The sequence below is a fragment of the Sciurus carolinensis genome, chromosome 16, assembly GCF_902686445.1.
Source record: "Sciurus carolinensis chromosome 16, mSciCar1.2, whole genome shotgun sequence".
In the NCBI taxonomy this organism is placed as follows: Eukaryota; Metazoa; Chordata; class Mammalia; order Rodentia; family Sciuridae; genus Sciurus; species Sciurus carolinensis.
Genome location: NC_062228.1, coordinates 66,053,582 through 66,123,597, shown reverse-complemented (window position 1 = coordinate 66,123,597; position 70,016 = coordinate 66,053,582). Strand labels below are relative to the sequence as shown.

Here is a 70,016-nt window from a genome sequence, read left to right as displayed (position 1 = left end):
CCGCCCGCAGTTCCCCCCACCACGCTCTCAGCACATCAGGGTCTGCCCGCCCAGCACATCAGGGTCTGCCCGCCCAACACCCACTCCTCTGCACTCCATTTCACCCGGGAGCCAGGCTGCCCCACTGCGCCTTCAGATGGAGGTGACGCCACTGCCCGATCCAGGCATGGACAGTGTCCCAGGTCCGCCCCATCTGCATCTCAGGAGTGGACTCAGGGACGGTTCTGGAACTTTGGTGGGAACTACTGGGACAGAGACGCTTTTCTGCTGGGGTGGTCAAGTTAGTAGTGCCTGTGCCTGCAGACCCTGGTGGCCATCTCTGCCCCTTGAGGAGGGACCCTGGGGCAAGGTGGAGCCCGATCAGAGAGAGACCTCTCCACGCAGTCACTTGCTCTACGGTGTCTGCGGTGCCCGAAGCTCCCTGAACTCTACAGATATTAAACCAATACTCCCTACTTACTTTCTTTAAGCCATTTTGGTTTTACTTTTCTGCTGTTTACAGCTGAAATGGACATTACAAATAAAGCCCCTCTTAGGCCCTTGCTCCAGGCAGCCTTGGAACTGGTCAGCTCAGGCCCCTCCCTCTCCTCCGCTCCCTGGAGTCGCCGGGCCTCTTGCACATGAATGTCTACCCCCACCCGTGCGTCTTGGACCTCGGTGTTTTCCAGTGCCTGCACGGTTTCCTGCCCGGGGCTCCCAGGTGTGGGGCGGGCCTCCAGGGGCTGACTCGGCCCCCGCCCCGTCTTGCTCTCTCCCTCCCACCCCTCGTCCCCAGAGGACACCGTCCACAGCACACACCTCACTGTTGCCCTCTGTTTAGAAACATTTCTCCAGTGACGAGAGACAGACACTCTGATCGCTAAAGTAAAAACAAACACATACACACACAATTAAAATTGATTACTGAATCATATAATTGAAAATCCCAGAGGCAGCTGGCTTCAGACACCCCTGGAGGGGGCAGCTGTCCACCCGCAGGCTCCGAGTCCCCACCACCCAGCACAGCTCCTGAGGTCCAGACTGGATACCTGAGCCCCTCAGGGTGACCTCTATTGACCGGGCAGAGGTCACGGGCTCTGGGGAGAGTCCACACCACCCCCATAGACCAAAAGGTGGGAGGGGGCTTCTCCAAAAGGACAGGGGTTTTCTTGGCAAAGGAGTGAGCGCTGGGTAAGGAGAGAGCGTGTCCCTCGTGCCGGGGACCCTGCACCTCCAGCATGGAGCTGGGGCGCCAAGCTCTCGGCAGGCCCCTGAAGCCCGCTGGCCCTGGCCCACCGTGAGCAGGGCAGGGCATGGGGCAGGGCTTCCGCTCATCACCTCCTGCTCTTTTCCTCAAGCTTTTGCCGAGTCTCCAGGCGCAGCCACCAAGGACACCTCCTCCAAGAGGTCCCCAGACCCGCGAGCCAGGCTGGGGCCACGGCAGCCTCACTGTCTGGCCGGGTGGCTCGCCAGGTTGCCCCTGGTTTGGGGACCACCTCTCTGCCCCACACTCCCAGCACAGGCTGTGGTCCTGGAGTTGTGCGCCTGGCCAGGGGGTGAGCAGCGGCCACACCCTGCAGCCAGGCGCGCTCCTCGGGGCCAGGGCTGGCAAGCCTCCTGGGGTGGACAGCCAGTGGGGCCGTGGGGCCGACCTGGGCAAACCTCGCGTGACAGCAGCCGGCCACAGGCACACTCGAGTGGCGAGCAGCCACTGCTGGTGGCCTTCCCTCGCCCCAGGGCAGCCACCCCTCTCCCCGGATCCGGATCCGCCACGGGAGCCAAGAAATCCCACTCTTTGCCTGAACTCGTCTGAGTGCTGTGTCATCCCGCCCGGGACCAGCGGCCGCCCTTCCACAGAGCACTGTGCACACCACTCAGACCGGGTGGGGAGGCTCAGGGCCAGTCAGCTGGGGTTGTCTTCTGCACACGGGAGGCCCTCCAGGACCTCCCGGCAGAACCATCACCACAGTGACACGCTTCGCACACACTGACACACGCATTTCCACGCCTGGTCGCTGCCTCAGGAGGGACCGCTCACAGAGGGCCACCTCCACGGGCGATGGCCTGCTGCCGAGATCTCCACGTGAGACACAGCACGGCCGGTAGCCCAGGGGCAGGCCCAGACCCGCACTGCCTCGATCCTGCTCTGCCTGAAGCAAGTGACCTGATGTCCCTGTCCTTCAGTGTCCTCACCTGTGAAATGGTGGTCAAGCTTGGCCTTGCAGGATTGAGGTGAGGATCCAGTAAGGCGTCCAGGCAGCAGACACAGACCCGCCCCAGAGAAGAGCAGGCTGAGCACCTGTGGACAGAAGCAGGCCAGCCCCAGCGGGGGCACAGGGAGCCACGGAGAGCACACGCACCTCACAGCACGTGTGCCCCCCTCACTGTCCCTGGAATAGCTGCTCTGGACCCGACCCCAGTGCCACCATGCCACCCTGGGCTCTTCTGAGACAGCTCCTTCCTGGCTCACTTCAGACGGCTCAGGAAGGCTGAGCCCCCGTCATCCGGGTGGATGGGCACACGATCCAACCCGTCAGGAAAGGGGCTTCTCCTACTTGGGCTGGGATGCTGGGAGGAAGGGCACCTGGGAGTGCCCCGGTCACCCTGCTGCAGCCAGGGGGACCCGTCTGGGAACACGGCCACCAGAGAATGAAATAAACCGCCAGCAAGTGCAGAGGCAGTTCAGGATGAGCTGTGGACCCTGCGCCCCGCGGTGCCTGCAGTCAAAATCGCTCTCCACCATTTCTCGGGGCCATCTTCTCTGTCCCCTCACTAAGGGTCAAGTGCAGCCTTCACTTCTGCGGGGAGAGGTCCTCTCCATGGCCCCAGTTCTCCTGTGGGCTCTGACTGGATCGAGGAGCTCAGTGGACACTATAGAGTCCTACTAGCCCTTCATGTGCAGGGGTCTTCCCAGGAGAGCAGGCCAGAGCAGGCCGGTGTCCACCTAGACGAGGGCAGAGGTCTGAGGGGCCAAGGCAGGGCTCTCTGGCTGCCAGCCCAGGGCCCAGCCTGGGGAGGGACCAGCAGGAGCTGGGGAGGGTCAGGTTGCTCCAAGGTTGGGCGTTCAGGCCCAGCGATGGAGCACTGACCACTGGCCTCTGGTGGTCCAGGCCTTTTTCCAGCCTAGCCTTGGAGGACCAGCCTCCCCAGGGAAGCTGCACAGCGAGGGCCACGAGGGCCTGGGCCTCGGCCCCTCCACTGCGCTGACCGGGGGCCTCGGCCCCTCCGCTGCGCTGGCCCGCACCCGCCCAGCACACCGCGGATGGCCCTTTGCCCCTCCCTGCATCCTTAGGTGCCCTCTCCTGGACACCCTCGCATGCAGTGTCCTCACAGGCATTTCCAATTCCCCAGCTCCCTGTCCGCCTACAGCAAAACTAACGTGAATCAACAACAAGGCAAGTGCACCCAAAACTGCAAGCCAGCCATGACGCAACGTTTTCAAGAGAAGGTGCTCTTCAAGGAGAACGCCGCTCCTGGAGGTCTTAAAGGAAGACCTGCTGCTCCTGTTCAAGAGGACAAAGCCATTTGCCGCTACCGAAGACACCCCATGCCTGCCCCGCCCCCGCCCCGGGCTAGTGCGGGTGCCACGTGGGTTGTGCGGGTGCCACATGGGTTGTGCGCGGGTCTGGCTTCATGGGAAAGCTGTCTGGTTTGAAGCATCAGGGTGAATTTTGTGGGAAGGAAAACGCCGAGACAAAGGAAGAAAACACAAAGATCCCACTCCTGCTAGAAGGAGGTGCAGAGCCAACTCTCCGTCGTGCCGGCCTAGCTACCGAATTCCTCCACAAGGCTCCTGAAGTGCAAGAAGTAAAACCAAGAACCGACAGACGGGATGGTATCAAGCCAAAAAGCTTTTTCACAGCAAAGTAAACAATCAAGAATAGGAAAGGTCTACAGAATGGGAGGAAATCTACCACACACACCTCAGATAGGGCACTAAGCTCCAGGATATATAAGGAACTCAAAAAACCCAACACCAAACAGATAACCCAACCAATAAGTGGGCTCAGGAACTTAACAGGCACTTCACAGAAGAAGATACACAGTCATCAACAAATATATGAAAAAATGTGCTTCTCTAGCAGTTAGAGAAATGTAAATCAAAACTACAATGAAATTTCATCTCACTCCTGTCAGAATGGCAATTATCAAGAATACAAGTCACAATAAATGTTGGTGAGAATGTGGGGAAAGGGTACACTCATATATGGCTGGTGGGAATGCAAATTGGTGCAACCACTCTGGAATCAGTATGGAGATTTCTCAGAAAACCTCGAATGGAACCACCATTTGACCCAGTTATACCGCTCTTCAGCATATACCAAAAGGACTTAAAATCAGCATACAATAGTGAAGCAACCTCATTAATGTTTACAGCAGTTCAACTCACAATAGCTAAGCTATGGAACCAAACTAGGTGCCCTTCAACAGAAGAAAGGATAAAGAAAATGTGGTACACATACACAATGGAATATTACTCAGCCACAAAAAAGAATGAAATTATGGCATTTGCCAGTAAATGGATGGATCTGGAGGATGGATCTGGAGATTATCATGCTAAGTGAAAAAAGCCAATCCCCAATCCCAAAAAAACAAAGGCTGAATGTTCTCTCTGATATGTGGGTGCTAACACAATGAGGTGGGGGGTGGAGGGTGATAATAAAGTTCATTGGACTAGACAAAAGAAAATGAAGGGATGGAAATGGGAAGGACAGTAGAATGGATCGGACATCACTTCCTATGTTCATATGTGAATACATGGCCAGGGAAACTCCACATGACCACAAGAGTGGGAAGTTATGTTCCATGTGTGTAGGACATGTCAAAATACACTCCACTGTCATGGATATCTAAAAAGAGAAAATAACAAATAAAATGAAATCCAGAAGGAAATGGTTCTTCCTACGTTAGTGTCACCCCGCAAATGATGCCCGCAACGGGGAATCACCTCCCGTCTGCTCTGCCCAGGGCGGCTGTAACCAGGACTTGAAAGGTGGTGAGTGGCTCGGTGGACTTCAGAGTCTAATTCCAATTGTATTTAAACAGCCACGTGTAGCTGGTGGCTGTCACACCACACTCGCAGGCTGAGAGGAAAGAGAACTTTCGACAACGGGGAAGGAGGGCCGCACTGACCAGGGTCCAGCTCTCAGGAGCCCAGAGCCCCCTTCTTGGTTCCCTGACAGAAAGGTCTGAGTTCGGGAAAGTGAGCAGGGGAGAAGAGCAGAGAGGCCAGGTTGCCGGCGGGGCGAGGCGGTGGTCAGCGAAACCCAAGCGGAAGAGCGTCGGGCCAGTGAGGGCTTACCAGAGGGGCGAGTTACTAGCATGGGGTCCAGCAAGCTTGCGTGTGTCCCGGTGACCACATACACAACACACTACCTACAGTCACAAGACTCTCATGACAGTAAGTGAAGGTAAGATAGATAACCGTCCCCTGGAGGGTCGCCGACCCTGTGGGAGGCTCCCAACGCCATCCAACTCAGTTTACCCAGTGCAGTCCAGTGGAGGCGTGAGCGGCGGGGAACGGAGCGCTCCCGGACGAGGCTGGCCTCACAGTGCACCCCGTTCAGCCCGGCCAGCGGGAGCCCTGCCCCCACCTGGACAGACTGCGGGGAATCGGAAGACACCGTGCCATTTCCAACATTTTCCTGCTATCGACTCACTCGTCCTGGGCCCCGTGGACTCTCCCCACTCCTCCTCGTGTCCGCCCTGCAGAGCGAGCCGCCTGGAGGACCCGCGCCCTCCAGCACACACTTCCTCTCTCTCCACTTCTCTCCCCAGAGCCCAGTGCTGTGGACGTGCTGTGCGTCCTCGGGGGAGTGGGCTCTGCTCAGCAACCCATCCCCACCGCTTGGAGGGTGCATGCCTCCAGGGTTACAAGGATCCGGACTCGAAGGTCACGGCTCAGTGACCTACAGACCTCTGATTGATTTGGGAGCCTCCGGCCCTCTGGCCCCTCTGCTCCCCTGGGACATCCCAGGCAGCCACTCCAGACTCAGGGACGCCAGGAGCCTCTTGGCCTTGATCCAGCTGCCGGCTGGAGGCCCTTGTGGGGGCAGGAGGCAGGCTGTTACCCTGACCCTCATCTCCCAGCCCGCAAAGGGGGCTGCCGAGCACTGCGCCTGACGCAGAGACCAGCATTTCCTCCCCAGGAGGTCTGGGCAGGGCAGCCAGGCCAGGAAGGGGAAGAAAGTGTCATTGTTTCCACATTGTCGAAGTCAAAAAATCATTCATTTTTGCTAAGAATCCAGGAAGGAGGACTTGGGTGGGGACCCTCAGGACAGCCGTGAGGAGCACAGCGATGGATATGGCAGAGTGAGCAGGAGCCGGGACTTAGCTACCAAGGCGGCCCCCGCACATGGACACTGACCGCACACGGACACTGACCACGCGCAGGGTGTGGGTCTGGGCTGGGAACCCCAGAGCGTGCTCGGGAGGCACTCCGAGATGGACCTAGCAGGACTCTGGCTGCAGATGCAGCAGGGGTCAGACACCACCTGGAGCTGGAGGGTCCAGAACCTGCCTGGATATGCAAGATGGCGTCCTGCTGGAACAGAAGGCCACACAGAGGTGCACAGGGGCCTGAGAGAGGGTCCAGCGCCTGCCCAGAGTTTGGCCACGCAGAGTCCTGGTTGCATCCAGCAGTGGGAGGTGTGGACCCTGGTGCTGCTTCCATGTTGAGGAAGGGGTCAGCGAATGCCCGGGCAGCCTCTGCTCCCAGGCCCTTCCCAGCCAAGCAACCCCACAAGCTAGTCTCCAACTGCTGTGGAAAGCGGGAAGTGGGGCCTGAGTGTCTGAGTGCCCCGCCTGGCTCAGCCTCGGCCCTACCCGAGCCCCAGCGCCCTTGCTCCCTGAAGAGCTCAGAGCTCCAGCTTCCTGCTGAGCCGGGCCCAGGCACCAAGAGCTCCGGCCTCGGGTGCCATCTTACAGGCCAGTGGCTGCTCCCTGGAACCCTGTGCCTCCCTTCAAACCACCACCAGAGCCCAGAGCCCCTGCCAGCTGCAGTTCTACGTCACGTTGTTGGACACCAGCAGCAACGCTCTGCGCGCCTGGCAGCCCTGCCTCAGGTCCTGGGGGCCAGGGACCCATCCACATGCCCACCTCTCCTGCAGGGATAGTGGGGAGCAGGGATGCCCATGAGCAAAGACAGCTCCACAAATGGGCTTAGCCGATGACCTGGCTGGGAGGGATGCTGCGAGGAGCGGCAGGGCAGCCCCAGGGTGTGCTGGAGGGCGGGCCAGGGAAGGAGGAGGCGGTTGGCACCATTAATCGCCTGTGTCGGCAGGAGTGTCCTTGGAAGGAGGGCGGCTGGGGACCGGGGAGAGACAGGAGGACCCAGGCGACCCGCCCAGACTCGTCTCCCGGGTGCTCTGGCTTTGAGAGACAGTCCTCCAGGGGCTCTGTCCCTAGGTCCCTTTCAAGTAAGAGCGCTTTCTTCTTCTCACCATAAAAGAGATACACTGTGGCTGCTTTAGAAATAACAGAAGAACATCAAAGGGAAAGAAAAAGCAAACGCGTCTCCAGGCAGACTATCCCCAGACCAGGGGAAGCGCTCAGTCTTTTCGCCCACGTTCCCCAAAGCAAGTCCGTTCACAAAGACGAGCGTGAGGAAATGGCGAGCAGCCACTCAGTCCCTCTCACCCATGTGCACTGAGTGCCTCCACGGGCACTGCAGGGCTCCTGGTGCCAGGGGCAAGCGTGGAGAGCAGGAGGAAGGGGACCAAGGGCACAGGAGCGGCAAGTGCAGGGCTCGGAGGAAGGGAGGAACGAGCTCTGTGTGTTAGAGGGAAAGCGGGGCACTAGAGGCGGGGAGGCTGGGTGGTCCCGGCCTCCGGGGAGTCTGGGGAACATGGCATCCTCAGGCACAGGCAGTTAAGGAGGAGGGGCTGCAGCATGAATCCCACCAGTACAGAGAGGGGTTGGCATTTCATGCCCCAAAACCTGAGGCCCACTGCAGGATGGTCAGCTGTGGGCTTGTGTGACACCACATACCCTAGAGGAGTTTCCACCAGAGAATGGACGCAGAGGAGGAGCTGGGGACCAGCAGCCGTGAGCCCCCTCGCAGGACGTGGGACGTGGGCGGACTGCGGTTCCCCTGGAGGCTGGGCCGACCTGCCCTGCCGAGGGATTGGGTTGGGGCAGGGGAGAGACGAGAAGAAGCCTGGCCTGCTGATTCTTTGTCTGGTCAATTCTACAGGCCCTGGAGCTTCAACCACCGCTGGGTGAACAGCAGCTGGGCGCCGTGGGCGCTCAACGCGGCAGCTCCCCAGGGCCGTCGTGAGAACGCCGGACCTCACACACCACCATGAAGGACGCCGGTCACCCTGCCTCCCACGGAAGCCTTGGCAGTGCCTGGAGAGTGGCAGAAGCAGAAGCAAGGCCCTCCACCCGACTGGACTCTGGATCACCTGGCACGACCGCTCCCCGGGACCACGTGGAGCAGTGGTGGGCGGGGGGCGGGGCGCCACCCCACCTCCAACCAACACGCTCCATTTGCTGGGCTCATCTCTATGCCAGTTAGCCCCCCAAAGGCCAGTGCGAGGGCAATGGTCGTTCTGTTAGGAAATGGGTGCGCGACTCATGCCCTGCTTCTCACTTCAGTGTAGGAGACGGGTTAAAGCCACACCATGAAAGAGAAGTCGGCCTTGGAGACCACCTTGCAAAGCCCTGGCCAGAAAGATATTTGAAGCCAAAGGGCAGCTGAGCTCGCCAAGGGTGGGAAGGTGGACAGAAGGTGCCCAGGACCCATCCTGGGTGAATCCTGAAATTCAGACCCAGCATGGGAGGGCCAGTCCTGGAGGCCAAGAAGGAGAAGTCGGTGACGGGGAGGGTGTCGGGGTGCCCCTTGACATCTAAAAGATCTTTGAGGAGAAAGAATGTCTCACGGTGGTCATGGTCCCTGAGAGGCGGGGAGCAGGACAGGAAGCACCCGGGATAGCTCACATCTGAACTGGAAGCACAATGCTGAACTTGTTTCTTCCCAGGGTGAGGGAGAGCCATGCTGATCAGGCGTCTCTCTCTGCAGACCCTCCCTTTAGAGAGGGCCTGGGGGCATGTGGAGTGCAGGGTCCTCTGGCTGACGTCACCACAGTCCCTCAGGGAGGCCCTTGTTGGTAGGCTGCACCGAGAGGCGTGCTCATCAGAGTGCGTCCATCCTCACAGCTCCCTCCGCGAACCAAGGGCTGTCTGGCCTCCCCAAGAGCGTTCCTTGAGGCAAGCTGCCATTGCTCAGCCAGACGGCTCTGAAGCCGGTGCCGACGGCTACTTGTGTTCCTGGCCACAAACCAGCTCATCTTTTTCTGCGCTCACGAGGACTTTCCTATTCCCAACTCTGATGGTTGTGACCCCGTGAGACGGTCAGCCCTGTGAAACACGATGCGTTCTCCCAGTGGGCACGGGCTGGGAAGACCCCTGGGTGGTCAGCGCATCCTTGGGGGTCAGCATCTGGGTGCCTCTCCTGGGAACGCCACCCAAGGCTGTGCACACTTCCAGGTTCTGTTCTTAAGGGACTTGGCCTTCCGCAGTTGTTCACCCAAGCCCTGGCTCCTGGGACCGGTGCAGGCCCATGGCCGAGAAGGCACTGATGGAGATCAGGGCCACACAGACCCGTGAGGCTCGGCTGGAGCCCACAAGGCTGGACCCACGAGGATTTCACAGCTCGCCATGAGGGCACCTTGGAGCCCGTGAACTAGGAGCCCCCTCCTCACCAACCCCCGACCCATGTAGCATCTTATGCATCTTTTAATCTTCTGCCAACTCCCCTGATTCTTGCAACTCTAACGACTCGCCTGGGCCTGAGGCCCACAGGTAGGATTTCTGGGTGTGGTATGGGGGATACTTCACTGTGATGTCAACACCAGAACAGAGGAGTAGGAACCAGCAAAGGAGGTTCACAAGGAGCGGCCCATGGGACAGGAAGACAGGAGGGAAGGCGAGTCTGAGAGGCAGGGGCAGGCCCCGGGCTGCCGGTGGGGAGCAGGGGAGGGACCACTGGGTTCATCAACCTGGAGGTCGCTGTCGACCTTGAAGAGAAGGGTCAGCAGAGTGGCAGGCAGTAAGCTCAGCTACGATGAAGGAGAGATGGGAGACGCAGGAGTCTGTGGAGACCATGAATATGGCCCACTCTCCAAAGGGCATGCAGTCCCCACCTGGAGCTGGAGGGCCATTATTGCTGCAGCGTGGAGCTCCAGGAGGTGGGCAGGAGGAATGAGGCTGGACCTGCGAGCTGGGGGGAAGGGCCATGCCGAACGCCTGGACTTTATTCTGACGGGGGTGGGCGGTCACACAGGGTTTGAGCAAGGACTAGAGATCCGTCAGATTTCTTTTTGGCCTGTGTGTGTGTGTGTGCGTGGCGGGGGGGTGGAAGGCCACCAGATGGAAAAGGGAGGACACGAAGGAGGCAGTAGCAGACGCCCAGGGAGTCCTGGTGGCAACGTGTGCCGTCACCGGGACAGACACAGGTGAACCCAGGGGAGAGTTTGGGAAGTCAAGACGGTCAGGTTTCTTTGGAAAGTATAGAAATGTGGAGAGAGGCAGCAGAGGCTTTCTGGCTGAAGACCGCTCCCTGAGGACAGGAAGCCTGGACATCCTTGTGGGGCCAAGTGTCCATGGGGGACTACAGCCAGCACCCGACCTTGAGCTGTCCCCTTGATTCTGTGTTCCCTGCCCAGTGAGGGCCACCGCAGCCCGTGCCGTGTGGGGTGCGGAAGCTTTCCTCTGGAAGGGCACAGCGTGTATGCACTCCAGAAATGCACATTTCACACCAGAAAACCAGGTCCCCGGGAGAAGCACCCTCACAGACCAATCCTGGATCCCGGTTTTCACCAGTGTTTCTCCCAGAGTGGGAGGCTGACAATCCTGTCCCCCAGGTATGGTAGACTCATCTGTCCTGTGTCCTTGATCCTTTAATGGGGAACACCTCAGGGAAAGGGCCGGACTCCTGCTTCTTGAACTAGATCCAGGATGCACCCGGCCTACCTCTCGAGCGTGGAAAGGATCCTGCTGTTGTTACTTGTGGTGTCAGGGCACACCCTCACACACCCCATAACCGAGGACACAGTGACGGGCAGTCTGCTTCTCGAATGCTCACAGCTGTAGTGGCTCAGGTGGTGACACCCAGGTGGCCTCCAGACATTCAGCCAGCCCGGTGCTTCCTAGCCGATGGCCACCCTGTGCCTCGCAACAGACCCCGCTCAGTGTGAGCTTTTGTGAGGAGCTGGCTGGCCAGCAGAACCCGAGGTCAGCCGGAGGGCCTGGCAGGTTTTCATTTCACAAAAGACGTGGGAATGGGTTGAAGGATCAACTGCACGGGGGCAGGAAGCAGCAACCGGGACCAAGCTGAGGGCCTGGTGGCTGTCACCATGCTGGAGGTAAGGTCTGCCGAAGCAGCTATTTTAGGAGGCAGAGTCAGCCGGCTGGCGACGGATGGGATGCGCCAGGTGTGGAGAGGACACTGATGGGACGGCGTGTGCTTCTGCCTTGGGCCCCGTGAGGACGCACAGTCCAGGATCTGTGGCTGATGACTCACCCGCAAGACCAGGATCGCAAGGGATGTACGTCCCTGGGCAGAGGAGTTCCAGACTAGGTAGAGCCAGGTGTGCCCCAATCTGGGAGGAAAGAAGCCGGCTCCTGAAAACAGCCCGATTACCTGGTTTGCAGGACGTGGTGCAATACAAAATGTTCAAACGGCAGAAATGTGAACGGAAGCTGCAGAAACACACACTTCCTTTTCCTTCATGGCATCCCTGGGACTGTGCTGACGTTTTCTCTCTGTGAGTGAATTGCTGAGCTCCCCGGGGCTGCAGGCGATCACGCCCCCTCTGTGACTCAGCTGCACAGAGCCACTGCCTCTGGATTCCTCCTGCCACAGCCAGAGCTAAGCCTCGCACCCTGGGAACAGGCCTGCCCCATGCCACAGGCCCCCACACTGGCAGACAGCGATTCCCAGGGATCCTGCGAGCTCCGGCAGGGTCTGAGCACTGCCCTGTGGAGTGATGAGCTCCCCTGGACCCAGAAAGATGCCCGTCGAAGCATCCCGTCTCCACTCCACAGTGCCTCCTCTTCCGCCTGGCTCACATCACTCCACCTCACTCTTTTTCCTTCTACTTATAAAAGCAAGACTTTTCACACAATTCTGTAAAACCAAAAGCAATGAAAAATGATTACACTGCTATGTGAAATTGTTGTTGGAACAGTTGAGAACCTAACATCCCAGGTCTTTCCCACAATTATACTTTTTCAGCTTTATTTATGATTGACAAATAAAATTTTTTAAGTATTTTGAGCATACAAGATGCTTTGATATACACACACGTTGAAACAATTACCACAATCAAGCTAATTAGCACGTGCACCACCTAATTTGAGAATGTGGGTGATGAGAACATGTGGGATGTTCTCCTCAGCAAATTTTGAGTATATATTATCATCACCTCATTCTTATAAGGACACTTACCACTGGAATTGGGGCCCACCAAGGTAATCCACAGTGACCTCAGTCGAGATCCATGACTACATGGGTAAAGACCCTTTTTCTAAGTAAAATTACATCTATGGGTTCCAGAGACTTGAACGAGACCATAGCTGTCTATCCAGCCATCCCTCCACCTAGGAAAGAACACGTAGTGCTTTATGGAGTGGTGAACCAACAGGGGCAGGAGCAACTTCCAGCCATGTGGGTACCTGATTGCTTATCTGACTGTGGTTTCCAGGAGGCCTCCAACTGGAAAACCGTGGCTGTGGTCAAATCTGGGAGCCTGGTCTTGTGTGGCCCATGAGCTAAGAGTGGTTTTAATATTTTTAAATGGTTGGAAGAAAATCAAAAGAGAAGAATGTTTTGTGACAGGTGAAAATAATATAAAATTTATTTCAGGGTCCCTAGTAAAGGGGAAAACAGCCACATTCACTGGCGTACATATTGTCTATGGCAGATTTTGCAAAGTGGCAGAGTTGCACAGGGACAATAGAAACAGGAGGGTCTCTAAAGCCTAAAGCACAGGCTATTTTGTGTTTTCCTGAATGTCTACTGGCCACAGCACTTACAAGTTCCACTCACAAGTCCAGTACATTCTTTCACACTGAGCACACGCCTGGCATTTTATGTATGTTCAAACAAATCTCTCATGTAAGCGAACATGCCAAGGAGACTCACCCCTTCTTGTGACTCACAAGTGCAGAAGTCACAGAATTTCAGAGAACCTGTGCTGTTCCCGGCTCTTGGCTTCTCTGCTAGCCCTCGAGTGTGAGGTCTTTGATCACTGTGATCACCCACCACACACCTTCTCCTCTGCAGAATCCTACTTGGGGAAAGTGTTGGTGGGTTTGGATGGGCTGGTCTGAGCACTTGCCTCCAGAGAAGCATGTCTGGCTCTTAAGCCACATCTCTGCCAGGAAGAGGCACTTCTCCACTCCACACACCCCACCTGTTCTCATCTGTGAGGGGGGTCTCCCAGAAACCTGGCCACCTCTGTCCTGAAGTGGCCAACAAACACACAGCCTCACTGTCCCCACAGAGTTCCTCCTTACTTACCCCTTTGTAAGCCAGGAACAACGCTGGCTGACCTTTACTGAGAACTGTCTATGCACTAAGAACATTACATGCAGTATCTGATCTAAGCACCGAAGAGTCAGTTGGGGGTGGGGGCTGTAATTGCTTTGCTTACTCCCGAGTGGGCAGAAAAGATGAGCATCAGCCAGGCACGCTTTGGACCAGCGTACACCCCCACAAAGAGAGCATCATTATGCACAGCTCCCGAGGAGAAGTCTCAGGTCTGTTTCTGACTGGCCCATCAGGAGTCACAAACCCATGCCTGCACCAGTCACCACCGCAGGGCAACAGGACGGAGTGCCAGGCCTGGGTCAGGTGTTAACCAGTCCCCCACAAGAATGGTTTCTTGGTAAAAGCATGGGGAAGGAGTGTTGGGCAGAGAAATGACAGAGGTCTGCAGTTATACAAATCAGGCTCATGAATATTAAAGCAGCCAAGTCAACCTCCAGCGTTTTCATTCACTTGGCCAATAAATTATTTTTATTTAAGTCAACTTGAGTTTAATGTCTTAATATTCAAATTCACTCATACATGTTCCCTCTCTCTCCTCCAAGATGTTAAGTTCCACAACAACAGATGCCACATCTGTTTTGTCACTGCTATAGTCTCCTTGCCAAAAACAAGGTCTGGAGCTACAGTAGTTGCTCAGCAAACGTTTGTTTTGTGACTATTTAATGCCTGACACCAGTCCCACCAGGCTCATCTCCATGTGGCATAGGGTTTTACTGTTTTGATTCACCTCTGTGTCCCCCAGACCCTTAGGTATATATCGGGTATAGTGGCTCCTCAGAGCACACTGAAAAACAAATAAAAAAATAAATGTTTCTCCCGCTATGCTCCACGGCATGGCGGGACAGGGGCCATGTCTGTTTGAATGGCAGTGATATACTTCCTCGAGATCCAGCACCAGCTGACACACTCCCACCCTTGTTCTTGGTGGGATGATAGAATAATGAACGATAAGGAAGCACACGGTTAACGTCTCTGCGCGGTCCACATACCCAACCTTTCTGATTTTGCAGAGAAGCTATCCAGAGTCCAATACAGATTCCTGCGGAGGAGCAGCAGACCTCAGGCCTCAGGCAGTGCCCCGCCCCCAGTCGAACCCGGTCGAGCTGGATGCTCTGGCTTAATCCAGGCGGGAGCTCTGGCGGCTCTGCAGCATCAGGTTCCCGTTACCATGGAAACTGCAGCTGGAGTGGGGGAGGGGCAGGCAGAGGGAAACCCTCCGGCTCTGGAGGCAGAGCTGGCCATCGCGTGCCGACCCACACGCGGTTCCCAAGGAGCACTTGGGGATGACTTCGTGAAAATCAAGGGAAGACAGTCACCGACAGCGCGGGCGGATTCGGTCAGAATGATGCAAACACGACCATCAGTGAACTGTGTAAATCTCAGCTCCTCAAGCACCGTCTTGGGTCTGCCTCCTAACTGCGAGGCTCCCACTGCGCGTTCCAGGTGCCACTTCCCTTCCTCCTGGTGTCGGACGAAGCACGGGCCGTCCCCGTCACTGAGCGGGCCATGCGCCTGCTAAAAGCAAAGCGAAAGCCCGGCTGGCACCTGACGTTGGCAGCACGCTGGCCAACCCGCATTCTCCCTGTTAAATCCGGCAGCACCCCTTCTCACGCCGGGTACTCGGGGAGGAACAAAGGCTGCTCCGTGGGCTGACCACGGGCTGAGCCGGCCAACACCCGCGCCTTCCCGGCCTGGGTCCGCAGGCCGTCCCGCGCCTCGCGGGCAGCGACGCCTCGGCCTGCCGCAGAATCTCGGCGGGGCCTGCTCAAAACGCGGTCAGCACCATTCCAGCTCAGGCACTCCCTCGGAAAGGCACCCGCGCTGCCAGCTCGCACGCCAGGGCCCCGAGGCGACGGCGGCCAGCGTGGCCGCCACGTGCTTCCACGCCCTGCGCCCTGCAGCCGTCGTTTCCCAGGCGCCCGTGCGCGGCCCTGCGCATGCGCGTGCGCACCCACTGCCCGGAAGCGCTGCGGGTTCCCCGCCCGACACGAGGTGCGCCCGCCTTAAGGCGCGGGGCGGGCCTGAGCACCGGTGGACAAGGCCTAGCCCGGGCGCAGGGTCCCTCGAGTCCGCGAGGGAGGTGGCGGCGGCAGGCGGCCCTCTCCGGCCCAGGCCCGCCCCACCGCCGACCCCGCTGCCGCAGGCCGCGCACGCGCCCCAGCCCTGCCCAGGCCCTGCCGCTACGCTGGGGCCGGGGCCGCGGAGAGAGCCTGGGTCGCGCCTTGCCAGGCCGGCCCCGCAGCACGCGGTCAGAGTCGGCGCACTCAGCAGGGAGGAGGGTGGCACGGGCGCCGCCGTCTTCCTGGACGGAGCTCGTGTGACCAGCGGCGTTCGGCCTCACCTGCGGAGTCGTCGGGACGCCCACCTAGCAGAGTGCCAGGCTTGGCTTCGGACCGCCGCCCTCGTCCGACAGCTGTGTGGCTTGGCACGGGCGCTCGGCCTCTCTGGTGCCCAGTGCGCTGGGAGCACCTGCTTCTTAGTTAAAGAAGCTGCTGCGTGCAAAGTGTTCCCAGGAGGGTCTGACGCTAGTCCAGCTCAGAATGATGGCTGTCTCTCGCACTAGGTTCTTTTTTGTTGAGAAGGGTGATGGGTTAGAATAGATGAGAGGGATTCCAGCCCACTGGGCTACAGCATTATAATTTGTGAGAAGCCCATTTTTTATGTTCTGGGTCAATCAGTGGAATTCGGTGGAAAATATATATTCCCCATCAATATTATTTTGATAGTTTTGATACTTCCTTTTTCAAGAAAGTATGCATTTTCTTAATATTTGTGGATTTGTTAGATATTAAGTGATGTGGTGGTAAGGGTATAGTCTCTGGAGGCAGAAACTAGGTTAGAGTCTTACAGGCTGTAGGTCTTTGAGCAATTTGCTTAAGTCCTGAGGTCCCAGCTCCACAGCAGAGTTGGATCACAGTGGCACTCTACCTTCCTGGTTGTCAGGAGGATTAACTAGAAATCTGTTACTCAGCACAGCACCTGGCAGCAGGGGAAGGCCCATAACTGTCAGCTGTTGTTTCCATTGTGCAGAGCTCTTTCCAATTAAAACAGGGCCAGTACTGTAAACCTCTGTGAACCAGTTAATTAAAACGAACTGGGAAGCCCTCACTGTTTTCTAGGCCTTGGCATACTTGATGGAACAGAGAAAGTATTTGTTCCTTGAAAGTTGGAAGGAAGTTTCCATTCCTTCTCTAGTCACTCTTAAGCCAAGCTTTTTTTTTTCCATCCTTTGGGGGTACTTTTGTGCGCACACCCCATTTCATCTGGTACCAAAGAATGGAGGTTAGCAAGCCTTTCTGTAAAATGCCAAAGAACAGGTATTTCTGACCTGTGGGAGGTGTGGTGTCTAGAAATCATTCAGGCTGTCCTTGTACGAAACCCATGGAGAATGTCAACAAACGAGTGTGGTCCTGTCCCACAAAGATTTATGAACACTGAATTTGGATTTGATTTTCTTGTGTCGTGAGGTTAAAAATTTTCCCCAATCATTTGATCATTCTTTAGTCAATCATTTTGTATGTGAACTGTGTAAAAATGGACAGTGGACTGGATGTGACCTGCAAGCCATAGTTTGCTGACCCTTACCATAAAACCTCGTGACCTCATGACTGGTATTTCAATCTGGAATCAGGCACATTTTAAATCTTGGTTTTGATATGTATTCATTAGGTGACCTTGGGCAAGTTCTGCGTTACTGGCCCCATGTTCTTTATTTTGTGAACAGAAGGTCGGTGTATCTACCTCTGTGAAGGGTCTTGCACAATGCAAGGAGGCCAGAGAATGATGTCTCAGCTGTGTCGCGTTATTTTCAAGAGGCAGTTGATAGGAGCAAGTGCAGGAGGGTGGAGCTGGATGACTGGGTTTTAACCCTGCCACTTAACAGCCTTGTGACTGGACCGGTCACCCAGCTTCTCTGTCCCTCTCCTCATCTATAAAATGGGAATTATGCATTGTACCTACCTTAATCACAAAGCTTACTAAGCCAACACTTAGAAAGTGGTTGGAAGCATTCCCGACACATACAAGTTCTCAATATTAGCTGCTATTTCAAAATAAGGTATATTTGGGGTTGAAAATCCCTATGCTCTGCTGTTGAAACGTCTTTTCCCCTAAGTGTACAGTTTTGTTCCTTGAACTTGTAAGGGACTGTCCATGAACGTCAAGAACTTAGCACTCTTTTTTGAGAAATACACTCCCTTGATGTTTGCCAAGTTTTTATTATCTGCCTTCCTATCAAGAATGATCCATTCCATTACAGCTTTCAAGTTTAATAGCCTAGGATTGTACTTTGTGGTAGTGAAGAGCTCAGGCATCTAGCAGATTTGAACTCGATCCCTGAACCTGCCACCAACCTAGCTTGAAACCTGGGCAGAGGCTAGCCTCTGGAGGCTCACCTGGGTAGTGAGAGCATCTGCCTCACCTCACAGTGATAACTAAACACAGCTCACGGGAGCTCCTGGAGCCAGACCCAGCACACTGTAAAAGTTTAATAAGTGATAGCTATTATTTTATTACCCTCTGGGGCACTTTCCAAGTAAGAAAGAGATGTTCAGGACTGAAAGCCATTTGCCTCGCTCCTCAGTGCACACTATGCCCCTCTTACTCTAGGTTCCTATGCACGACAGAATGAGAATTATTTGTTCTTAGGACGCTGCCATCTTGAACCTGTTAGTCATTTGTTTTATTTTCTCAGAGAGAGAGAGAAAAAAAGGAAGGTAGGAAGGGAAGAAGAGAGGGAGGGAAGGAAGGAGGGGAGGAGGGGTGCAGGGGCGCATTTCCTGAAGGTGGGCAGGGTATTTGCATGGGGTTGTGCTGGGAACTGGTAGGCGCCGGGCAGACCAGGGTTTTGCATCTGGGCTCAGCTGATTGATGATGACAGGAGTCTGGAGCTGGAGGCTTTTCATCTGTGTAGCGAGTGTGCTAATTTCGGTGTCATAAGGTCAGGTACCAGTGCCCAGGTGCACACGGTAAGGGCAGTGCTCTCAGGTGTGGTTGGCAGGCCTCGCGACTCCACGCTGGACGGGCTCGGGCAGCGGGGGCATGCTTGCAGCTCCGCCTCACTGCAGTCCATTCTGGAGTCTTGCTGCCCAGCGGGAAGCGCTCTCACCTGCCCCCCTACTGACCCTGGGCGGCCTGGGGCCTGCTTTTGGAGATCTGTGAGACTGTCTTCCTGGTGGCACCCAGATCTTCTTTAGGGGTCTCAGCCCAGTGCCTGACGCAGAGCAAGTACCCCATACAAGGTATGTATGCTGGTAGCATCCTTCCGTTGTAGGAGATATGTTCTTGAAAGCCACACTTCTAATTTAGTTCAATGAACTAGCAAGCCTTCATCTTGTAATGCACAGAAAAATCTGTGTGGACTAAGAATTTGTTTCTTGGGCATGTGGAGTATCCTTCTGATCCAAAGTAATTCCGATTTTAAATAATTTCTGCTTCCCTGGAAAACAATGCATTTCTTTAAGGTTTTCCACTTTATTAGCACAGAATCATACATCCTAGTGACTGAAAGTCTGACCTCTGGAGTGCTTACTAGGTATGCAGCGTCGCGCTTCACTTTCCTATGTTTACACAGAAGCTGTGGGACACCTCTGTCAGGGGCATGCAAGGATGAGCTGCAGGTGCCTGCAATGCTTGGTACAGTATCTAGCACCCAAGAAGTGCTCAAAAAATGTCAGCTTTTAGCTCTTGGATTCCGTGGAGTGCTAGGTTACTGAAATATAAGGGATGGTTTTAACACATATTCTTTGTAAGAAAACTTTTCCTATTTTTTTTTCAGGTAATTTTTTTCCTTGAAAATTCTCCTTTTCATTAAAGTTTTCATATTAGTCAAAAATCACGTTGATTATTAACACGATTGCTTTGATCCTTAGTAGATCATATAGTCGTACAGTTCAACATTCACAGAAGAAAAGGGTATGTAAAGAAAATCTCCCCCCTGCATCCTGGCGGCCGGCCAGTTTCTGTCCATGGACAAACAGTGACTCTACCTTTGTGGATATTTTTCCAAAGTTATTTTGTGCATATAGAAGCATGCACGAAATGCTTGTATGTATGTATATATGTGTCCATGTATATTCTTTTTATTTAATACATAAAGTTTACTGCTGAAAACCCTGGTCTTTCATCTAACAATGTATCCTAGAGATCACTCCCTGGAGCTTTTGCATTTTTTATGGCTGTATAACTTTCTATGACAAAGGTGCCATGATTTATTTAACAACCCTGTTAATGAATATTTGGTCATCATTAGAATTTCTTAGGCCTTGTGTCTTCATCTGTCTTTCTGCTTTTGGATGGTGTCTTACTCTGGTCTCTGGTTGTCTTCCTCTTGGCCCTTAGGTTTATCCTGTAGTGCAGCCACATGGAAATGCACTCTTTTCTAGCCTGAGAATCTACATGTGGAACCAGAGTTCCCTCCTTACTCTGGTCGTGTTCTGAGGCACTGACAGGTAAGTGTGTGGAAATCTCGTCATTTCTCAGGGACCCTGGGCAACCCCGCGTGTGGACATCCTAGTGTGTGAGAACGGGGGCTCACCTGGCTCTCCAGTCTACGAAGGCCTGCCTGCTTTCTCCTTCTCAAGCCATCTTCTTAGGCTGCTCCTTGATTCAGCCGCTCAGGTCTCCAGAGTCCTCTGTCTTAGGACCCTGTGTGTGTCGGGCCTGGGGGTCTCTCCCTTGCCACCTGGATGTGTCTGTTGGGCTTCTGATCTCTGCCTACAGCACAGTCTCTTCCATTTCATTGACTGCTGGTACTGTGTGCTGCTCTTGGTGGTCTGATTGGCTCCATTAGTGGAGTGTGGACTCAGTGCAGGCTGATGCCCTTGCCGTCTCCCTTATCGCTGAGTCCCTAGCCTGTGGATGGAATTGGCACTTAATACCAGTTTATCAAAGGTTGAATAGACGAGCATCTGCCCTTGTGCCAGCTCAGGGTGAGAACTTTCTGGCTGGTAAATTAACTTGTGAAAAAGTGGATGAATAACCCAGCATTTTCTACATAAGCAAAGTACTTTAGTTAGCCTGTTATAACTTGACTTCTGAACATTTTAGCTTCTTATAAGGACAAGTTCCTGTTGCCCTCGTGGGTGGAGGGCATGTGAGCTGAGCTCTAGGGAGCGAGCCTTCCTGCCAGGCCACAGGCACTCTCATGCTTCTGAACCTTAACACTGTCTACCAGATTGACATGTTTTCCCTTCATAACATCCACTTTGTGACAGGGTGGTCATTTGTCTGTCTGTGTTTACTCTTGCGTGTAATCAATTGCTGTCAGGAACTGTTCTTTTAATATTTGTATTTAGGAGCAGCTTTTGTGAAATTGTTGGTTGCCTTTAATATGAACTTTATGCTTTATATTACCTGAAACTCTTGGAGAGGGATGAAAAATAAAAGTAAGTTTTCCGTTAAGTAAAATTGGTTAAACTTGCATTACTAAGGAACTACATGCAAATTTTATATGGCTCTATCTATCAATCCAGCACTGACTGTATATCCAAGAGTCCTAAGTGCTAAAGATGTAGCTTATTTACTTTGTAAATCAGTGTTTATTTCAATCTGACTTTTCATGCAGCAAGCCAGCTATGTGCAGAGAGCTTCCAGAGCTCGAGCCAGCTGAACCTCTCCATTTTGGTACGCGCCTCTCAAACATTACCTGTGACATAGGGCTGCTGGTGGTGTGCTCACTGACCACGTTTGACACCTCTTTCTTGGCCCTGCATACGGAGCTCACTAGAGTTCGTCCTGTTTTCACCTCCCCCACACCAGTGCTCCCAGGCTATGCAGAGCCCTGCCGTCCTCGCCTGGGCAGCTGCTTCCTGACTGGCCTCCCGCACCTGTCTTGGTCTTGCTGACGCCGGGCCCCAGCTCTCCAGGGTGGCCGACCTGACTGCAGAGTCTGGTGTGTCTTCATGCTGTGTTTTCTGTTGCTCTTTGGTTTCCTCTACGCTCAGGATTGGCTCCTCAGCAGCTGCTCTTGCATGGTTATGAAGCTCATCTCTGCTTCTGCTACTCTCTGCCATTCTGGTGTCTCTTCTGCTTTTCCCCTACAGCCTTTGCACATTGCTGTTTTGTTTATCTGGAGTGTTCTTTTTGCTATTCCTAGGGCTGGCACTTCTCAAAAATTTCGTCTCAGCTTCTCTTCCTCAGAGAAGCTTTCCTTGACTGCTGTACAAACACTCCTTCTCGTTTCAGCACCCTGTGTTTCTTCATTAAAGCTTTGTCTGTCAACTTACTGTTGAATGTCTCTCCCCTGCTAGACCGAAACTGTGGAGACACAGGTATTCAAGAAATAAATCAGGGCAGCAACCACTCCTTTTCATTTGAAACAAGCTAATTAATGTGGCCTAGTATCTAGCCTCAGGTAGCAGGCTCCCAAATAGAGATTGAAGAATGGTCAAATAAGCATTTAATGAAAGTCTTCTATGTATCAAGCTTTGTGCTCAGCTTTGCGATCATAATAGTAAAAAAGAGACTTCCATCCATACCAGATCAGTGGTTCTTAAACTTTTTGGTCTCAAGACCTATTATACTCTTGGAAGTGATTAAGGGCCCCAGAGAACTTTTGCTTATGTGGCTTGTACCTTTTCCCAGCCTAGCAATATGTAGTATGATACTCCTGCGATTCTGGGCAGTAAGCCTTAGGTCCCAGTCAGCCACACAATCACAAGGGCAAACAACTGAAACTCTACAGTTTATGTAGTACTAAGCTATAATCTTTGGTAGGTTAGGTGTATAAATGCATTTGGAACAGAACCATAGAACAAATGGACCAAATACACATAACTAGAACAGCCAGTCCAAGAGCAGCAGAAAACACGTGCTTCTTAGGCACATATGGAACATCTTCCAGCATAGATCATGTTAGGCCTCAGTAGAAATCTTAACCGATCTAAGACTGAAGTCATATCAGGTATTTGTTCTAACCACAGTGAAACTAGAAATCGAAAGGATGACAATTGAAAAATTCACAAATATGTTGAAATCAAATAACTACTCATGTATAACCAATGGATCAAAGAAAAATTCAAAGAGAAGTTAAAAAAAAAATTTCTTGAGACAGACTTGGGGATATAGTTCAGTGGTACAGTGCTTGCCTGGCATACACAAGGCCCTGGACTCAATCCCTAGTACCACATGTACACACCCACAAATCTTAAGACAAATGGAAAATGGGATACAGTTCTAAAAGGGAAATTTATAGTGATAAATGCCTACATTATGGAAAAATGTCTTAAATAACCTAATAATACACCTCAGGAAATCAGAAAAAAAAATGAACAATCTAAGCCCACAGTCATTGGAAGGAAGGAAATAATAAAGATCAGAGAAGAAATAAATGAAATAGAGACTATAAAAATAATAGAAAGGACCAGTGAAGCTAAGAGTTGATTTTTTAAAAGATAAAATCACTAATAAAAAATGAGAACACTCAATCAGAAATGAAAGATGAGATACCACAGAAATACAAAGGCTTGTGAGAGACTACTGTGAACAGAAAATTGAACAATCTAGAAAAGATGGATGAATTCCTTGGAACATGCACCCTACCAAGCCTGTCTCCTAGAGAAATAGGAAATCCAACTAGATCTGTGATGCATAAGGAGACTGAATCTGCAATTTAAACCCTCCCAACAGATAAAAGCAGGGATCTGATGGCTTCATTGATGAATTCTACCAATATTTAAGGAAGAATTAATGCCAACCTATCTCAGACCCCTAAGAAAAGCTGAAGAGGGGAGACCCCTTCTAGAAGCACTTTATAAGACCAGTGTGATGCCAACACCAAAGCCAGACAACACTACAAGGAAACAACAGGTAAGTGTGCCTGACAAACAAATGCAGAGATCCTCAACAAGATACCGGAACTCCAAATTCAGCAACATATTAAAGCATCATACACCATGTTCAAGAGGGATTTGTTACTGGGATGCAAGGATGGTTTGATGTACACAAATCAATAAATGTGATATGCTGCATTGACAGAATGAAGGATGAGGATCACCTCATCTCAGTAGATGGAGAAAAGGCATTTGATCAAATTCAACATCCCATCATGATAAAAACTCAAAGATGAGGCATGGAAGGAATATTCCTTGACATAATAAAGGCCACCTGTGACAAGCTAATGTGTTACAGCTAATGTAATACTCAAAGGTAGAATGTGGAAAGCTCTTCCTTTAAGATGAGAAAAAAGGTAAGGCGGCCCACCCTCACCACTGCTGAGTGTGGCACTGGAACTCCTAGCCAGAACAACTAGGCAAGGGGGAAGAGGCATACACAGAGGAGAGGAGGAAGTGAAATGGTCTGCTTGCATGTGACATGATCCTGTCTATAGAAAACCCTAAAGACACCATTAAAAACTGTTGGGACTAATAAAATGACTCAGTGAAGCTGCAGGTCACAAAACCAACATATAGCTCTCTCTCCCATGTTGCAAGATGGCAGGCGAAAAGGCTGAGAAGCTGGACACTGAGGAGAAGAAACCTGGAGCCAAGAAAGCTAATGCTGTTGGCAAGGTTAAAAAGAGAGACTCTAAGGATAAGAAACCCACTGCAGCCGAAACCTGTCCTGGTCAGAGGAGTCGGCAGATACTCCCGCTTTACCACATATTCCCGAAAGGCCACGTACAAGAGGAAGTGCTAGACTGCTAAATCCAAGGTTGAAAAGAAGAAGAAGGTGAACGCTCTTGCTACTGTCACCAAACCAGTCGGTGGTGACGAGATCTGTGGTACTAGAGTGGTGAGCAGAATGCCTAGATGCTATCTAGCTGGAGATGTGCACCAGCATGTCCGAAGGCTGCAGCGAGCCAGCATCGCTCCTAGGGCCATCTTGACCTTCCTCACCCGGCGCCACACAGGCAAGAGCGTGATCTTCCTAAAGTAGCTGAGCAGGGGCTTGCTACTTGTGATGGGACCTCTTTCCCTGAATTGAGTTCCTCTGTGTAGAACACACCAGAAATTTGCTATTGCCACGTCCACAAGGATTGATGTCAGCAACATGAAAATCCCGAAACACCTCACTGATTCTTACTTCAAGAAGAAGTTGCAGAAGCCCAGACACCAGGAAGGTGAAATCTTCAACACAGAGAAAGAAAAAAATACGAGATTAGTGAGCAGCACAACGTTGATCAAAATTTGTGGACTCACAAATTTTACCCGAAATCAAAGCTATTCCTCAGCTCCAGGGCTACATGCAATCTGTTTTTGATCTAACAAATGGAATTTATACTCACTAATCGATGTTCTTAATTTCAAACCAAGAACCTAATTAAATAACTGATACATTTTAAAAAACCAATGTACAAAACCCAGTAGTATTTCTATATAAACCAATGAATTATCTGAAAAAGAAATCCAGGAAACAAGCCCATTTACAATATATCTTAAGAATATACCAAACAGTAATTTAACTAAGGAGGTGAAAGATATGCATACTGAAAACTATAAAACATCAATGAAAGGAATTGAAGAATACACAAGTAAAGAAACATTTCTTATGTTCATAGATTGGAAAAATTTAATGTTGTTTAAGTTTTTGTCTGTTGCACAAAATGATCTACAGATCCAATGCAATTCCTCTTCAAATCTCAGTAATATGTGTTTACAGAAATCACATAAAAATGAATTCAAAATGGATGAAAAACTTCAGACCTCAAACTATAAAATTACTAGAAGAAAACATGATGAAAGAACTTCTTGACTTTGGTCTGGGCAATAATTTTTTAGATATGACCCTCCCCAACAACAGATAAATGTGATTTCAGTAAACTAAAAAGCTTATGCTGAACTGAGGAACAACACAGTGAGGGAGCTATGAGATGAGAGAAATATTCACAAACTGCACATGTGACAAGGAGTCAATGTCCAAAATACCCAAGGAACTGAGCTCAGTAGCAAGAAAACAAACTCGTGTTAAAATGGCAAAGGATCTGAACAGACATTTCTCAAAAGACTTAAAAATGGCCAGCAAACATATCAAAAGAAGTTCAGCATCAATAATTATCAGGGAAATGCAGATTAAAACCACAGTGAACCATCACCTCATACCTCTTAGAATGGCTGTTATCAAAAAGAACAAAAGATGGCGAGCGTGGCGAGTGAGGCTGTGTGCACTGCGGTGGGATGTCCTCCACCCCCAGGACAGCCCGGGTCGCACAGTGTCTGCACAAGCCAGAGGCCGCGTTGGGCACCCTGAAGATGACAGTCCCTGCTTGTCCATCTTGCCGTAGTAAAGGAAAGGTCAGTCAGAATCGTAAATATAGTCACTCATTTTAAACAGCAGTTGTGAACTCATTACAAGTTAAGCAAGAATTTTAAGAGAAAAATAACTGTTCAAAACAAAAGATAACTTAGAGGAGTAGCATGGTTTTGTATCCCTACAAATCTCTTTAGCATCTGACTGATATAAAACAGCTATATTCTCATCGGTTTCAGCATTTAATCTGTCATGATAGTACAGGTCACATAGCTTTGAGAAAACTGCTCATACACTGAGAACTGCTGTAGACCTTTCAGAAAATAATACTTTCATTGATGTGGTGCTAGGGGTTTGTGAGTTCACACTCCAACTAACCTTTTAATGCGAACTTTCAATGGTATGGACATTTAAGACATCTGTGGATCAGCACGGAGGAGGAACATGCACGGACTGTGAGCTGAAGATGCACACCTGCAGGACTTCCGATCTTGAAATGCAGGGTGTCGTTAAGGATCTGACCTCCGTGGGGACATGAGGTCTAGAAGCCCCTCGTCCTCATGGTGGTCCCAGGCCCACAGGCCTAACGGGGACCTGGGCCACACTCTCCTGAGGTGAAAACTGTGGAGAGCACCTCGGGCGGACACGTCAGGGCCATGCAGGAGGACCCAGCATAAGCTCTCGTCTCTTCAGTGGCTGGTACACATTCATCAGTTGTCACGGAACCTTTAGCTGACAACACGAGACACGCCTCTAGACTACATTTCTCGGCAGTGCGGTGGAGATCATTAAAAATGGCTAGAGGCAGAGGGAAGAGAAGTTCAGCGGAGAAGGAGAAACCCCTTAGGAAAACGTAGAAGCCACTTGCACGGGCTGGTTATGTGACTCACGTGGTACAACGCTTGCCTCGCATGAGGCACTGGGCTCGACCCTCAGCACCACATGAAAATACAGTCCTGTGTCCATATACAACAACTAAAAAATACTTAAAAACACTACTTACACAGCGCTGTTTTAAACTTAGGAAAAGTTTTATTAAACATGACAACAAAATCAATGATCTGGACATGAAGTTACTTCTCACAAAATGTGATTCAAAGTCTTATTGTGACCTCTAAGATTCAAGAATAATATCTATAAAATACTCATCCTTTTAGAAAGATGGACATAAAAAAAGCACCAGTTAGAAACCTTAGATCTGAAAAAGTATGGCCATTGTAATTAAAACTTCTTTTACTAGGTACAGTTAATAAGAGAAATTATTTAGAAAACAGTACAGGAAAAAAAATGAAAAATAGAAAAGAAATTAAGAAAAATGGAGGATGGAATCAAGGACTATTATACTTTAGTAGGTTGTGAAGAATAGAAGTAGAGTAGCAGAAAAAGTATATTTAAAGACATACTGACCAAGACTTCTCCAAAATAGAAGAACTGCCCCCACTGGCCACGGAAGTCCTGAGCAAAATGAACAGGCATGCATAACCTCTTCTCAGAGCTACTGAGGGAAGTCTGTGTTGTTAGGAAGCAACACCACCCGGCAGCAGCCTCATCAGCAACTTGGAAGACAGTGAAATACCATCTTCAGAATAAGGTAAGGGTTATCCTTGAATTGCACATCTGGTTCAACCCTCATTCAAAAATGTCTTACCAAGGCATCTCAATACAAAGAGACCACCTTCTACCCTTACTGAAAGCCCTACTTAAGAGTCTACTGCAATGAGGAGAGAAAAATGAACCTGGAAAAAAGGAGTAGGATTTAAGAAACAAGAATGAAGAAAAAGATTCTCAAAGTATCAGTAAATATGATTAATTGGTTGTATAAACGAACCATTTGGCTTGTCTTTAAGAGGTGAAACTAAAATTCTAGACGTGATTAAGGAAGGTGGGAATGGGAAATTCAGTTCATTTCTAAGGTGTTCCAGTATCTTTGCTTTAGTACTTCATTCTCTTTTAAAAAGATGCATGTGTGTAAATTAAGAATTTAAAGGTAGGTAACTGAAATATGACCTAGAGCTTGTGAAGGAGCAGAAGACAGAGGTGGAGGACTTAATCCACGCAGTAGTGAGTGGGGAGAGAAGGAGGAATGGTAGAGAAGTGCATGACTCACTCAGTGTACACAGATCAGCTCCCTAATGGCATGCAACACAGGAAGTCTGAATCTGTGTGCACCTAAAAGCATGGCTTTGAAATATGTAAGGTAAAAACCAAAAGAATTACAAGGAGCAATGGGTAAAACCACAGGCATACTGAGATTTTACAGCGACTCCTTAGAACAGATGAATCAAGCAGACAAAAAATAGAATACTAAAAATATAAATACAATCAACAAGCTTGATCCTCCAAACATAAATGTAAATCGGTGCCTAACAAAGAATAACTCATTTTTAACACATTAAACAATTAAAATCAATCATGTCCTAAGATAAAGGATGTTTTAACAATGTTATTTGGCTATATATGATTAATACAGAAATCTGTATTCAAAAGATAGTTTTTAAAAAGAACTCGGAGTCCTAAACAAATTTCTTAATGTCACTAATGGGAAAAGAAGGAACAGAACTGAACCACCGTGAAGCATGTGGAATGTTGCTCCGAGTGGCACCTGGAGGAAAAAGCTCAGCCTTAAATGCATATGTTAGAAATTAAGAAAGAATAAATAAATGTGAAACTCAAGACACTCGGAAAAGAAGCCCTAAGTATGAAGGAAATAAATGGAGAATAAAAAAGAATATGACCAGCAAAATCAGAAGTCACTGTAAAGGGACAGAGTTGTCAGATCTTTAGCAAAGCTCATGAAGAAACCAGGAATAGATTAATAATACCAATAAAAGGCAGCATAATTCCCACTGTGAAAAAATTACTGTTTTAGAAAATATAAACAATGAGATTTTATAAGGATAGTTTAACCTTGACACCAAATCCAGACAAGGATAATATGATCTAAAAAAATAAAAAATATGAACTCAGAAGCAAAATCAAAAGTAAACAGAAGTGATGCTCTGCAGCTGCACGGGTATCTAGATCAGACCTTCCCAGTCACGACCACATGGGCAGAGGAATCCAGAGGTGTGTCCGCGTCAGGGATCCTGCCTTGATCACCGCTTTATCAGGTTATATAAAGTGTAACTTCAGGTACATGAAACTCATGAAATTAAGCATTAACAATAAAAGCTTTTAAAACTAAAACTAAAGGGAATTTTCTTAACCCCATTAAAGAGGCTTTTACAAAAAGGCCTGCGATGGACATTTGTACTTGATGGTGAAGGCAAGAGTTTTCCCCTTCCAGGCCCAAGACAAGACTTGTTCCTCATCACCCAGAGGTCCCAACCAACACACATGGTAGTGAATTAAGGTATGATTGCAGATGAAAGTTTTTAAAAGTCTTTAATGAAGATGTTACTATTTTGTAAATCCAGGAAAATCTACAGACAGAACTAAGGAGAGATGAGCAAGTCTGCTGAATCACAGATCAGCATAAAACAACAGCAGATACTTTTCTCAAAAACTCATAATCCAGATCAGGTCTAAGAAAATACCAGACAAACTCAAACTGAGGGGTGTTCTACAAAATACCTACCGTGCACACCTCAACACTGTCAGCATCGCGGGAAACAGGAGTGCTGAGAAGCTGCCAGAGCCTGGGGGCCGGCGGAGGGAGAGAGGCACCACCATGAACTGTGGGGTCCTGGGTGGGTCCCAGGCAAAAGAAGGGGTCCCTGGAGACCAGGGCAAGTCCACATGGAGCCCAGAGTTCCTTAGCTTTGTGGGAATACTAATGTTGTGACAATGTCCTGTACCAGGGTTATGTAGGATATTATCAAGGGAAACCGGGTGAAGAACCTTTGTGTCGCTTTGTAACTTCTGTGCAGGTCTGAAATTATTTTTAAAATAATAAATTAGAAATTACCAGCAGCATAATTAATAGGGAAAAAATGCCCTGAAGTCGAATAAGGAGCTTCATAGAAAAAACAGTACATTATATTGTTGATGTCTGTGGAATACACATGTATACTGACAGAGCATGGTCAGAGATGAAAGGCCTTCAGAGCATAACATGCACAGTTTTTCTCTGAATTACTCTGGATTTAATAAAATACTAGTCAACATCTCAGGATATTTTATCAAACTTTACAAGCTGATTCTGAACATCAGGGCTAGGAACAGTCAGACATTTTGGAGAAACCAAGGGAGGTTGCGCTGAAGATGTCACAGCATTATGAAGCTCTAGTAATTAACATGGGGGTCAGTGCACAGACGGACCAATGGGACAGAGTTCAGGAATAGGCTAACTTGTACATGAAAACGCGATATAATGTCAGGGGAGATTATATCCCTGCCACAGAGTGCCTGCAAAAATAAACTAGAAACCCTGCAACTTACAGTTATTAGACTCTCTGCATGAACTCAGTGTGGGGAAGATTTTCCTAAATAAGACATAAAACTAGGAACCTAAAAGATTTTTTTATGTTTATACTCTCTTCTGAGACACAAGATGACCATGACCCTCCTAACGTGAGTGGTGATAGGGGAGGGGGACGGGAAGTAATTCAAGCTGGAACACAAGACATCTTATTTGCCTTTAAAGATCACCTAGATGCTGTATGGAGACTAGCAGAGACAGGAGTTTAGAGTAGAAGGTTATCTAAGGAAGACAGTGGCGGTTGGGATTACCGTGGAAAGGGAAAGTGGGACGAATTCAGGATGTGTCCTGGATGTAGAGTCAGGAGGATTTGCTGACAAATTGGATGTTGGCGGTGGTAAGGAATAAAGGGAAAAAGTCCGAATGAGATTTCTTGGCTACAGCAGCTGGTGCTGTTGGTACAAATGGGGAAAGGGAAAATTAATTCTTGTTTCCAGTGCTTTTGGTTGAAAGTTAGACACCCAAGTTAGACATTCCAGTGGATAGCTGGTTGTATGAGACTGTGCTTCTGTGGAGAATTCTGTGCAGAGAATTGAAATTTGGGAACCCCTGGCATGAAGGTAGCATTTAAACCTGTCTAGTTGAGAATGGAAGGCTGCTTCCTGGGGAGAAGCTGATAATGGAGTAACAGGGATTCAGTTCAGGGCAAGACCGGTTAGCATTTAGAGGTTGAGCAAAGAAGCCAGCCACAATGGAGAAGAGGTTGTTGGTATAGAAGAAAATCCAGGACTATGTAGTGTCACCAAAAACAAGAGAAAACAGTGTGGAGTTTTTGTTTGCTATTGTTTGTTTGTTTGCTGCTGTGAGATTACGTTTCCTAGCTGCTGAAGGAATAGGTCAAATTGTCAGGCTTCAGGCATGTGGAAGGAATGGGTGCCTGTATAGCATACATGTTGGCCAGAGAGAATATGCAGTAAGGTCCTTTAGTCTGTGACAATAGACTACTGTGTGGGTGGGGGGCTGGGTGCAGGAATGGGGTGGTAGCTGCAGGATCTCTTGAGAGCATATGGTATCTTATGGAAACACATGACCCAGAATCCAGAAAAACTGGATTGTGGAGACAGAGGATGAGTTCCTTAGACTACGTTAAAATTGACTCTGAAACCTCCCCAGGTATTAGGATTCTGCTGGGAGCTCCAAAGCAGTTTTCTCAGTGGGATCCTGGGCATCTGCATTGTCCAGCAACTTGCCCAGTGAGCCTAAGGTGTGGCCCGATGGGACAGTATTCGAACTCAGAGTAGGAGGTATTCACCTTTAGTCCTGCTGCAGGGAGCTTGTTCTGAAGGCGGGTCTGCACAGTGAGCACAGTGTTTTCATCCACATTTTGTTTATGTTGCGCTGCTGGCACAGAAGAGCGTGCTGAAGGTCTGGGGAGTCTAAGAATGCATGCCCCTCCAAGACCACAGCCTCTCGGCACAGCAGGCAGCCTCGTAACTCCTCCTCGTGTACAAAAACACGTCTCAGCTGGGTGTATTCTCTGTGCTCTAGGCAAACTGCTTTTTAGTAATTAACTGGGTCTTAATGGTTTTTTCCCCTTTAAAATTAAAATCGCACCACATTTTTATTGGCCACGAAAAATTGCAGTATGGAAGTGTGGACTTACCAGAATACAGTTCAGTTCTCTGCAGTGTACATTTTTGGTGATTAAACAACAGTCCGAATATCCCTGTATGAAACCTTTTGCACACACATCTCTGTGCTTCCTTTGCCTTAGTGCCTTGAGTGGAGTCGTTGGATCAAAGGGTGTGTTAATGGGCTTTCGGCAACTCCCGGCTGTCCGTGTTCTGCGGAGGACGCGCGAGCGCTTCCCGCTCGCCCGCTGGTGCCTCGGTGGCGGGCCGAGCCTGGCCCGCTGTGCGCGTTCTCCGCGCTCCAGGGCACACTCACCGGTCCACGCGGGCTCTGGCCACGGCCACGTCCGCGCGCTGGTCCTCGGGCAGCCCACGCGTGCTTCCCCGAGCGGCCGGCCGCATCCCACTTGCGGGTATTCTGCCTGGCTTGGTCCTCGCTGGTTTGCAGGAGTTCTTCGCGAATTAGCGGGATTGGCCGCGGGTTTCGTGCAGCCCGGGCAGAGAGCCTCGTGGTCTAGCTGTGCTCGGCTCGGACCGCCACGCATGTTTTTGCGGACTTCACTTTCATTGTGGTTCAGACAGATGCGTGAGTTTGTCTTTTACTCCCCCAGAGGCTTTGCTTCGGGGCGTCGTTGTTGGGCATTTCTCTGGCTCACCCCATCCCTTTGGGGGTGTACCTCCCCCAGCCCCCCATCTCCAGACCCTGCCACGGCCCCAGCTCCCGCGCCCGCTCCGTTGACGTCAACCCCAGCCTTCGCGCCAAGCTGTTGCCATGGCAACCGCTGCCTGGGCGGCGCGGCGCGGAGGCGTGGCGAGGGCGGCATTGCCGCGGATTGGCTGGCGGAAGCCCCGCCTCTGCAGAGAAGCCTGACAAGGAGGCATCGGGCAGCGCTGGCTGCAGACGCGGGGCAGCTGCTGGAGGACAAGGGTCAGAGGAGCCAGAGATGTCCACCCTGGGCTGGTGGCGCCGACGGGCGCCAGGAGCTGTGTGGACGTGCTAGACGGGCTGAGCTGGGCGAGCGGTGCGTCGCGCTACGCCGCGCTGTGGGCAGGTGAGTCGCTACCTGCCTGCAGGAGCGCGCCCTGCCGGACATTGTCCGCGCAGTACGGACGGTGTCCAGGTGGCGCCCTGCGGGCTGGTCGCAGCTGTCCTGTGGACCCTCGGCAGGGACGGCCAGAGGACTGCTGGCGCGGTCATGCTGCGGGCTACACAGGGCTGGCAGCAAGACTGTGCTCCGCACCTGTGGGGGTCACGAGCGGGGGTGGCCGAGTTGCCGCGGGGCTGCCGTCCTGCGTGGTTGGGGTCTCGGGGCTCCGGGGGGTCTCCAGGCTCTGCCACACAAAGCGTAGAAGCTACTCATCGCACCAGTCGGGCAGTGTATGGGGGGCGCTGGAGAGCCTAACACCCTGTTGAGCCGAGTTCGAGCAGGGGGACGCCAGGGTGCCATCCCTGAGGCGCCCAGTCCGGGGGCGCAGAGGCTGCGGGACCACCCCATCGCGGCAGTGACGGGTCTGCCGCCCGCGCTCGGTACTGGGCTGCCTGCTGGGGGCGGGGCTTGTTTTGCCGCAGTGGCCATGGGCGGGGCCACAAGCCACTGGGGGGTGGGGCTGGGCTTACGTGGGAGGTGTTTGGGGGTTCCGCCCGCTCGCCTGGCGCCCTCTGGTGGCGGCAGAGTGCTTTCGGATGGGGACTGCGTGCTTGCCGCGCAGCGTTGTTCTGATTGGTTGTCCGAGGCTGGGGCGGGGCCGAGGATGGTGCAACCCCTCTTGGGGTTGTGGCAGTCCTGTCTGGCCCTGCCTGTCCAGCGCCATCTTTAAGGGGAGGGGTTTTACTGCGCAGGTACAGTCTTGACTGACTGCTGTGTCGGGCTGGGGCTGCGGGTCGTGACCTCGGCAGCACCCGGAGAATGTGGGGTGCTGGCAGTGGAGCTGCCACCCTGACTGAGCTCTTCTCTGGTTGGTTTTTTGGCTCAACCTGCGACATTCGGTGGAGCCAGGTGCTGTGCGCCTACCTTGCCGCAGCTGCCGCGGTACAGCTAGTCTAAGGGGCGTGGCTGCAGTATTCCCGCAGCTTCTCCTTGGGTAGTGTGCACTAGAGTCCCGTTCTGTCACTGAAATTTTTTTCCCTTGGGATGTATCAGGTTCCATCTTTGGAAGGTGTTAAAAACGGGAAGCAGCAAAGGTGTATTGTGCGTTGGTGTCTTGTTCTGAATGACCCTCCCACCCACGATGCAGACTTTGTTGGCCACAGAGGGGCGCTTGACGTTTACTGCGGCAGGCGCCATCCTGAATGACAGCTGGGCTGGCTGCAGAGTGTGTAGCTGAGGGAGGGGCTGTCTTTTTAGAGACTGACAGTGCTCAGACCCCGCCCACCCAGGCACCATCTTTCCGGCCACCCAGGGGCGTGTGATATTTAGTACGCAGGTGCTGTATTCATTGACAGCTGAGTTGTCTGCAGGGAATGGGCACAAGAGGGGGACTGTCTTCTAGGTGACTGACAGGGGCAGGAGAGCCCGCCCACCGTGGTGTAGTCTTTGCTGGCCACAGCGGGGCACCCGTTTACAGGTTCCATCTTCGTTGACTGTAGACTGGCCGCAGGGGGTGGGCCAAAGGGAGGGGCTCTTCTGAGTGACTGAGAGAGTATCAATCCACCCTGGCGCCATCTTTGCTGATCATTGAGGCGGACTTTTGTTTTCTGCGCAGGCGTCAATTTGATAGCAGGGATGTCTGGAGGGGGCAGGCCTGAGGAAAGATTTGTTTTCTGAGTGACTGTTGGGCCCAGAGCCCAACCAAACTGGCACCATCTTTGCTGGCCACAGGCGGGCGCCTGACTTTTGCTATGAAGGTGTCATCTTCATGGACAGGGGCTGGCTGCAGGCCTTGGGCCCAAGGGAGGGGCTGTCTGCTGACAGGGACAGCAGAGCCCTGCCCTCCCTGGAGCCATCTTTGCTAGCCACAAGGCGGGGCATCTGACTCCTTACTATGCTGGCTCCATCTTCATTGGCAGAGGCTGGCTGCAGGGGCAGGCCCAGGGGAGGGGCTGTCTTCTGAGTGACAGGGACAGCAGAGTCCCGCCCACCCTGGAGCCATCTTTGGTAGCCATAGGGGGCGCCTGACCTTACTGCGCACGCTCCTTCTGCATGGATAGGGGCTGGCTGCAGGGGGGGGGGTCCAAGGGAGGGGCTGTCTTCTGAGTGACAGGGACAGCAGAGCTCCGCCCACCCTGGAGCCATCTTTGCTAGCCACAGCAGAGTGTCCGATGCTTTCTGTGCTGGCGCCATCTTCGTTGGCAGGGACTGGCTGCAGGGGGCGGACCCAGGGGAGGGGCTGTCTTCTGAGTGACAGGGACAGCAGAGCTCCGCCTACCCTGGAGTTACCTTTGCTAGCCACAGTGGGGTGTCTGATGCTTTCTGTGCTGGCGCCATCTTCGTTGGCAGGGACTGGCTGCAGGGGGTGGGCCCAGGGGAGGGGCTGTCTTCTGAGTGACAGGGACAGCAGAGCTCCGCCCACTCTGGAGTCATCTTTGCTAGCCACAGTGGGGTGTCCGATGCTTTCTGTGCTGGCGCCATCTTCGTTGGCAGGGACTGGCTGCAGGGGGCGGACCCAGGGGAGGGGCTGTCTTCTGAGTGACAGGGACAGCAGAGCTCCGCCCACCCTGGAGTCATCTTTGCTAGCCACAGTGGGGTGTCCGATGCTTTCTGTGCTGGCGCCATCTTCGTTGGCAGGGACTGGCTGCAGGGGGTGGGCCCAGGGGAGGGGCTGTCTTCTGAGTGACAGGGACAGCAGAGCTCCGCCCACTCTAGAGTCATCTTTGCTAGCCACAGTGGGGTGTCCGATGCTTTCTGTGCTGGCGCCATCTTCGTTGGCTGGGACTGGCTGCAGGGGGCGGACGGGGGGGGGGCGGCGGCTGTCTTCTGAGTGACTGGTGGGCCCGCCCATCCCCGTGGTCTTGGTACTTCCGTGTGGGCTGAAAGGTGGCAGCCGGGACTGCTGCGCAGTCTGTGGGGCAGGTCCACAGAGCGTGGTCTTCCGTCTGTGACATCTAGACTGGCTGACGGTTGGGTGTGGTGTCCTCAGGTGACACGGCCCACCGAGCCCTGCTCACCAGACTGGGCGCCACACACACTGCGGTGCTGCATGCGTGGGGCTCAACGTGAACCTAGCTCTCTGCAAAGACATGGGTCCAGAATTCAGGGGGTTAATATATTTTGGGGGGAAATACGAAGGAGGTGGGCAGAGCGTATGATTTGGGGGTCTGGGTAATTTGGAGGCTATGGGAGCAGAAGAGAGTTTTTCAAATCTCACAGTTGGTGGGATAGGACTAGGAAGAGCTGCAGGTGGTCCTGAGGAGGTGGGTGAGGGTGTTGGCAGGAGCATCCGGCAAGGGTGTGGCGAGAGGCTGGCCACGCCCATGGCTCGCAGAGGGCCAAGCTTGCAGGGCTCTGGTGCGCTGCAGTGGCTGCCAAAGCTGAGCATGCTTGAAGCTCCACTCTAGATTTTTAAGTCCCTGTCTCCCTCCTCTTTCTCCCCTCCACCCTCCACCCCGCAGCAGGCTAGGAAAGTAACACAAGGGACTCTTCCTTCCAGTTCCAGTTAAAGTATGTATTTGCTAATGGCTAGTATTAACAATAATGCCTGATATTTATGGAGCATCAACAAATGGCAAATAATTTTTAATAAGTAGACCATTTGATCTTACCAAAATGTACTCTCCTGACTCTAGAACAGAAACCAGAAATGTGATGTGATGCTCCTTCCCCCAGGAGCCTCCAGCTGATTGAGCAGGTGCTCTTAAGTGCCTTGGGATTTAAACTATGTATTGTTAGCCCACTGGGAGCATGCTGATAAGCCTAAAATATCACACATAATTAAGTAATGACACAGTGTCATAGTGTTGGTGATGGTAGCATTAAGGTTCTAAAATAAGCTAGTTTCTTCATACTTAAATTTATAGCAAAATTAAATTTCTGGTCTTACTCCTTTGGCTATTAAATGGCAAAACAAGCTTAAAGGCATGTTTCCAATGGGTACCTGTGTTGGCATGCCATGTGAGCTCTGTAAAACACAAGTCAATTTTCTATTTTGTAATTGGCATTGACTTTGTAATAGTTTGCCTAGAAAGTCAGTGGAATCATGAAACCTGACGTAGCTGTGAGAGTGTGCGCTGGGCAGAACTGTGTAATAGTACTTCCTTAGCCACTCTCTCCCTCCAGTTCTACCCGCAGCACGTATCCTCGCCTTGAGAGGAAGGGTGGGTGCCACATGTGTCAGCGGTGATTTGGGTTATTGGGTTTGGAGACACCCCAGAGCTGACTTCAAGGACCTTAGCATAACCTTGTCAGAAGGCCATGAGCATAGCCAGGGTCAGCAAGGACACAGGGGACAGTGCCTGTGACCTTCATCCTAGGCAGTGAGGCTGCTCTCCTGGTTTCACTGAACCTCTGCAGTTGTGGGCAATAAAGATGAACTTGTGTGCTTGCTCACCACGGAAGAGCCTGTAACTGCAAAGTAAACTTGGTGCTTCATGTTTTATTTTTCATTCCACAGCTCTGCCTTCTTGATCTTTCACCCTTCTTGGCGACAGCTGGCAAGAGAAAGAGGGACTAGGTCCGAGCGCTAGGTGGCTGGGTCCAGGTGAGTTGAAACCCACTGCTTACCTCCCGCACTTGCCTTTGCAGTGACCACTGTGCTCCCATGCCATGACACTTTCCACTGCCCATGATGTCCTCACACCCTCTAAGAACACACGGGCTCTTCTGGCCGTCCACTTGTTGGCTGGGAACCCTCCTCCTTGGTCTCACACCGTCCTTCTTGGTGTCCTCCTCTTTTCCTCACACTCAGCCCCTCCTCCAGGCCTCCTCTCTCTCTCAGGGGTGATTTGAGAAGCATGAGAGATCCGAGTCATCAGCCTGTGTTGATCCAGTGTACACTTTGTGCCGGGTACTGGGAACTCAGCATTAAGTGGAAAAGGAAGTGTCTTCATGGAGCTTGTAGTCTCACGGGGAGGTGAAGATGTGGACCACACGACTGTGGGATTCATGCCTTTCTGAGCACGTTTATAAGGGGGAGCTAATTTAATCTGGACAGGACTGTGGAAGTCCTTGGTGAGGTGTTTGGGGACTTTAAAAATTGCCTCCTGAAGGACCATGAGTGGCGTTTGTCATGGGGAGAGTGGTCTAAACAGAGGGCGAGATGTTCCTGAGGGATGCAGAGACAGGAGCCACACCCCAGGACACCTAGAGCCAGGAGAGAGCGAGCCTTGCCCAGCGAGGTGAGGAAGGTGAGTTGGGGCCAGTCTTCAGAGGCCCTGCAGCTGGTGGCGGTCCTTCGGGGTAACCTGGCGTGCAGGTGGAGCCAGGTTTGCACATCTGCCGAGGTCATCTAGTTGCAAGGTGCAGAGGGCGGGGTGGATACAGCGGGTGGGGGAGATCTCCTTGGACTGGGTGACAGATGGTGGCGTGGAGTCACCACGCAGGAGGTGGTGAGAGGCACTGAGGGAGGAGACTCACCAGAGGTCACTCTCCTCATTCACGGTTTTCAACATTCAGAGCAGACCAATGAATGACGTGACGTGGGGAAGTGAGCAAGAGAGCCAGCCGTGGTCAGTGGGCTCGGCCCACTAGCCAGCCCTGACACTGGGCCTGTTTGGACAGAACGGCGCCAGACTTAGGCACTCCAGAATGAGCAAGGCAGTCCCTGCCTCTGCGTCTACCTTGTGAGACTCCCGTTGCCAGGAAAGGTACTTACCAAACAGCAGACTCTGCTGGTGGTGGGGACACTCCTGGGGGAAGGCCAGCTGGCCAGCTGGCCCTGCATGGCTTACTGTGGCCTGGATGAGTACTCCAGGTGTCCAGCTTGTGCTGAAGCCCCTGGGGAGTGAGGAGCCTTCCCCACCTGTGGGCTCATGTTTGTAGACCACATTCAGGAAACTCAGAGACTGCCCTGCAGTTGAAATCAGATGCTCCTGTTCCCGGATTACTCAATCTGGTTTAGTGATCCATGGCAGGAGGTGACACTAGCAGGGACCTAATTGGTCAAGAGTGTGTGACTGCCAGATTCTCCCCCTGTAGGCAGAGCTAGACTGTGCAGGAGAGGAAAGCGTAACGGGAAGGCACCAGTGAGTACAGAATCCACCTGGAGGGTGTGGGTGAGGGCCAGCAGCACTGGCTGCAAGGCCAAGCAGCCGTCCGGCCCAGTGGCCGCCCTTGCTGGCATTACCAGAGGACAGATGCTCCTTGCCTATCTCCCAGCCCTCCCAGTCTCCATCTGGGTTAGGTCCAGAAGAGCATCTCTCCCCTGTAGATTGTCAGAGGAGCCGAGCTTTGGGGCTTGCCTTTTCATGCCCCCCCACCCCTTAAAAAACAAGGTCAGTCAATTACTGATATCAAAATAATGGTCCGATAAATCGCACTGGTCTGGGATTGATCCATGTAAAGAAGTTCTGATTAAAGTAACCTAGAGCTGTTTTTGTGCTAATCCCAAAACTGAACTCTTAGATATTATTTCCTCTCTTTCTCAACCTTTGGGGAAATCCCTCAAAAATGGACACCAGTGAGGAGCTTTTGCTGGAGTGTGGTAAGTGCTGAACTTACTCAGGTGGAGGTAAGCCCAGATGTTAGAGGCTACCTGGAAGGTGCCATGCACCAGACAGAGGCCCGTGTGTAGGGTAGTGCTCCTCCTCCCCTTGCCCCATTCCCCCATAAAATCCTCACCCCAAACCAGGGGTCTCTACGTGCCTTGTTCAGAGTTAGCTGAACCACCCTGGGCCCTCGAGCCTGCAGCGGTGGCTCTCAGGTACAGCTCCTGGAGCACCTGCCGAGCACCTCTCTCTGAGGAAGCAGCCCCTGAGCAGTCCTGATGGGAAGAGCATTTTCCACGAGCACAGGGTGGCTCTTCGCACACCTGAGTCTGAGAACCACTGCCCTAGAAGAAATCAGGTGGCAGCACACACCTCTCAGACTCAGAACTTGGATGCCGGGACACATAAGCAGAGAATATCCATCTGCAGAAAGAGGCAGGAGAGTGGAGCAGACGAGGAGAGAGGAGAGACTGCACTCCATGCTGTCCCTGAGAGACAGAGAGCAGCCTCCTGGGCTCCTGACGTTAAAGTCCTCCATCCCAGACCCCTGCCCATGAGGTAGGTAGAGGGAGTCGGGGGCTGGATCTAGGTGCACCATGGTGAGGGACTGAAGTAAGTAGTGGAACTGGCAGGAGAGTGTGGCGTCCTCCCACCTCTGACGGGCATGGGAGACTGAGGTCAGAGCCCGGGCCACAGGCTGGCTGTCCCCCACACATGGTCCCATACACACCCCCGTGTCCTGCATGTGTCCCTGATCAGTTGTCCACCGACCCGCAGTTTCTCTGAGTGAAGGCAAAGATCTTCCCCACTGTGAATTCTGTCTTTTATCATGCATCGTGTTACTTGTTAGAGTCATGCTTTTTTTTAACTGCATCTTAGAAGATAGAATTGTCATAGACTTTCCATCACACAGACCCCAGTGGCAATATGTCACCTAGCAGACATGGCCACTGCTCTGTGGTTCCAGGTGTCCCAGCTCATGGATGAGCTCACCCTGTATGCAGAAGGCTGTATTTGGGAACAGGCTCCTCGGGGGCTGAGCAGCAGATGCCCACGGGCGCCTTCCTCTGCCACTGTGGGACAGGCAACTCATAGCATCCGGCCCCTCGCCTCCCCTTCCCAGAGTTGGGCCAGTGCCTGTGGCCGCCCCCTGCCCTTGGCCAGCACGTGGCCACAGCTAGGATTCCTGTGAAAGTGAGGGTGTGCAGGCGTCCACCTTCGAGCCAGGAGGCGAAGGGCAGGCCCCCGTGCTGGAGTCTCCACCTGCGGGGAAGACAGTGAGTGCTCGGCAGGGAGCCGGGGGCAGGCACAGGAAGGGGCACAAGTGGCACTGGAGGGTGCCTGGGCGTGCGCAGGGGTGGGGACCTGCAGAGGAGAGGGAGGAGCTAGCAAGCTGCAGGGCAGCCAGCCCAGAGGAGGAGGAGGCAGGGACTGAATCCACCTCCAGGTTGTGGATCGAATGTCTTCCTCCTGCTTATGAACCTGAAATGACGTCCTAATAGAAATGGGGAAAGGCTTCTTTTACTAACCACGCCTTTTCCCCATAGATTTCCCCATTTGTGCGTAGCCTTAGGTGGCTTCTTTGGCCATGTCCTCTGTGTGAATGGCTCTGTGAGAGCGTGCTGTTTGTCACACTGTTCACACCCAGGCACACTCTGTTTTGCCCTCAAAGACCACTTGATCCCTGTGTGCGATGCTACGTTCTGTCTTGTGCACAAGTGAGGTGCTGTGTGCGTAAGAACAACCCATGCAGGTTCATAAGGTGTGAACACAACGGAGCAGGCCAGCGGGTGTGGCTTCAGTTCCTACTCTGAATATTTTGCAGGTGCTTGGATTTTGTGTTTGAATCAGGAAGCAGAGCTGCAAGTTTCTTTGAAACGTGACTTAACCATTAGGTAGCGTGACGTGGAGGCTTTGCGCTGGCTCCTTGTTAGTAAAACCCCGGGAGGAAAGCTGGCTTGGTGCAGGACCTGCACAGTCAGAGCGGGGGTGCTTGTCCCTGCCCCTGTGGCTTGCCTTCCAGAAGCAGCAGCGGAAGTGCCTCATCTCCCTGGGCCCCAGCCGGCTCTGGTTTACGGCACTCTGGGGAAGCGGGTCAGGCCCTCGGCTGCCCGCTCTGGTCTCTGTGGTTGCAGGCTGCCTTTCACCACCGAGTCCCGACTTCTGTTCACGTGGCTAGTCCTCCTCCTGATTTAAGGCCGCTGGGCGGTAGCCTGAGTCTCCACGTCAGGTCTGGACCCCTGGTGTTCGCCACACCCTGGCTTGGGTCCCCACAACTCCGAGGGCAGAGCCCTGTCGACACTGCACGTATTCCTCCGGGAGAACTGGGCCATGTGCTTGTCAGATCCCTAGAAAGGAAGTCACATTCGTGGCTCCTGCTTGTGTTTTCAATTTATATATGTCTTGTCCACTTAAGACCAACTTTGTGTCCTTCTGTAAGTTCTTAAGGTTTTGTTTGGAGTTACAAATGCTTGTTAAATATTTTTATGGGCATTTTTTTTCTGCTATTAATGGGGATTTTCCTCCTTGCTGTACTCCCAGGACTGGTCTTCAGTTCAGAATAGAGCTTTTCCACTTTCGCACCTTTCCTAGGACTTCTGAGATGACGTAGAACGGTGGCTGTGGTGGAGGGCCCTGTTCCCCCACCACCACCTCGGAGGCAGGTAGTGTTTGATGATGTGCTTGCTGGTGTTTGCTTGGGAGGACCGCTGGCCGAGAGTGTGTCAGGAAAGACTGCCCAGTGGCTACGAGCCGCTCTTCACGCAGCGGCTGCTCTCAGGCCCGCCCCTTAGTCCATCACGGATAGCAGTTTACCCCAAGAGGACGCGCCCTCCTGGTCGCAGAATAGCCCTTCACGAGTTATTTCTCAGACTTTGGTAGATTGGATTTATTGAGCATTTTTGCATCTTTCTGCAAAGAATGTTTATTGAACACTTTCTATAAAAATACTGGGGTTAAAAAGGCCACAGATGCCCTCGGGGACCTGTGGGCAGGGACGGGACAGGACTCCCCTGTTCTGCTGGGGGCACACATGTTCAAGCACCTCTCTGACTAGCTGGCTACCTTTTCACTGATGGCCCTTCTGGACCACTGTTGGGCCAACGCCCTCCTCACCTTAGCATTTCACTCGGTGACATTAGACATCCCTCCAGACTTCTCCCCTCAGCCCTGCAAACTTCTGTCTTCCGTTTTCTTCACTGGTGGGTGTGGCTGTTGTCATGGAGAAGCTGTCCTGGGAAGTGCGGCCCAGTGGGTAGAGCAGTTATGCTTTTGATTGGCCAGACCCACTGTCACAGGAGCGGTCACCTGGGATCTGGTCTGCCAGTGCGGGCGGGGTGAGTGCAGGCGGGGTGAGTGCAGGCGGGGCAGGCGCGGACTCCACTCAGACCCCACTGCTGGTTGCCCTGGGCTACAGGGGGAGGACAGGGTGAGTTGGGGCAGGGTGGGGCCGACGGTCAGGAGGGTAGCTGCCCTGTCCCACGTGGCCCACCTGGGCTCAGCTGTGTGGGAGGGTGCCGGCCAGGTCCATCTGATCCCAGCGCCGGCCCAGAGGCCCAGATGTGGGGACTGCGGTGGGGGCTGGGCTCCTGCAGAGCCCCTCCCACTGCCCCGTCCCTCCACGGCCCCAGGCACCCTCAGCCCAGAGCTTTGCCTGTTACAACTGGAAGGTAGTTGTACCTGGAAGCGCCTCACTGTGATTTGCAGCTGACTTTTTAGATTTTTTTCTTACTACTATCTGCTTGTCTTTAAGCAGAGGCTTGCTTGTCCAAAAGGAAGGGGGGGTTTAATGTCTTTAAACTGAGGCCAAATTGGCATCCAGAATACACTCCATTCCCTCGCTGGCCAGCTTCTCCCTACCCTCACCAGCATCAGTTTCTACCTTTTGAAATGTGCCCTTTAGCAGGTCGAGAAGGTGTTCACTGTGGTAGCTCATGTTTCTCTGACTTCTGATGTGAAGCACTGGCTTTTGGCATCACTAATTTTATGAACTGTGTATTAGCTTATTTTCATGTTGGGCTGGTTACCTTTTCCTTAATGCCAAAGACCTTTACGTTTTAAATATTAACAGTCATCTGTGTTGCCGAATGTTCTCCCTCCTTTTCTGTTTGATTCACACAGTACAGAGACCTCTGCCCACCTTTGTGTTCGTTTTCGCTGTGTGGTCTCTGCTGCTGGAATCCGCTCGCCGGTCCCCGCTCCTGCTGAGCGACAGGGCCTCTGTGAACACACTTCTGAACTGTCCGCCCCTGGGCTCCCAGGCAGGCGGGGTTAGATTTCAGAAGTGGAAGCACCTTCTCAGAGGGTGGCAGTGTTTTCAGGCTCTGGGGTGGAGGGTGTGACTGAGGGGTGCGTTCAGACCGAACCACAACTTCCACAAGAGCCAGGTGGGTCCAGGAGGCTCCAGAGTTGGTTCTTAGGGGTTTTCCAGATTGCCCGTCATGTCCTCTGCAAGTAGCCCTCTCGGGGAGTGACCTTGCCCTCAAGCTTGGGTGGGATGGGCAGAGGGGGAAGGAGAGGCTGGCCAGGTCCCGCCTCTAGGCGAGGGTGCAGGGCTGACCCCGCAGGTGACACGGCCTCAGAAGGCCTCCGTTCTGCTTTTGTCTACTTAGTTTTAACTCTGGTAATACATGCTCGTGTTAAAAAATAGAAGTCAGAGCTAAACACAAAAGGAGAATGCACGTGGAAGCGTAAGTCACCGCCTCGGTCGGACCCCGTTCCGCCCCTCAGAGGCGGTGTGCAGTCACCACCAGCAGCTTCTGAAGTCCTCCTGGGCACTGTCCACTGGTCGCTTCTGTCGCGCGGTCTGTTAGAGTCTCATGTCCGCTGGCTCAGACCGCCGTGCTCTCCTGAGGGCTCCGTGACGGTGGCTGGTGTGAGCAGACCACGTCTGTCACCAGCACCGCAGCCCATACGCTCTCGCACGTGTCTCGCCACACGTCTCTGGGACGAGTCCACTGGAGGAGCATCTGTGGGGAGCTTATGTGCCTCCCACTGGCCAGGCCGGCTTCGCCACAGCAGTGTGTGTGTGTGCTTGTCCCCTACGCCGCACAGACACCTGCATGGTCATCTTCGGGGTCATCCTCTTCCTAAGCCGCCACAGCCCCACTTTGTTGACTCTCAAATGAGTTTTCCCTGTAGGAAAAAAATGACTAAGGTCCTTCGTTTTGAGCTTCTTAAGGATTTCCTTTAAAACCATCTTTCCTGGTCCAGGCTCCTGTGGACCGGAGGCTCTTCTGCTGGCCTGGTCAGAAGTCTCGCGCATGTTGACGGTCATCCTGTGTACTCTGCTCTTGGCAGCCACCTCCTTGCCACAGGGCGCCCGTGCTGTTCAGGTGGCTGCACTGCCGTTGAGAAGGAGGCCCTCCTCTCTCATCTGTGCTCTGGGGGGCTTTGCAGAATGTGGCAGATACTCTGTTCGTGAAAAGTTCTTTGGGATGCCACGCATGGTGGTGCCGGCCTGTCATCCCAGCAGCTCCAGAGGCTGGGACAGGAGGATGGCAAGTTTGAGGCCAGCCTCAGCAATTTAGCAAAGCCCTAGCTCAACTTAGCAAGACCCCGTCTCAAAATAAAAATAAAAAGGCCGGGGATGTGGCTCAGTGGTTAAGTGCCCCTGAGTTCAATCCCTGTTACCAAAAAAGAAAAAAAAGAAAATTTATTTGGGAAGTTGCTCCTTGAATCATTTCAACTTTTTAGATTTCTTCCTTTGTGGTCATATTTTCCTCTTCTGAGTAAGGTTTGATTATTTGTAATTCATTTTAAAACAGTGATTTCCTATTGAACTTTTACATCCCATAGTTCTCGTAGTTGTTTTTCACCAGGGCTTCATACTTCAGATGCCTGCCCGTTGCAGAGAGCTTCCTAACACAGAAGCGTAGGTGTAGCTCTTCTGTGAGGGGAGGACACTGTCTCCCTCTGCGTTCAGGTCCGCTGTGCCTGTCCTCTGTGGCAGGCCCGAGTCCCGAGAGCAGTGCCGGCTGACAGCAGCTTCGAGGTTCCTTCTGCTTCTCGAGGGGTCAGGTGCACTTCCTTAGTGCTGTCTTTGTCTTGGGTTTTGGAATTCTAGTTTCATAAAGACAATGGAAGCTTTCTGCTGCTCTGCTCTGGCTGGATGTATGTGGCATGGGAATGGCCTTTTCCTGAAGATGCATAAGACCCTCCCCAGCACTGGGCAAGTCCCCACCATTTGGGGATTTAATTCTCTAACACTCCTTTCAGATCGCTTCGTGTTTCTTAGTCCGTATATCTCGGTCTTTAACGTGTCTGCAGGTACCTTCCTTTTGACTCAGCTCCTGTGGAGAGCTGCTCGGTCTGATGTTCAGAAAGGACCCTGTCCCCAGGCAGGTGACTGCATTCCCAAGGGCACCTTTTCACCCAGGAGCTGGGGCTCACTGACCCAGTGCACCAGAATGACCTCTGCATCTCAGATGCCACCAAGCAGTCTCAGGTCCTCTGCCCTCGCCTGTCCTCCTTCTAGGCAGAGGGATCTGCTGGAAGCTGGTCCCGGGTGATACTGGCCAACCCTGTTCGTCAGAAATGCCACGCCAGCTCTCCTGCTCCTTTCGCTTACTTTGGGATTCTTCTGCCTGGCAGGCGTCATCTGTGATTCTCTCTGTATCTCTGCCCCTGAAAGACAGCAGGGAAGGAGCGGCCAGCGCCAGGGTCTCCAGAACTGGGACTGTTTGCAGGGGCCGTGCCATGTGTGCACCACAGGATGCTAGTACCAAAGGGTGAGAGGAGGAAGGGACAGGCACAGGTCCACTGAGGTGACCACCCTGGTTTCCAAGTGATGAAGTCTGGTTAGAGACTGAATCATTGAAACGTCCTCAGTCTTCCTTTAGACCTTTTTAACATTTTATTGAGACACAATATGTATATATCTTTGTTGGGTGCTAGCTCTCTATTTTAATTGAAACAAAGTTTTAAACTTAATTGACTTTCTTTTCAAAACAAAGGTAGAGCCCTCTTACTGCATGTGGTCTTGCCTTCTCGGGAAGTAGAGCCAGGAGCCCAGCCCTGTCGGGCATCACGCAGTCCCCAGCCTTGGTTCTTATCCCTTGCTGACACGCTTCCTGGACCCCATGGTGCCACCAGAAATTGAAGGGCTACACAGTGACTCAAGTGGCAGCAAAAACATCTGAGTAGAAGAAAGTGCAAAGCCAATTCAATCCTGTTGGGAAAAAAAGATGGAAAACCAACACTTAATCCAATATAAAAGGGTTAGAAAAGCAGGAGGGGACAGAAGACAAAGACAAGCAGGTAACTGAGCAGGTGGGAGACACGCGGCCATGGGGGCGGGGCGCTGGCTCCCTGGAGACCGACCAGGCCTGTGGGGGTCAGATGGAGGTAAAGCACGCACTGCGGGCGAGGGCGCCCTGTTGCCTCAGCGCCACGCTGTCTGCTGCCGGGCTCTGTAGGGCCACCCACAGCGAATGTGGCTTCCGGGTGTGCCAGGCCGTGTGGGAAAGCACCTGGGCACTGCCAGGTGGGCACGCCTGTCTGTGAGCACTGACCAGGGCTGGGGGGCCAGCGGCCCGCCAGGCGGAACGGCTCCCAGAGGTTACTCCAGGACGCGCCCGCGCCCAGGAGCCCACACACGGAGATCGTGTGTCTGCACCTTGGACAAGTGTCAAGTGAGACCCGCGTTGTTCCCGACATGCCGCCCGGCACCGGCGGTGGGCGCTGCGTCTCTGCCCCTTTTACTTGCGTTCACACTTTGCTGCTAGAAGGCAGGAAGCAAACCCAAAAAACACTTGAGAATGATCAGACGTGTTTGGAGCCCTGAGGAACAGAGGGCAGGCCAGGGGGACGTCGCAGGTGTGGCGTGGGCATGGCTCAGGGCCCTGTCTGGGGACGGGTGGCCTCAGCAGGGTGCTCACGTGGGAAGGTGCCCTGGGGACTCCCAGGCTGGGGCAGCCTCCTACACTCCAGGAACCACATTTCCACTGTCACGCACTATAGCGGGAGGCACCAGGGGCTGCGTGGCACAGCAGCGTGAGGTCACAGGACCGCCGAGTGAGGGAGAGCCGTCATCCACAGTCACTTCAGCGCTGCCGTGGTCCTCCACCTTTCACACCTAGTATCCTGTGCCCTGTGGTGTTGGGGGAAGACGTGCCCAGGGAAGGCGGGCTGGCCCTCCTCCCGTCCTGCCCGTCTGGCCGTGGCTGTGAGCGGCACCCGTGCTTGCGCCTGGCAGCTGGGCCTTCCGGGGTCTGCCTCACTCCCCTCACGTTCTGACAGGCCGGGAGCTGCCACCCTCTCCCCAGACACAGACGGCTCCCTCACACACCAGGAGGGGTCTGTGCAGGCCGGGGGCTGTCTCTGCTGAGGTGCGGCCAGCCCGCGTTTCTGTCCACTGCCTTCCCGTCCCCAGCACTGCCGCGCACGTGGGAGCAAGCCTCGCGCTGCCGCTGCCCTGGGCTGCTGAGGGTGCATCCTCACCGTCCACAGGTCCCCACGGCTGTCCCAGGCTGCCAGGTCTTTCCTGTTGGCTCACGCTTGGTTCCTCCAGTGAGGATCTTATTTAGAGAAATGCTGTGTCCAAAGCCCTTGTCCAGCACCAAACCCCAGGTCCTGTGCCAGCTGTGAGCTGGACGGTGACTTGACTGAGGGCTGATGGAGAAGGCCGGGCGGACTCTGAATGCTTCCATGGGAGGTTCTGGAGCTCACTCCGTGTGGCCACCCTGGTCACACCCCTGACGCTGCTCTCCAACTGTTGCAGCCACAGACGTGCACCAGGGAGCTCGTCCCGAGAAGCAGAGGCCAGAGAACAAGGCACTGGCGTGGAGGACCGCAGGAGATGCACCAGCCAGACGGTGAGTCTCCAGGGGTGCTGGCCCACCAGGCTCCTGCGGCCCCCTGCGGGCAGGCGAGAGACCGGCCGCGCACCCTGGCATGAGGCTCATCCAGGACCTCCCCTCTGGGCGTGCCCAGTGTGCTCCACACTTAGCAGGCGTCCCAGGGGACAGACTGCCCCTAGCTCAGAGCTGCCATGAGTCAGGAGGGGTGCCGCTGGGCAGGCCTCCCAGGACCCGACTCCTGGTCTCCAGGAGGCCGTGGCTGGTCTTTCTGGAGAGGGTGGTGGCAGCAGCATGTTCACCACCCAGTCCTCGAGTGGCATAAGTGACTGGGAGCCACTGCAGGGCCCGAGGTCCTTGTGGCGGAGGGGCAGAGCCCAGGGGGCAGGGCACTGAGCTGGTGTCCGTGTCCTCTCAGACGACAGCAACAGCGACATGACCAGTGACGACGAAATGGGCCGAGGCAGAGGAGAAAGCCCGCCCCCTCGACCAGGCCGTTCGTCCAGCAGTGAGTAGCACCCCAGTCCTGGCCCCGAGGGCACGAGGCCCCCAAGGAGACGGCGTGCCGGCCCCGTGTCTGGCGCACTCGGGTCTGAGCGAAGGGAAGTCATGAGACCCCTGTGAGTTGGCATGGGTACCAGTGGGTGGAGGTACCCTGAGGTACTTAGAGCTGTTTGGAGTCCGCTTGAGCAGCCTCCTCGCCTCCCTGTGGCCCTTTCCTGGATCTGGATTCGACCCTGAGGAACTGGGAAAACATCTGGACTGGAGGGGCGCTGGCTCTGGCGAGCTGTGGGACTTGCTTTGAACAAGCCCTGGTTGGGCCAGGCCTCCAAGCCAGGGTCCAGGTGATGGGCAGGGACAGGCTGGGATCTGGGGCCCTGCGCAGGGCCGTCTCCTCCAGGGAGGGGCACAGGTGGGCCAGGGCACTTCCTGAGCTATCCAAACGTCTGGCTGCCCAGGTGACCGGGAGCAGGAATGGGACCGGAGGGGCCGGAGCCACGACGTATTGCCCCGAGACCGCTGGCTGTACACCAGGAGCCCCAGAAGCAGTAAGTCGCCTGGCGCCTGCACATGGTACCCATGCCACGGGGAAGGTGGCAGGGCTCGGGGTGCATGCGGCTCAGCGTGTGCTGTGTCCTGGTTCCACAGCTGAGTCCAAGGTTCTACTTCTAGGTTCCTCTGCGGTCTTGCCACATGTACCTATTTCCGTCTCTACTAACTCTACAGTTAGTAAAAAAACTCTACTGCTTTTTCTTAAGCTGGCATATGTTCTTTAAAAACTGAAAGTTTCTATGTAAAATACTGTTGCAAAAATTGAAAGCTAATAGGAAACATTTTAGAGAGCAGGTGTGATCATGAAAAACACACCAGAGCGTGTTAGCTGACGCGGCGCCGGCAAGAGAGGTGCTCCTTCCATGTGCCAGGCCGGAGACTAGCAGACATGCTAGCGAGCTGTTGGCATCCATATCACCAGAAGGGCACCCTGAAATTGTGACCAGGGAAAGGGTATCAAGATTGAAATCTGTCAGGAGTTCATGACACCTGGGTGAGGCTGTAAGATGGTAGCCCCACCTCAGGTGACCGACAAGGCCACCAGGTGAATTCTCTGCCCAGACCAGGCAGCTCGGGGCTGGACGCCAACTGCCTGAGGCGAGGAGCAGAGGCGGACACTGCTACGATGCTGGGCAGTGGAGAGCGTCCCCTGAGCAGGGGCAGGAAGGACGCTCGGGCACACGGGTGGACTGGGCGCCTACGGGCACATCTGAGCTCTGCCAGGCAGGCTGGGCCTTGCTCCTTCCTCATGACTTTTTCTTCCTAGGGCTGCCTCAGCGGGATCTGTCCCTTCCTGTGATGGCAAAAAGAGGTCTTGAGATTGAGAGAGATGACAGGGGCTCCGTGGATCATGAGTCCCGATCCCAGGTACGCTTACCTTGCCTTTTTCCAGAAGAGCGTCGTGATTTCACAGCAGAAGTGCCTTCTTGTCACAGATAGCGTGCTGATCTGCCCTCTAGAGCCCACGCAGAGCCAAGAGCCCCCAGTTACTCCCAGAGGCACCTGCGTCTCTCCCAGTGGGGGACAAGCGACGGGGGTCCCTCTTGCCCGTTTCTCTTCCACCAGTGTGGTCTGAGGAGCTCTTGCCTGCAGCATGTGTGTGCCACTTGATAGGCTGGCCACTTCGGTCACTCCCTGTGGCCAGGGAGCAGAGAGATTCTGAAGGAAGGCTGGGCCAGGAAGCTGTGTCCCTACAGAGCAGCACCAGTGTGAGCCAAGGCTCTGGAACTAATGAGAACTGGGTTTGAGGACAGGCGCTGCCCCCTGCTAGCCTGTGGTCTTGGGCTATTGACTCGGCTAAGCTGAGCCTGTTTTCTCATCTGTAAAGTGGATGTGGTGGCCGCCTCCCGGCAGTGTGGTGAGGAGTCAGATGATGCACACGTGCGTGAAGTGTGTCCTTCTCGGGCTGTGCTGACTGTGGTGGTGACTGGCTCCACAGAAGGGACGTGGTCTGAGCTGGCCCTAGGAAGGAGGATGGTGCTGTGACTCCACAGGCTGCAGCGAGGGAGGAGCAGTGGCCGAGCCTTCATCCCTCAGTTAGGCACCTGCCCCCACAGCAGGCTGCAGGCTAGGCCTGGGGAGAGAGCAGGGACAAGACTCGGCCCTGCCTGACAGGCCGCGACAGCCACACAGAGAAGTGCTGGTTGTCTTGAGTGTCACCGAGAACTTGAAACAGGGAGCTTGGTCTGGACTGTGGGGAGTGGTCAACCCAGCCCTGCACAGGGGAAGTCTCCCAGGGACCACCGCCCAGCTCTGCACAGGGGAAGTCTAACAGGGACCACCACCCAGCTCTGCACAGGGGAAGTCTAGCAGGGACCACCGCCCAGCTCTGCACAGGGGAAGTCTCCCAGGGACCACTGCCCAGCCAGCTCTGCACAGGGGAAGTCTAGCAGGGACCACCGCCCAGCTCTGCACAGGGGAAGTCTAGCAGGGACCACCACCCAGCTCTGCCAAGGGGAAGTCTAGCAGGGACCACCGCCCAGCCAGCTCTGCACAGGGGAAGTCTAGCAGGGACCACCGCCCAGCTCTGCACAGGGGAAGTCTAGCAGGGACCACCGCCCAGCCAGCTCTGCACAGGGGAAGTCTAGCAGGGACCACCGCCCAGCTCTGCACAGGGGAAGTCTCCCAGGGACCACTGCCCAGCCAGCTCTGCACAGGGGAAGTCTAGCAGGGACCACCGCCCAGCCAGCTCTGCACAGGGGAAGTCTAGCAGGGACCACCGCCCAGCCAGCTCTGCACAGGGGAAGTCTAGCAGGGACCACCGCCCAGCCAGCTCTGCACAGGGGAAGTCTAGCAGGGACCACCGCCCAGCCAGCTCTGCACAGGGGAAGTCTAGCAGGGACCACCACCCAGCTCTGCACAGGGGAAGTCTAGCAGGGACCACCGCCCAGCTCTGCACAGGGGAAGTCTCCCAGGGACCACTGCCCAGCTCTGCACAGGGGAAGTCTAGCAGGGACCACCGCCCAGCTCTGCACAGGGGAAGTCTAGCAGGGACCACCACCCAGCTCTGCACAGGGGAAGTCTAGCAGGGACCACTGCCCAGCCAGCTCTGCACAGGGGAAGTCTAGCAGGGACCACCGCCCAGCTCTGCACAGGGGAAGTCTAGCAGGGACCACCACCCAGCTCTGCACAGGGGAAGTCTAGCAGGGACCACTGCCCAGCCAGCTCTGCACAGGGGAAGTCTCCCAGGGACCACTGCCCAGCCAGCTCTGCACAGGGGAAGTCTAGCAGGGACCACCGCCCAGCCAGCTCTGCACAGGGGAAGTCTAGCAGGGACCACCGCCCAGCTCTGCACAGGGGAAGTCTAGCAGGGACCACTGCCCAGCCAGCTCTGCACAGGGGAAGTCTAGCAGGGACCACCGCCCAGCCAGCTCTGCACAGGGGAAGTCTAGCAGGGACCACCGCCCAGCCAGCTCTGCACAGGGGAAGTCTAGCAGGGACCACCACCCAGCCAGCTCTGCACAGGGGAAGTCTAGCAGGGACCACCGCCCAGCCAGTTCTGCACAGGGGAAGTCTAGCAGGGACCACCGCCCAGCTCTGCACAGGGGAAGTCTCCCAGGGACCACCGCCCAGCCAGCTCTGCACAGGGGAAGTCTAGCAGGGACCACCACCCAGCCCTGTACAGGGGAAGTCTAGCAGGGACCACCGCCCAGCTCTGCACAGGGGAAGTCTAGCAGGGACCACCACCCAGCCAGCTCTGCACAGGGGAAGTCTAGCAGGGACCACCACCCAGCTCTGCACAGGGGAAGTCTAGCAGGGACCACCGCCCAGCCAGCTCTGCACAGGGGAAGTCTAGCAGGGACCACCGCCCAGCTCTGCACAGGGGAAGTCTCCCAGGGACCACCGCCCAGCCAGCTCTGCACAGGGGAAGTCTAGCAGGGACCACCGCCCAGCTCTGCACAGGGGAAGTCTAGCAGGGACCACCACCCAGCCAGCTCTGCACAGGGGAAGTCTAGCAGGGACCACCGCCCAGCCAGCTCTGCACAGGGGAAGTCTAGCAGGGACCACCACCCAGCCAGCTCTGCACAGGGGAAGTCTAGCAGGGACCACCGCCCAGCCCTGCACAGGGGAATTCTCCCAGGGACCACTGCCCAGCTCTGCACAGGGGAAGTCTTGCAGGGACCACTGCCCTGAATGTGGTGGGAACTGCAGCAGCAGAAGGTGCAGATAGAATTTTGAGGGTGTGCAAAACAGAATTCTCTCATTACCTTTCAGTGCACGTGTAGCTCCTTTCACCGTTCCTGTCTGCAGCTCATGCTGTGGAATAGAATCATGCTGCATTAGCATTGTTCCCGGGGCCTCTCCTCCAGAGACACGTGATCGCAGCCTGTCCGCGTTGGGCACCATTGTCATCACAAACACAAAGTGCACAACTGCTTGAGGGGCCACCACTTGTACTGAGAACCTAATTTTAAGTCAGAGCATCCTTTTTCTTTCACAGAAGCAGTGCAGTTGAGAATTTAATATACATTCATTTTATTCAAATCAGGCAGATAGAAAAATATGAAAAGTAGTGTATCCTCACTGCTCTGGGCTTGTCTTCCCAGGCGTGGTGATCCTTGCCTCTCGCCTTCCTGTCTGCCAGACTCCAGTGTGTGCTCTGGTTTCCTGGGTCACCAAAACCACATCTGTGTGCCCACTTGCTCGCTCTGTCGCCACAATGAGTGGGTGCCCAGCGCCTTGCCAGCCTGAATGCAGTTAGAGCCGTGCGTCCGGCAGGAGGCCCAGCAAAGGCAGTCTCAGAGGCAGACTCTGCTCCTGCAGAGGTGGCTGTGCCTGTGCCACAAGGTCTCCTGGGCTTCCGTAGCCTGTTTATCGTCGCAGAAACTCTCAGCCCAGACTAGCGTCTGTCTGAGACGCCTGCTTCCCTGCCTCGCCCTGCCTCGTTCTTGTTATTGTCCTGCTTGCTTCCTAATAGACACTGGTTGTCGCTTAAGCGCGGCTCGCCCACAGAGCCCGATGCCTGTGCCTCGCTCTCCTTAGAAGATGCACCTTGCTCTGCAGACCTCCTCTTTTTTCGGCTACATTTTCCATGTTACTATAACATCCATGTCTCTTCCCAGCAATGGAACTATAGTAAATTTAATTATCAAAACATCTTTATTTTCCTTACATACTTTTTCTTTATTCAAACAACATATCACATTTCAGAAGTGCCTCACCCCCAATATTGCAAGACACATAGATGCCCTCCACCAAGTTTCACACTGAAGAACCTGAGGGTCAGGAAGTCCGTGTTTCCAAGGTTGCTAACGCATGAAGGTTGCAGTCCTCCCTTGACCCTGCAGTTCTCTCCAGCTCCAAAGCCTGTGGACTTCCCACACACATCTCCCTCCCTAAGTCTCTGCAGGCCTCAGTGCCATCCTCGTTCTGGTAACTAGCAAAGGTCCCTAGGATCCTGCAGAGAAGCTTCTCCCAGGCACTGAAGGGAATTTAAAATTTTAGGGTGATAGCTATTATCTGCCGTGCTTGTGATTGTGCTGGGTCATGTGGAAATCCTGCCCACTAGGACCTTCTGTGGTAGCCATGCCCTGCAGTGGAGGAACGGGGGGAGTCTAAATCACACGGTGTGACCAGATATCTGCGTGCATGCGTCTTCCTTCTGCTCCAGAGTGCACATGCGAGTCTGCTCTGTGGCCTACTGGAGCCTTCCTACCAGACCCCCTCTGCACATGCTGTGATCTCACCCACCACTTAGGGCCCCGTGAGGCCCTCTGCAAAACCTCTGCTCACTGAACTTCCCCCACTTAGCGTTTATTATCTGTACCCCTATTTACTGTTTATTGTTCTCTGATTGTTTCATGAGTCTTTTCTCTCCAACCAAATTATAAGCTGCATGAGGGCAAGGAATATGTGTCATGCGTCTTTGGGATCTGCCTCAGAGTGTAGCACCAAGGTAGGTATGATGTAGGCCCCTAGTAACGCTTGACTTGGATCACTCGGAACCCCATGCTGTGAGCACTTCCTATATAACTTCATACGTGTAGCTCCCATGTTGCCAGCATTGTTCTTTTTGGACATCCATGAGGACAGACCCCACTGAGAGGTCTGTGCTTGCTCTCCTAGGATGCGGAGTCATATCAGAATATCGTGAACCTCAACCAGGACAGGAAACCTCAGAACCCAATCCAGGACAACATGGAGAACTACAGGAAGCTGCTCTCCCTAGGTAGGAGCTGCTCTCACTCACCCCAGTCTAGCATCACACATCTGTCTCCTTGATGGTTTCAAGTTGCAGCAGGAGTTCACGTTCACGTAGTTGAACTTCAAGGCTAATAAGAACACTTTGAAAACTTTCAGGCAAGGGAGTACATGATGAGATTTTCAAACACACATTTAGAACGGGTCCCAAGTTTCTGTGTGGACTCCACTGGAAGACATCTTGCCCAAGTTGGTAGTAGATGGTTGTGTAGGTCTACAGGCTGTGGGGCCTCCAAGAGGCCCGAGGTCAGAGAGCAGGTGGGAAAGGACCATCAGGAAGGAGGAAGATGGCAAGGCAGAGAGAGAGACGGCGATGAGAAGGTGAGACTGAAGAGGCACACAAATCCACAGACACAGGAAGTCTTTTATGAATTTCTGGGTGTCATCGAGAGGAGAATGCATAATGGAAGAGGTTAGGGGATGGATGGTAGGAAAGATGAGTCGATTAATGAAAAATGGTCAAAGAATTAGAAATGAGCTGCTTTATTTAGTGGCTCAGAGGAAAATGAAAGTCACTTTATGGTGGTGAGTCTTGTTCCCAACTCAAATTTGAGCTGTCACACTCTTTTTGTGACCAGGGGTGCAACTTGCTGAAGATGACCGCCACTCCCACATGACCCAAGGCCACTCATCGAGGTCCAAGAGAAGTGTCTACCCAAGCACCAGTCGAGGTAAGGCCAGGCAGATCCTGCAGAGGAGACACCAGCCACGCGAGCCACGGAGACGACTCCTGCACTCACGGTCCCAGACGTCACAGGAGAGGGCGCTCCTCTGAGTCCTGTGGTCATCTCGTGCAAGTGTGTGGGCTTGGGAGTACTTATGCTTGGGTTTCTTTCCAGGTCTGAAATCTATGCCTGAAGCCAAGAAGTCGGCTCACCGGCGGGGAATCTGTGAGGACGAGTCTTGCCATGGAGTGATAATGGAGAAGTTCATCAAGGATGTGTCACGGGGCCCCACATCAGGAAGAGCACGGGAGTCCGCGGATCGGCCACAGAGGCTCCCCAGAGTGTCCGATGATAACTGGAAGGACGCTTCCTTCAACAGGAGGGAGTCGGTGATCCAGGAGAGGGGTGCTGAAGGGAGTGCCTTCAGGGGAGGCTTCAGGTTCAACTCAAGCCTTGTTTCCAGAAAGAGAGTTCTGGAAAGAAAAAGGCGCTATCGTCCTGACACAGTTCACGATCACAAAGGCTGTGCCAGGAAGAAGCCCTTCGACTGTGGCAGTGAGATGAGGAAGGCCATGAGCCTGAGCAGCCCCAGTGGCCTCAGTGCGCCCTCCTTCTCCGAGCCACAGCCAGTGGGCTTTGGGCCGATGGCCTACGTGTGCGACGAGTGTGGGAGGTCGTTCAGTGTCATCTCGGAGTTTGTCGAGCACCAGATCATGCACACCAGAGAGAACCTCTATGAGTATGGCGAGTCCTTCATTCACAGCGTGGCCGTCAGTGAGGTGCAGAAGAGTCAGGCTGGAGGGAAACGCTTCGAATGCAAGGAGTGTGGGGAGACCTTCAATAAGAGCGCCGCCCTGGCTGAGCATCGGAAGACCCACGCGCGGGAGTGCCGCGCAGACCGCAGGGAGCAGCAGGAGGCGGCCATGCCCAGCCCGACCTTCAGCGAGCTGCAGAAGATCTACGGCAAAGACAAGTTCTACGAGTGCAGGGTTTGTAGGGAGACCTTCCTTCACAGCTCTGCCCTGATCGAGCACCAGAAAATCCACAACAGAGGGAATTCTGGAGAAGACAAAGGTAACGAGCATGAGCCTGAGCGCGAGCGTGAGCATCGGGAGACCTTTATGCCCAGCGCAGCCCTGAGTGAGTTTCAGAAAATGTACAATAAAGAGAAAATCTACGAGTGTAAGGTATGTGGGGAGACCTTCCTTCATAGCTCATCCCTGAAGGAACATCAGAAAATCCACACCAGAGGAAACCCATTTGAAAACAAGAGCAAAGTGTGTGAGGAAACCTTTATTCCTGGTCAGTCCCTTAAAAGGCGTCAGAAGACTCACACCAAGGAGAGGCTCTTCAACTCTAACGATGGCAGGGATGCCTTTATGCAAAGCTCAGATCTCCATGAGCATCAGAAAATTCATTCTCGGAAGAGCTTCTTTGAAAGCAGGGCCTACGAGAAATGTGTCCTTCACAGCATGCCCTTCCCTGAGTCTCAGAGGAGTCACACTATAACAAGGCCTCCTGAAAACGAGGAGGGCGAGAAGATGTTCACCATCAGCACCAGCCCTGACGGAGACCAGAGGCTGGCCACCACTGCACCGTTACACAGGAGGCCTGTCACTCACAGCTTCACCCCTGCCGAAGCCCAGAGAAGCCACAGTGCTGTGGGGCGCAGCAGACCAAAAGCAGTTGCCGGGTCCACCCTTCAGAGCTCAGATGCTGCTCGGAGCTCCTGTGCAGTGAGCGAGTATGAGAGGTCTGTCATCCGCAGCCTGGCTGCTCCCAGAGCTCTGAAGCGCCCCAGTGGAAGTGGGCGAAGCGAAGGTGATGAGCAGGGAGAGTCCTCCTCATACGTCTCAGATCTTGACCACAAGCGGCGGAGGATTCTCGCCAGGGAGAACCCCTACGACGGGGGCAAGAATAGCAACTATAAGGATTCTGCTACACAAAGTGCACCCTACGCCGAGTCTCAGAGGTGGCTTGCCGGGGAGGGACCCAGTGAGTTTAAGCAGGATGGCAGATTCTCTATTCCCAGCTCAAAAGTTCGTGAACACCAGAAAGCTCGTGCTAAGAAGAAGTACATCGAGCACAGGGGCAATGAGACCTCTGTGATTCATTCCCTGCATTTTGGTGAACTGCAAACCGTTCGCCCCAGAGAGAAGCTCTACGAATGTCAGGAGTGTGGGGAGTCCTTCGCACGCAGCTCTGACCTCACTGAGCACCAGAAGATTCATAACAGAGAGAAGCCCTCTGGAAGCAGAACATATGCACGGTCTGTGATCCGCAGCTTGGCCCCCACAGACCCTCAGACAAGTTACGCCCAAGAGCGGTATGCTGAAGAGCAAGCACGCAGCAAACTTAGGGAGTTCGGGCAGAGCGCTACTGTCAGCAGCTGCTTCAGTGCACGTCAGAACATCCGTGCCCAAGAGAAGTCCTACGGCAAGGAGACCCGAGGTCCCGAGCCCCACAGCAAGGAACCCCGTGCTCAGGAGCCCCACAGTGAGGAGCCCCGTGCTCAGGAGCTCCACAGCGGGGAGCCCCGTGCTCAGGAGCCCCACAGCGGGGAGCCCCGTGCTCAGGAGCCCCACAGCAGGGAGCCCCGTGCTCAGGAGCCCCACAGCGGGGAGCCCCGTGCTCAGGAGCCCCACGCTCAGGAGCCCCGTGGCAAGGAGCCACGTGGCCAGGAGCCCCGTGGCCAGGAGCCCCATGGTGTGGAGACCCATGGTGAGGAGACCAGTGGTCAGACGGCTGAAGATGCCATCATTCAGGGCTCAGATCTGGAGGAAGGCCAGAAGGATGAGCCGGATGACACCATCTACGAATGTCAGGCCTGTGGGCTGGGATTTGCAGACCTCACGGACCTCACCAGCCATCAGGATGTGCACAGCGGGAAGAGTGCTGCTGACAGGAGCGAGAACACACGCCCTCAAGTCCATACCCATTCCATCGACGCGCTTCAGAAAGAGTTCACTGGTGAGCAGCTCTTTGAATGCCCAAAATGCGGGGAGTCTTTTATTCATAGCTCCTTCCTTTTCGAGCATCAGAGAATCCATGAACAAGACCAGTTGTACTCCATGAAGGGATGTGACGATGGTTTTATCTCCCTCTTGCCTGTGAAGCCACGGAGGAATCGTGCTGCAGAGAGGAACCCTGCCCTGGCTGGGTCGGCCATCCGATGCCTTCAGTGTGGACAGGGCTTCATCCACAGCTCTGCTCTTAACGAGCACATGAGGCATCACAGGGAGGACGAACTGCTGGAGCAGAGTGAGGCGGCCGAGGAAGTCCTCATTCACGGCTTCGCCCTCACCGAGTTCCAGGGAAGCGAGCCCGAGGAGAAGCTCTTTGAATGCACCATCTGCGGAGAGTGCTTCTTCACTGCCAAAGAACTGGGTGATCACCACACGAAGGTCCACAAAGATGAGCCCTACGAGTATGGGCCCTCCTACACCCACACCTCCTTTCTGTCCGAGCCCTTCAGAAAGCCAGTGCCGTTCTATGAGTGCAAAGACTGCGGGCAGGCCTTTATTCATGACACGGTCCTAACTAAGCACACAGTGTTTCACCCTGAGGAAGAGGAGGACGAGGAGGACGAGGAGGACGAGGAGGAGGAGGAGGAAGCTGCTGCTGCCCAGGAAGTTGAAGCCAACGTCCTTGTTCCACAAGAAGTCCTGCGGATTCAGGGGTCAAACATAGAAGCCGCTGAGCCAGAGGTAGAGGCTGCCGAGCCAGAAGTGGAGGCGGCTGAGCCAGAGGTAGAGGCTGTCGAGCCCAATGGAGAGGCAGAAGGGCCAGGAGGAGAGGCCGCCGAGCCCCACGGAGAGGCGGAGCAGCCAAGTGTCGATGCAGACGAGCCAGACGGAGCAGGGATCGAAGACCCGGAGGAGGGAGCTGAAGGGCCCGAGGTAGATGCCGATGGGCCCGAGGGCCTAGGGGTGGGAGACCCAGAAGAGGAAGGTGAGGACGAGGAGATTCAGGTGGCCGAGCCCTACGACAGCTGCCACGAGTGCACAGAAGCCTTCCCACACCGCGCAGCCTCCGGGGCGCCCCCAAAGGCCCAGGCTAGCATGGTCCTGCTGGAGCCCGCCGGGGCCCCTGGGGAGTGCTCAGGCTACATCCAGCACGCCAGCACCAGCACCAGCACAGGAAGCCCCGAGCCGGCCGGCGAGAAGCGCTTCAGATGTGACGTCTGTGGGCAGCTCTTCAGTGACCGCCTGTCCCTTGCCAGGCACCAGAACAGCCACACTGGCTGAGCATCTACAACTGGACCCTTACCCAACACAAGACTCTGATAGGTCAGTAGGAAACTTACCTTGCATGTACACACCTGGCTTACACCAGACAGCTCAGCTCACAGTGTGGACACTCCTTCAGTCTCAGTTCCTCCCCACTGAGCATCAGTGTCTGCACATCCCTTACCTTCTATCCCAGCAACCAGACTGAGCCAGCCTGACGGGCAGGCCCAGTCGCCTGTAAACCATGCTCCTGTTCCCTGCGGTGTACATAAAGAGCAGAGCATAGCAAAGTGGCGATCATGTGCATTTCAATTGAATGATATACAGTTGCAGTTTACTGTGCAGAGGTATCTCACCTGGCACTCTGATTTTTTTTTTTTTTTTTTTTTGGAGGAGGAAGAGAGCAACAAAATAGAATATATTTGTAAGTGTCTTCGGTCTGAGAAAGATACATTGTGCATTATCTGAACCCTGTCAGTATCTTTGCTACATTTCTTACTCCTAGTCTCGTGAAGGTGTAGACATGAAAATGTCTTTTGCTCTTTGCTGCTTGAAATCAGGAGTGATTTTAGCTTCTGTGTACAGCCATTTCGTCTGCACCAACACCTTGCAGCCTAATGCTATAAGAAGCCTTTACGATTCATGGATTGGCCCTTGTGACCACGTCAAAATGTTCCCCCTTGTATGTACCTTGGAGTGGTTCTCATACAAAAACATTACAATTTGGGTGGTTTTTTTTTTTTTTTTAACCAACATAACGTGTGTTCAATAGTGAATTTAAAATGTGATGCTTTTACCCATAAATCCTAAGTCTTTGCCTTTAAAGAATGGGTTGCAACCGTCACTAGATCACAGTCGTGCCTAATGAAGGTTGAGAACCACAAGACAGACTCATGCTGTAAATAAGGAAGCAGGCCAACAACCTCATCACTTCTCGATGCTTCCTGCCTTAAGTGACAAGTAGCAACGTGGCTGGAGTCACCTTTGTGGCCTGCGTGCTGCCACAAGTCAGCCTGCTCCCTGGGTGCCCAGGAGCTAGCATCCTTAGATCTCTCTATGGCTTGAACCTAATTCTCTTCGTTACCTGACTCTAACCCCGTGACTCTTTAACCCCATGACTCTTTAACCCCATGTCTAACTTGCAATTTAAAAAAATTAAAAAGTGTAAAAAAAAAAAAAAAAAAAAAAAAAAGCTTTCTTTACAGTTAACCCAAGCTTAACATGGACTCAGGTTCCCCAGCAGCCTTAATTTGTTTTGTTTCCATCTGTTTCTTCTCTTTGCGCCTTCCTAGGCATTTCTGAGCTATCCATTAGTGTCGCGTTGTCTGATCTTGGTTTTCCTCTTGATCACAAACTGACCTCAGCTTGAGGTTTCCCCAGGTCCTGTTCTGTGGACATCCAGTGCTCCTTTGCTTCTCCCCTTGCATAATGGCTATATTAAGAAATTTTCTGGCCTTGAGTTGGCTGGAAAAAAAAAAACTTAAAAACTTTAAAAAAATTAAAAAAAAAAAAGCGGATCTGTAGTTGGAGTAAGCAAAAGATAAGTGCAGATCATTTGAACAAGCAAAATTAGAATATCCACCGAGGGAAATGTACTTGAATCTTACTCTTCTAGATCCGCAGGTCTAGGGCTTGTGGGGAGTGTGTCCAAGCTGCAGGGAAGGCCAAAGTCTAGGAGGTTGGAGAGCTGAGAGCAAGAAACAGAAACAAGTAAGCCAAAGAAGGGAGTCCTGGCACACCCACAGACCCAGGAGGAGACGGAAGGGAACACCGAGCAGGGAGTGAGAACAGACGGGGTGGCATCCTGGTGGCAGAGTGTAGGCAGCTGCGCAGAAAGACCCATTACTGAGCAGACATCCAGGGAAACACCAGTGAGGCACCACCTCATCGGCACGGATGCCATCAGAGGGAATTGGGGGTTCAGTGCCACAGGCAGTGTTAATCACTATACCCTTTTCAGAAAGCAACTTGCCAAGAAGGGTATCCCTTCCAACCTTGTGTGTGTGGGAAATTAGGAAAACATAAATGCCAAACAGTAGAGTAATAATTAAGTGAACATATCTTTGGACTCTTATGCAGCTGTTTAAAAACGATAATCATAAAGAGTTATGTAGCAACATGGAAATATATTTACTGAAGATTAAGTGGAGAAAGCAGGACACAAAATTATATTTATACAATTATAACTTTAAAATGTATGCTTATAGTCAAAAGCTGTTGTGTTATTGTACGCTTATAGTTGAGCATCATTTTCTTAACTTTCTTGAATGTTCTTTATGGTAGTGTTGTTAAAGTTGATCACATTTCCATTGTGAACATAATTTGAGTACATCAAACACTTGGAAAAAACAAAAGAAGTGGAGGAAAAAATTCCATATCCCCACCATCCAAAGACAGATATACTCTAAAGTATCTTGTTTTTCCTGTTTCTGTACACAGGTTTATAATTATAACCATGTCAAAATGTGTGCTCAAGATAGCTGTTATTTCACCCTTTGGGAATTAGGGTTAAATCCTTTCATTTTAATTTTTTCCCATGCTCCTTATAAATGTCCTGATAACAATGTTTATTTTATGTGTCTACATTATAAGTGTAACATGTGCCCAGAGGAACAATTAGAACATACAGCAAAATTGGAAAATAAAAACAATTCACACACATCCCCAGCCCCCAGGACTCGCGCCAGCATCTTGATGTTTCCTCCACGTCGTTCCAGTGCACAGGCTTGTGTGTGTGATGGTGTTAAATGTGTGTGCATCAAATCTAAAAGTGAAAAGAATGTGGAACATAATTAAAATAGTGTTGTCATTGTGGAATTATGGCTACATATTTCGTCTAAAATTTCTTGAATACTCTTTGGTGTTTTGGTGACAAATTTAATGTATGTATTTTCCCATTAGAAATATTATACATACTCATAGAACACTCAGTAAAGGAGAAGGAAATTCACCTGTATTCCCACTAACTGCTCCTGGTAACACCTGGGTCTCTGCAGCAGGCTGTGATCAGAGGGCCTCAGGACACGTCCATGTGCATGTCGGATGGGATAACATAAGACAGCGAAGCTGCAGGCTTGGTGGGATTACAGTGAAGTGTGCCGCCTCATTTCTGTGCGTGGCCTTTATCAGTGTCTCAGTAGTCACCTTCATCACACACGTTTCCATTACACACGCAGTGCGTGTTCACTATAGTAAACCTCTTGACATTGTGGAAATGTAGAAGAGAAACTCGTCCATGTTTCCACCATCCAAAGACTGTGGTTAACATCTTGACATGTTTTCTTCATCTTGTTTCTTGTGCACAGGTTTTTGGTTTGTTAATATGGTTGTGATCGTTCTATCTGTAATAGTGTCAACAATAAAAATAAAGTTAAAAAGATAATTTCTCAGTTTCTTTTGTCCATGTTAAGGGTTTGGGGTTGCTAAATATGTGCTTTTTGTTAAAGTTATAAATTCAACCACTTTATGCCTCCTTAGGCTTGAAGATGTTTGGTTTGTAAAACTTATATTTTTGGGTATTGGCTGATTGAAGAATTACTTCCATGGAATTTTTTTTTTTTTTTTAAATACCAGGGATTAGGGATTGAACTTGGGGGCACTTGACCACTGAGACACATCAGTCACATTCCCAGCCTGGTTTTTTTGTTTATTTCAGACAGGGTCTTGCTAAGTTGCTCAGGGCTTTGCTAAGTTGCTCCATGGGATCTTTTTATACTCCTTGATTCCATGTTTTCTTTGACTGCATTTATGTTCCAGTAGTCTTTATAATTTGATAATAACCACAAATATTTCAGTTACTTGTAAGTGGAAATTTGAGATTCTCTTGTTCGTGGACCCTTAATGTAAATATGCCAATTCCGGGATTTAGAATCTGTGAGACATCTACTCCTAAGTCTTGTTCAAAGATGTTTATCCCCGGGGGAATCTTCCTTCAGTCCATGAACCACATTTTAACCCAGGCTCACCACCCATACAATTCAGCATGTTACCCCACACATAGTCTAGGAGGACATCTTTACACATGCTTGTTATCCCACAACGACTAGAGGTGTCCAGTATTTGCTAACTGGATCACTGTTGGTGACCCACTTGATGTCTACCAAGTCCCTGCTCCCATGATTCCACCCTCTTCTGACCCTTCTGCACATACTGTGGTTGGATTTTGCACTTAAGATGTGAAAGGGTACTTTTAATGTTATTCTAACTACTCTGGCATTTGAGTCCAGATTTTTTTTTTTCAAATTCTTAGAACTCAATTTTTATTCACACTAAAATGAAAGCCCATTGATTGTGATTGTCTCTTATTTGGTTCACAGCTTAGATGGTCATTCTGTGAGGAGGGGCTTCAGCACAGCCAAGGTGAGAGTGTAAACCCTTTCCTAAGGCTGTTCCTGAAGAGCCTATGGCAGAAGGCACAAGGGATGGCAATGGAGTGAGCGGCAGCTGGAATGGCCTAAGCAGCCCTCTGTCCACCACCACTACTCTTTGAAGGGGAGGTTACTGCCATGCCATCACTCATGCTTATTCCACGAGACTGGACTTCCCCTGGTGACTGGTGTTTGTGGGTTCCCAGAGTCCAGTCAGACTCAAAAGGACTGAGGACTAACTGCAGTCATATGGGTCAGGGCATAAGAACCCTGACCTGGAAAGAGAAAGCTACATGGCCACAGGGAATCTTGGTTCCAGATGCCTCATCACCAGATGCCTCCTAGAGTCTGGCGGATCCACCTGCCCTTCCGTTACTATAACACAATGTCTGGGACAATTAACTTACAAAGAGAAAAGATTTGATTTAGCTAATGGTTCTGGAGGCTCCAGTCCAAAATGAAGTAGCCCCATAACTTTGGGCCTTTGGGAAGGGTGGCATATTACAGCAAGAGTATGTGGCAGAGTTAGCTACTCATCACACAAGCCAGGAAGCAGAGTGAGATCAAGAGAGGCCAGGGTCCCCCATGACTAAGGACCTCCCACTAGGCCCCATTTCAAGGATCCACCACTGACTGACAGCACCACCCTGGGGACCAAGCCTGTAACACAATGTCCCTTTGGGGACATTGATCCAAATCATGACACATGGATAATCCATTTGTTGGCCAAAGCGACAAATTGAGAACTACTGGGTAGTGGATCCAAATAATACTAACGCTTGGACACAGGAACCCTGCAAGGTGGGGAGCAGGCAATCCGGCGACTGCCCTGGGCAGGCAGGATGGGGAAGGTGAGAGTGTAAACCCTTTCCTAAGGCTGTTCCTGAAGAGCCTATGGCAGAAGGCAGAAGAGATGGCAGTGGAGTGGGCGGCAGCTGGAATGGCCAGCTTCTCTCCTGCTGCCCTGCTGTCGTGCACACCTACGGGCTTGCTGCATTTCTCTCGCGCCACTTACACGCCACGGGTGGCGCTGACCGCCGTGCTGCCTGAGCAACCACGGACCCTCAACGGCAGGCGGGGTTTCCTGCTCACACGTTCAGGCTCAGCTCCTGATCCTGGGGGTGGCCAGGCGGCCCTGCTCACTTGGCCCCCTAAGGCCGACGGCGGGAGGATCCTAAACGCCCACGCACCCCGCCGAGGCCGGCGAGCTAGCCCTCCCGGAGGGAGGCAGTGCGGGCCACGACCCAAGGCTCGCCGCGACTCTTACCTCGGCGGTACCACCACCTCAGCAGGGGTGCGGGAGCAGAGGCCTCGCGGGGCCTCGGCGGCGCCGGGCAGCCGTGCCCGCGGGCGCCGTCTACGGTGGACGGCCAGGTGGACCCGGCACGCCCTTCGGGTGGGCAGGGGAGCGGGCAGCGGCTGGGACACAGCACCGCCCTGCGAGGGTGGACACACAGGTGCCCAGGAGCGCAGTGAGAACCGGCGTCGGTCCCACGGCCACCGCCCGCTCCGACAAGGGCTGCCACCAGGGCCTCCGGATTTACAAGTTCCACACAGGGCATCGGCCGCCGCAGACACGGGAGCCCAGACGCGCATGCGCCGCACTGGACTCCCTCTCCCGGCGGCCCCCACGCGCCGCCGCTCCTCCGCGCACAGGCGCACGGCCTTCTGGGATTTGTGGTCCTCCACGGGCGAGCGCACTGCCTTCTGGTACTTGTGGTCCTCCACGGGCGAGCGCACTGCCTCTGGCACAGCCGTCGGGCTCCGCGGTCGGGTTGGGGTGGCGGGGCCCGTCCGGGGGATGGGCCCGCGCGCCCGCTCGCTTCCCTTGAGCGGTGCGTGCGGTCGGACGGCGTGAGCACTGCGAGCGAGTCCCGCGTCCGAGCTAGCGCGTCTCGCTCGGCGACGGCCCGACGGGCCGGGGGGCAGACGCGCTTCGCCGCCTCGCAGGACGTGCGCGGGAGGGCGGGCCGCGCGAGAGCGAGTGCGTGCGTGCCCGACGACGCGGCTGTGGGCCGCCCCGCCGCGAGCCTGCTGGTGCGCGCGCTGAGTGGCGCGCTGAGCGTGCCTGCGGAGGGTGCGAGTGCTCGGGCATCGTGGGACCGTGAGGTCGTGCGGTCTGCGCCGCCGGTGGTCTGCGCCGACACCCCGTGTGCCGCGTCGCAGGCCCGCGTGGCGCGCGAGTCCGCTTGCACGTCTGCACGACGGTGTCGCTTTTGTGCGTGCGCGTGCGTGCCCCGCTAGGTCTCAGGTCCGCCCGTCAGACCGCACCGCCTTGTCCGCAGCCAGCCTCCAAGAACGCCCTGGCCGAGGACTGCCCCGCCCCGCCCCCTCTGCACACTCTCGACCTCGGACCCCCAGGACGGCTCCCGACCCTAGAGGCAGATCCACCCCCAGAACAGCAGTGACCTTGAGGACCACCCTGACCCACCGATGACAGTCCCCAGGACAGCGCCCCCCAATCCGCCCTGAGGACCGCCCAGGCCCTCGGAAGGCCCCTGTGAACAGTCCCCAGCCCTGAAGACAGCCCCTGGCCCCCAGGAAGGCACCAGGCCGAGGATGACCCCATCCTGAGGATGGCCCCCCGGACGGCTCCGGGCCCCAAGAACAGCCCCCAGCCCTAAGACGGCCCCTGTGGACAGCTCCCGGCCCCAAGGACTGCCCCCAGACCGAGAGGACGGCCCCCGTGGACAGCTCCCGACCACAAGGACAGCCCCCAGCCCAAGGACGGCCCCCGTGGACAGTTCCCGGCCCCAAGGACAGCCCCCAGCCCGAGGACGGCCCCCGTGGCTGGGCGCGGCGGGAACGGGTGGCGGCGTGTCCAGACCGCCGCCCTGCTTGTGTCTGCTGAAAGCGGGCTGCGCGAGGGGCTGCAACCAGCCACTGCCGCGCCGCCGAATTAGGGACCCGGAGCTGCCCACGACGCGATCAGCAGGTAGCAGGCGTTTCTGAGCCGCGGGGCAGCTCGGTCCCCGGATGTCCCAGGACACCAGGAGAGAGAAGAGACTGAGGAGACGGGGACCGGCCCAAGGAGGACGTGGTGCTTCCTCCAGAACAGGCAGCCTGGCCGGGTCAGGAGGGATCTAGGAGCAGGAGGGTCGGGTCTGGGGAACGCCAATCTGGTGGGGGTGGAGGGAGTCCTCCAGGACGCTGGACAGATCTGTTGGGGACTAAAGAGGCCAGTTATCCCCTTGCCCTGATGGGGGCATAAGAAGATGATTTGGGGAGAGACTCTTAGGAGAGTTTGGGGAGCTTGGATCTGGGAGTCCTCACGAAGCAATCGGGTCCTTCAGGACTCCTGTGAAGAGCTGTGGGTGAGGGGCTTGGAAAGGGCTAGGGGCTCTGCAGCGGCTGTGCGCTGGCGTCGGGAGCCGCCCCTGAGCAGGCAGCCAGGGGATGCTGTCCAAGGGTCCGGGTTGGGAGGACGACTTGGAGTTCCAGGGCGTGCATCTGCAGATGGGAGGTGTGCATGTCGTGCCTGCACGTGCGTGGAGTGGTCTGGGTGCTTACCAACAGGTCCAGCTTCAGCAAGTGTGTTTCTCAGTCTCCCTGGAGTGTATGTCAGGATGGAGGTGTCTGTGTACCCAGGTGTGCCCTTTGTGTCTGTCCGATTCTGGGGTTCCTCTGAGTTTGAAGCTGTGTTTGTCTGCACATGGGTGAGGGTCTTCCAGTGAGTCTCAATGTCTCCAAAAAGACCTGTGGAGCAATGGGAAGTGCCTGTGAGCTTTTCCAAGTCTGCGTGAGTAAGGAGTGTGCAGCAGTCTGAGAGGAGGCTTGCCATGTGTCAGGAGTACATTGCCTGTCTGCCAAGCCCAGCCCCCGACCTCTGAACCCCCCCCAGTCATGGGTACTAGGCCCTTCTACCTTCCCTTCATGCCTAGAGGCATGAAGCTGTGTGATGTGTACATCTTTTCCTTCAACAGCGATTTGCTTTTCCCTGGCAACTAGATGGGGTGGGTTGGAGGACAGTCATAAGAGACCCGGATGAAGACCTCAGTGACAGGGACATGGTGCAGGGAAGCTGGGGCCAGAGTGAAGGGAGAGACCCCTTGACTCTCACCCCTGCTAATAATAAAACTGAAGCCAGCGGTGTCCTTTGCCATAGGCACTGTTTAATTCCTCAGCATGCATGCAAACATTCCGCCTTCATATTCGGTCATTTTGTTCTCATTTTTATGGAGTGGAAAACTGAAGTATGTATAGAGGGTTAAATAACCAACCCAATATTCAGACCACGGAGCGAAATACAGAACATCTACTTTAATTTGAATTTCAGACAAAAATTACTTTTTAGTAATTATCAAATGTTGTATAGGACATACCTCTACTTAAAAATAACTTATTAAAATACATTTTTTAAATAGTGCTTTTGCATAGGCATGTCCCAGGCAGTAACAGGGATATACCTATCCTTGAAGATCATGCATCTTCAATCAGATGTTGTTTTCATTGTGTGCCATCTATTTTTATCTACTCAATCTGGCAACTCAGTCCCAGAGGTCTCACATGTAGCGAATGGTAGGCCGGGAACCACCCCCTTCGCTTCCAGACAGACCTGCCCCAGTCCCTGCCTACCTGCTTTACCCTCATACCCTGATGATACCTGGGGGTGGCAAGGAGCCCCCATCTGAGCCTTCCAACATCCAGCTCTGCTGCAGGACTGCTTCTCCCCCAAGCAGTGCATCCAGGGGCCACATAGGCTGGTCCCTCCATCTTCATAGCAGTCCTGAGGAGTCATATAACACCCTGCTTCAAAGTAGGAGGCACCCAAGCAAGACAAAGCAGGGTCATTTGCCCAACGTCCCCATGAAGAACTTGGCTAAATTAGCCTGTTTTCCTGTGCTACAGTAAAATACCTAAGGCAGATGATAAAGAGGCTTATTTTGGCTCACGGTTTGGGAGAATGAAGTCCCAGCAGCATGGTGCAAGCTCTGGGGAGGGCCCTCCTTGGCTGCATGGAGCATGTTTGGAATGCATGTGTGTCTCTGTGTGGTCTCTCTGCCTCCCCTGGTAAAGGAGTCAGTCTTGGGGGCTCCAACCTAATGACCTAATCTTGTAATCACTTCCCAAAGGGCTCATCATTAAACACTATAGTCTGATTAAGTTTCCACTCTCTTGATACATTACCCTAAGACTTTGAGGCTCAAAATCCTGCATGAGTTTTGGGAGGACAAACCACATTTGAAACATAACAGGAACACAGCTGGGTTTGAACTTGAGTCTCTTAACTCTTCAGTGTCTTGGTCTGAGCTACTCTGTTGTCGTTTAGTTTCTTAAAGCTATTTTTGTTGGTTGGCTTGTGGATCCAGGGATCTAACCCAGGGTCCTGTGAATGCTTGGCAGGAACTCTACCATGGAGCCATACCCAGCTCACATCATCACTGTAGAACAGGGTCAGAAGGAGAGGGGAATTTGGATGCTCACTAAGAGCTGCCTTTACTGGGGGCTGACTGTATGTAGGCACTAGAGGATAATTCGATGTGCAGCAAAATGAGTTTCCCCTTCAGAACCCCAACTGCATGCATAATTGTCAGCACAATAACAATCTGAGGGTCTCCAGAGATAATGCTATTTATTTGGGAACTGGAGAACATTGCAGTGGGATGCACGGGCCACAGAAAATCATGGGCATACTAAAAGTTGAGGTAAGGGCAATTTTTATAAGCAGAAAAGGGAGAACTCTGAGAGAGCTACTTGGTAACTTGGTCCCTTAGTAGATGCCTGAGGTGGGAGTTAGCCACGGCTTGTTGGTGGGGATGCCATCCTGAGAAGTGTTTTGTCCAGGGCATCTTAGCATGGTAAAGATAAACGTGGTCATAGAAATCCATGCATATGGGCAAGGCTTGCAAAGCATGGGCTACGTGTAGAGCAGGAAGAGATTTCCTGTGGGCGTTAGGAAGTCTTTGAGAAAGGACTT

General features: G+C 53.2%; 1 protein-coding gene, 1 long non-coding RNA gene and 1 pseudogene across 3 annotated transcripts; 2 read left to right on the top strand and 1 right to left on the bottom strand.

Moving 5' to 3' along the window:
• The first annotated feature begins 23,964 nt into the window (after positions 1-23,964).
• LOC124966239 (60S ribosomal protein L6-like) lies at positions 23,965-24,761 on the top strand (annotated as a pseudogene).
• A 7,839-nt stretch (positions 24,762-32,600) lies between these two features.
• Positions 32,601-61,258, top strand: Peg3 (paternally expressed 3). 2 transcript variants are annotated; one of them, XM_047528313.1, is made up of 9 exons: positions 32,601-32,763; positions 37,259-37,345; positions 48,010-48,103; positions 48,504-48,593; positions 49,045-49,134; positions 49,905-50,005; positions 54,704-54,806; positions 55,417-55,509; positions 55,678-61,258. In XM_047528313.1, exons 3-9 carry the CDS (start codon positions 48,088-48,090, stop codon positions 59,748-59,750), a joined length of 4,566 nt encoding a protein of 1,521 aa, XP_047384269.1. In that variant the 5' UTR covers positions 32,601-32,763; positions 37,259-37,345; positions 48,010-48,087; the 3' UTR covers positions 59,751-61,258. The 2 variants fall into 2 exon arrangements, with proteins under 2 accessions (XP_047384269.1, XP_047384270.1); XM_047528314.1 differs by lacking the exons at positions 32,601-32,763; positions 37,259-37,345; positions 48,010-48,103; positions 48,504-48,593; positions 49,045-49,134 and adding an exon at positions 54,470-54,533 and having other exon boundaries at positions 49,972-50,005.
• A 585-nt stretch (positions 61,259-61,843) lies between these two features.
• Positions 61,844-65,664, bottom strand: LOC124966759 (uncharacterized). Its single transcript, XR_007105401.1, has 3 exons — positions 65,367-65,664; positions 62,684-63,073; positions 61,844-62,496 (listed from the first exon to the last, which is right to left on the bottom strand). It is a non-coding gene; the product is annotated as an uncharacterized LOC124966759 (long non-coding RNA).
• Positions 65,665-70,016: the final 4,352 nt, after the last annotated feature.

What these genes read in the sequence shown, in the direction of transcription:
- Peg3 (XM_047528313.1), top strand. An exon ending in ATCATGAGTCCCGATCCCAG is followed by an intron (nt 50,006 to 54,703) that starts GTACGCTTACCT and finishes TTGCTCTCCTAG; the next exon opens with GATGCGGAGTCATATCAGAA. An exon ending in CAGGAAGCTGCTCTCCCTAG is followed by an intron (nt 54,807 to 55,416) that starts GTAGGAGCTGCT and finishes TTTTGTGACCAG; the next exon opens with GGGTGCAACTTGCTGAAGAT.